General features: G+C 41.8%; 4 protein-coding genes across 8 annotated transcripts; 2 read left to right on the top strand and 2 right to left on the bottom strand.

Annotated features, from left to right (window-relative positions):
- The first annotated feature begins 7,164 nt into the window (after positions 1-7,164).
- Positions 7,165-15,923, top strand: LOC148850991 (protein DA1-related 1-like). Of its 4 annotated transcripts, none has more exons than XM_088945067.1 (12): positions 7,165-7,305; positions 8,316-8,439; positions 8,767-8,857; positions 9,852-9,987; positions 11,506-11,626; positions 11,797-11,880; positions 14,229-14,348; positions 14,452-14,664; positions 14,775-14,837; positions 14,944-15,062; positions 15,176-15,234; positions 15,337-15,923. In XM_088945067.1, exons 2-12 carry the CDS (start codon positions 8,356-8,358, stop codon positions 15,660-15,662), a joined length of 1,416 nt encoding a protein of 471 aa, XP_088801193.1. In that variant the 5' UTR covers positions 7,165-7,305; positions 8,316-8,355; the 3' UTR covers positions 15,663-15,923. The 4 variants fall into 4 exon arrangements, with proteins under 4 accessions (XP_088801193.1, XP_088801192.1, XP_088801195.1 ...); XM_088945066.1 differs by having other exon boundaries at positions 8,316-8,463; XM_088945069.1 differs by lacking the exon at positions 11,797-11,880.
- Positions 15,924-43,730: 27,807 nt separating this feature from the next.
- LOC148850990 (Tetratricopeptide repeat (TPR)-like superfamily protein) lies at positions 43,731-51,784 on the top strand. 2 transcript variants are annotated; one of them, XR_016098632.1, is made up of 3 exons: positions 43,731-45,761; positions 50,095-50,297; positions 50,732-51,784. XR_016098632.1 is itself a non-coding variant. In XM_088942433.1 (2 exons), the coding sequence occupies exon 1, from the start codon at positions 43,754-43,756 to the stop codon at positions 45,728-45,730; it is 1,977 nt and encodes a 658-aa protein (XP_088798559.1). In that variant the 5' UTR covers positions 43,731-43,753; the 3' UTR covers positions 45,731-45,761; positions 50,732-51,784. The 2 variants fall into 2 exon arrangements, 1 of the variants encoding a protein (XP_088798559.1); XM_088942433.1 differs by lacking the exon at positions 50,095-50,297.
- Positions 51,785-55,167: 3,383 nt separating this feature from the next.
- LOC148850989 (lysM domain receptor-like kinase 4) lies at positions 55,168-57,538 on the bottom strand. Its single transcript, XM_088943228.1, is given in 4 exon segments — positions 55,168-55,508; positions 55,511-56,118; positions 56,120-56,831; positions 56,834-57,538. Coding segments are annotated over 4 exon segments (1,833 nt in total). The 5' UTR covers positions 57,276-57,538; the 3' UTR covers positions 55,168-55,437.
- Positions 57,539-60,827: 3,289 nt separating this feature from the next.
- On the bottom strand, positions 60,828-62,873 carry LOC148850988 (uncharacterized). Its single transcript, XM_088946438.1, has 3 exons — positions 62,093-62,873; positions 61,548-61,645; positions 60,828-61,402 (listed from the first exon to the last, which is right to left on the bottom strand). Exons 1-3 carry the CDS (start codon positions 62,298-62,300, stop codon positions 61,271-61,273), a joined length of 438 nt encoding a protein of 145 aa, XP_088802564.1. The 5' UTR covers positions 62,301-62,873; the 3' UTR covers positions 60,828-61,270.
- Positions 62,874-71,079: the final 8,206 nt, after the last annotated feature.

Below are 71,079 nucleotides of genomic sequence, written 5' to 3'. Positions count from 1 at the left end.
TTGCAAACCGTTAAATCAACACAACCAAATCATACACAAATCATTCATCAGTCAATCCAATTCTTGCTACTGCAAACCAGGTAGTAAACAAGGGAAAACATTTTTATCTTTTCTCTCTCTCTCTCTCTATTTTTTTTTTCTTTTTTTCTCTCTTTGGTGGAAGTGAGTGCATTTTATGCTCCATCTCACTTCTATGATTACTTGGTCAGTAGGTGCATTTTATGCTCCGTCCTTCTATTGAACTTGCTGGTTAGTAGGTGCATTTTATGCTCCATCCTACTATTGAACTACTTGGTTGGTAGGTGCATTTTATGCTCCATCCTTCCAATTGAATTGCTTGGTAAAATATTTACTCTATTTACTTAAACCTAAATTTAGGACTAGCTTAACTGGAAATGGCTTCAGATAAGTCACGTACCCCTTGATCGTACTTCATTACTAAGTTCACAAAAATTTTCCTAGAACATTGTTTCTATTGATTTCAAAAGAGTTGAGGTTTAGATTTTTTTTTAAGCAAATGCAGAAAACACGACCTAAATCAAATTTTAAAACACAACCTAAATTCTATCCTAAATCCTAAATCCCCTCCCCACACTTAAAACTTACATTGTCCCCAATGTGAGGTTAAATGCAAAGAAAAGGTAGAAAAACTAAACTAGAAATGTAAAAACAGAAAGAAAAAGAAAAAGCAAACTTCCCTATCATAAACCGGATCGTCTAACTCTCGTGGTCGCATCTTTTGGTGTGCGCTCCCCTTCTATCCATCATGGGCGGGTTCAAATATGGAATAGGGGCCTACAAAATAGAGAGTAATGGTCTCTTATTAGAAATCAGCAACATATGAACCTTACCTTGTCTTGGCTTGCACCCTTCCTAGCCAGCCTTCAAATTGTTCAAAACCTCCTTAACTTCCTCATCCAAGTTATCTTTCAAGACTCTTTTAGGGTTGGGGAGAGGAAGTTTAAGAGCATCTAAACTCAGTTTAGGTGTACTCCCTATGATCTTCTTTTGCAGATCGGCCACATCAGCTTCCTTATCATTCTTTTGGGTCTCACCAATTGTCTTCCCGTTTTCTAAAGCTATGGCATTTACTTGCTCTCTTGCATTCTTCTCCACATTGCTGGGCAGCCGTTCCTCGTTTCTTTCCAACAACATATGCACAATCTGCCCCACTTGAACTTCTAAGTTCTTAATCGATGCTTCATGGCTTTGGAACTTGCTTCAGTGGCATTAATGTACTTAGAGATCATTTCCTCTAGATTGTTCTTTTTTTCTTGTGGGGGCGGCTGTGGTTAGAAACTCATTGGTGCCTTTTGCTGATTGTTACTCCATGAAAAGTTCGGGTGATTCCTCCACCCTAAGTTGTATGTATTGGAATATGGGTTGAAGTTTGACCTGCCAGCATGAGAGATAAAATTAACATTCTCATGGGAAATAAAAGGACTATTTAATTGATAATCAGAATTAGTATGTCCTATTTGACCACATAAATCGCATGAAATTCTAGATGGTGTATTCATGGCTGCAATACTAAAATTATCCTGTCTCTTATTTAGGTTGGCAATTTATGCAGATAGGGATGCAAAGGAATCAGTGTGGTGTACTCCCCTCTGATTGGTTCGATCATTACTCCATTGGTAGCTGTTTGATACCATCTCCTCCACTAGGTCATTTGCTTCCTCTGGAGTTTTCCTCATGATTGTACCACCTGTGGCTGCATCAATAATAGATCAATTAGGGGGGGTAATGCCATAATAAAAGGTCTGATTTTGATACCAAACTGGTATTTCATGGTGAGGATACTCCGTAAGCATCTCTATAAATAAAGAAGGGTTCATTCTATTTCAGGATCGAATCTTGGTAGTCCTTCTCTTCTAGCGTGTGTCAACTAGAGAGTTACACCCGACCCCTAGACTCGATTATGATACTGCACTAGGTGTCGGATCGGGCTGTCTTTGATACCAATCAGTGAGATCCTTAGCGGGGGTAAAAACCTGGGTATGTTGGGACAATCCGAGAATTCATCTGAGTGGGTGATCATAGTGACAGGATCAACCCCTTTGTCGGACAAAGGTAATGATCGGGGATGCACTCTCACAGTTGGAAACCAAGATTGCCGGCAACCGATTTCAACCGTTGAGATTTGTTTTGCAAAGTATATTTTATATGAGATATAAAAGTATATATATTATGGTTTCTAAAATGTTTGCAAAAAGTTTTTAATTCCTGGGATCCAAATAAGTAGAGAGGGCAACACTGTTCCTTGCAGCCGAGGGAGAGGTCCTCTCTTGTCGGGTAGTGTATGATCATTAAGGGCTGAGATATTAAGTGTAAGACCATTGAGGATAATACCTGATGGGCTAATCTTGCATCTGCCCACAGTCCCTGGGTGTTACAAGGTGGCTTGGCCCAGGGACTACTTAGGGTAAGTGTTGGGCCCATAGAGCCCATTCGATGGGTTTCAGGGGTGCTCTGTCTTTAACAGTGTATTCGACCAGGCCTTGTAACAAAGGCTGGGCCGAACCCATGTGGCTGATGTGTAGATCAATGTTTGGGTCCCACGCCATACAAGGAAACCCAACTGGGCAGTAGTTAGGAAGGTTAAGTGAGCACATAAGCTTAATGTGCCTAAAGCCCATTTCGAACTGGGCTATTTATTTAGGGGCAAATTCTGAGAGGGATTAGCAGATAGGATAGGATCTTAATCCTATCCATTCAGAGAGTCCAGATCTGAATGTGATTCAAATACTGATTTTCAAGAAAAAACGCCTATGCTTCAAATACCCGTTTTTCACAAAAAAAAAAAAAAAAAAAAAACTTCTACCACGTAGGCAGTGAGCAACACTATGCTGTTTGGTAAGGTGATTTTCATCACCGTTTTTCATGTATGTGCTGACAAGTAAGCAACACATAGGATATACATCAGTCAACCATTGGGGGAAACGATTCACCGATGTATGAAACACCAAGGTCCCGATTTTCAAGGCATATCCAATTTTTTAATAATTGGCTGAACCAAACAATGAGATACACAAACGCCCATGTAGATACGACGTGACACCGTTTTTTTTTTAAACAGCCACAGTTCCAAACATCCCCTTAAATCGAAAAAATATAAATAAACATTTAAAATACAAAAAAAGTACAAATAACTCATCCACATAACCAAACACATAGCTAATATCCATCCCCGACCCATCGCCCCATCGGGGCCCGGTGGATGAGGCTGAATAGCCACCCATCCCTAGGGGAGCTCAATCACAAATGGCGGGCCTTTCTGACAATAAAAATAAAAAGAAAGGTCCAACTTTGTTGAACACGTTGACAGTTTGACATTGACCTTTATACATCACACCTGCACCACCATATGTATATACACAAAAAGTATCGCCTTTGGAAACGAAACTTAGACGACCGCTCCACACCCACACCCCTTTTTATCTTCTTCTAACCACTGTTCCTCCTTATCCTCCCTCAAGGAAAGAAAAAGCCACCCTTTTGAATTGTTTTTATTTCTGACTTTATGCTACGCTTAAATTCATAGTCAACTTAGGGGTGGCAAATGGGCAACATCCCTCAACCCAAACCCATAATCCAATTCTCTGCTACAACAAGCACAAGTAGAAGACTTTACTAACCAATCAATTGGCACCTTCCACCCATTCCGGTTCATTCTAATTAATTCCACCGACACTTCTTTCAATCATTCAATTGAAACGGATTGTATTTTTTTAATAATTCTTCCTACACACATCGCCTTAATTAGCATTATTGAGCTTATAATTTGATTTAGAGAAACTACCAAAATTAAGCTTCACCGAAAAATTGATTTCTCATCTCAACGAACTGCTTTTCAGCTTTCTTGGGTTTTTATCAAATTACAGCTTCCAGACTTTACATGTGAGCCCTACCTTGCAATCCTAAAAACTGCTGCTGGAAATTCAGTTGAAGTCATCGTGGATTTTAAAGATAGGAAAAAAAAAAGTACAAGTGGATTGCAGCCCACCTCAGAAATCTAAAATTACAGTGCCTCCTATCCTGACCGTAAATTTAGCATCCACCCAAAAAACTAGTCATGTTTGCTGGCTTTGACCAACCTATCTCGTGTCAACTAGTGACGTGTCTGTCTTGTGCGGCAACCGTCAAACGTGGAAAGAGTTGTGCAAGGTTGGTAGCACTGCTGGATGTACTTTTATTGGGATAAAGCAACACTACACGCGAGGGATTTTGACTTCTCTCCCTTTGGCTTTGGGACTCGGGAGTTTCCGTGCTTGAGCTGTTTATGGGCCGGGTTTTGGGCTGATTTTCCACTATATCAAGTTCACGTTTATTCAAATTTTGATAAAAGTCAAATCCGAGCCCAGCCTATGAACAAGCATACTGCTGATGGCATTTTTAATTCTGGATTCTTTGGGTGTGGCTGATTGATTTCCTCCATCAACAGCTCACTTGGACAGATAAAATATGAAAAAACTGCCAGCCTCACGGGTGCATCCTACCGTGTATCGAGAATATATTTCATATTTATGTATTTTTATTTATAAAAAAATGTTTTTATTTTTCCATGCACAGTAAGATGTGTCTGTAAAGTCGGTGTAAGGTGTTTCAATGCACGGTAAGATGTATCTGTGATCAGTGTAAGGTGCAATGCGCTCAGTGAGCTGCAAATCATAATTCCCAAAACAACGGGGTCAAATATATTTTCACTGCTAGAGAATAATGGATATACCCCATGCAGAATTCTGAATCCCAGCCCTCTTACTATTAGCACTCTCCCCCTATAAACCACATCCTGTCTGTGAATTTGACATCAATTCATGGTCAGGATGCATCCCCAATATTATATGGCTATACTGATTGACCATTCTCCCTAAAATCAAAGACATATAGGGATACACGGGTTGTCATTTGAATTTCATGGATTTTTTTTTTTTATAATAAAAGGAAAAATGTCTACTAGAACCTCATCACAAAATTCCATGTGCAAGGGGAAAAAATCGATTACGATTTTGCCCAAATTCCAAAAACAGCCATGGACTTCTTATTGAGTCTGGAGTCTGGACGATGGATTACATTACTATAGTTTTATCGTGATGCGCAGCCTATTCAGACCGTCCATTGAATAATAAGAACAAAAGCCTTTTGCTTTGTTTGAATTGACCATTTTGTTTGTTCATTTCTCCCCTTCACATCAGTTCACATCAGCTGTGTATTTCTCCAGTTCCCAGAATCCCAATGATATGAGTTGTTGAAAGCTTTATTTTCTTTAATTTTCACAAGTCTTGTGTCCCTCAAATATATATATATATATTGTGACTTAGAAAATCTGTGAACCTGAAAAAAATTGGCCCATGGTTAGTTAGAGGGTAGAGCTGTCCATGACTGCATGTATGCATGTGAGATTGCAATATAAAAAGAACAGCCCTCAGCTCAGTTTTTGGACACAAGCGCCACTGTTACTGCAACAGAAAGCCCTGAATTTACCTTCTAACAGAGAAACTGATAAAATATAAGGATGGATTAGTATCATATCATGAGATGTGGAAAAGGAACAAAAAGCAAAATGGGTGACAATTGAGAATGGCTGCATTTGTTTTATTGCATCCATAATGTGTCATGAAATATATTTTAATATCGGTGTATATACCTTTGAGAAAGAAGGAGAAGAATCCATATTAGGTGAGCCCATCTACTAAAAAGATGAAAGCTACTTCCACACTGCTTGATCATTAAAGTAAGGAGTGCATTGACAATTTTACCTCTTTTTATATATAATAATTAGGATTACAGGGATCCAAACCAAACTTAAAGCAGTGATTTATGACAAGTGGTGGATAACAAATGAAAGTGATAATTCCAACTCGCATCCTTCTGTGGACTTCGGAGTCGGGATTCACGCAGTGGGTAATCCTCCTTATAAATATAAAGAAGAAGAATACATGACAATGCAGAATGTGGTGGGTCTGGAGAATACCATCTACTATTGATCATCATGATCAAACCCTGGCCATTGACTTCTTTGCTTCTCTGGTTTGGACCCCAAATCTTCTGGAGAACTGCAGTTATATAATGATGACAAAATCAATTTTCAAGGGATCTATGCCACGTGTATGAAAGTTGGCAATGGATAGTCCTTGTTCAATGCTCCTATCAGAAAGATGGAAAGTAGTCATTTCTAGTCTTTTTGGACAACGGAGATAAAACAGGTCCTTATGTTTTGATCCAGTTAGGTTAGCCAATGGCATCTGGTAAGGGGAATTACGAAGGGTACGTTTGGCTTGTTAATAAGACACAGAGACAATGTTAAAACGAAAAATAGATCAAATCATTACCTCTTTCTAGAGGTTGGTAAATCCATTGTTGACTATATGGACTTGTATGCAAGTTCCAAGATATCTTTACTTGCAGATAAAACAGAATGGAAGATGTCAAAGCCTGGAGAACGATTTAGAAAATTTTGGCTGTTTTTCTACAGACCCATATTAAAGGGTTTTGGTAGATATAATATTTGGATGAGATTTCCTTCCTCGTTGGTGGATTGGGAATCTTACCGAACAGTGCTCCTTTGATTCTTTCAACTTTCTTTCTTTTTTGTATGCTGCAAGGTTTTATTACCTTTCTGCGTTCTTCAGAGGTTAAGATCTCTCCCCTTTTCTTGTGTTTGAGAAGGTTCTCTTTATTCTTCTCAACCGCACTAAAAATTAAAAAAGGCGCAGGCAGAGTACATTACATAGGATGAGCGACGAGGGATCGTTGTGTCTGTCCTTACTCTTCTGTTATACTACGAAGAGTTCCGGGTTTTTGTGGTGACTGGTGAGAAAGGTAAAGGACCCACATGCAAAATAGCCTCAAAAAAACTAAGAAAAAAACGTCCAAGTTCTCGAATAGATATGATGCCATTTGTTTTGATTTTTTCTGAGGAAGTTTGTGAAGGAAAACAATAAAAAGCCAGAAGTATTGGGCATTCACGCTTTTGACCTGGATTTGCGTAGAATTCAAGTATTCTTTCATTTCGTTTTATTGATATTGATTTCTCCTCGAATCTTCCTCTGTATTTATCTGCAAAAAAGAAGGGATTTTGGTTTTCTAGTTTCTTATTTTGTTGGTTCTTTTTTTTCCTTTTCTAAACGTTTTTGCCTTGATAGATTTTTCTCTGGATTCAAAGATAATGAATGGTATAACAAAGAATCTCCTTTGTGACTGTAAATGTTCCTGCTGACGACGCTTTCAAGCATATAGGGACCTTTTCTTGATCTGGGTCTCTCCTGGTTCCTCCATCTCTGCAGATTCTCAACCTATTACAGGTGAGTACGATTGCGTAACTTGAATTTTCTCCTTTTTATTGAGAGATAATTATATTCCGTTCCATTAATTTATCGGAGATGTCGAGCTGGAAGAATATTTCGCTTTTCAGAGGGTTTTTTTTCTTGTATCGATAGGAGAATGGGATATTTCCTACTGTTTTCGATTGTCCAAGAAATTTTATGACTCTCATTCGGTTGGGATTCAAGGGTGTTTAGAATCATAAGGAATTACATGTCTGGTGGATACGTTATTTGTTGTTTCTTTTCTTTGTTTTTATTTAATTATTTATGGGGGAATATCTGTTTGGATTGGATTTATACACCTTTTCTGTTTGCAATTGAAGGTCTGCATGTAATAATTTCAAACACTGATTGGTTTAACCATGGACTGATGTTCTGCATAACCTGTGTATAAATGTTACTCATCCACGCTACTTGATTAAACTGAATTCAATCATGCAAGATTTCTTGTTTTCATTGACTTCAGTTTATTGGATGTGTTGAGTCTGAACACCTACCACGTCAGGGTTAAGGCAGATGCTTAATCAAATTGAGCTGCGGCCTCAAAACCCTGCTTGGTTTTTCTTGCTTGTGACAAACTAATTAAATTTCTAGCTAACTTAATTGTTATGTTTGTGGTTCCCAATTTAATTGTTATGTTTGTGGTTCCCAATTTAGCATGGATATTACTGGTAACTTTCCCTTTTCACTTTAATTGAGATATGTCAAAAAGTGTTTAACCATGAACCTTTTGTAAGCGAAGAATTTTGTACAAGGAACATATATACTATTATGGTCATATTCTGGCGCTGCGAGAATTTGAATCAATAATTAGTGGCATATTCATGCAGTAGTAATTCTTATGCTTCATGTTCTATTTTCTGTTTTTGAACTTTGACAATTCTGAGGAATTTCATGTTCCATACTTGCAAAGGTTGAGGGCGTTGTGATACTTGTGTCATGTAATATTGATTTTGATGTTTTTCTTGATTTACTGACTCCCTGTGCCGGCAGAATATTTCTGGAACATGTGCCAGTAACATCTCACATTATGGGTTGGTTAAGCAAAATTTTCAAAGGTTCCAGCCAAAAAATCTCACAAGGGCAGTACCATGGAAAATACGAAGACGACAAGGTTTGGAATGAACCTTCTAATTTGGTAATTACTGTTGCTGCTGCTTATTGAGATCCTCTATTTTTCTTGTTGACCATGCCTCCTCTTTATCAAGTGGTGCTACAAAGTTGGAAATTTTTAACATTATTTAAGATAGGTAATGAAGGAAAGCATAAATAGATTTCTTCTCAGACTTATATTGTTGGTGCTTATTTTCTCTCATTATTTCATTTGGCGTCGATGAGATGTCAATTACGTTAGCTAATGCTCTTTAGCTTTTGTTTCTTTCTTTTTTTTTTCAACTTTTATTTTTTCTTCTGCTTACTGTCTTGGGGATCTTTAATGTAGGATGCATGGTCAGATTATGAGAATGAAGATATAGATCGTGCTATTGCACTTTCCCTTTCAGAAGAAGATCAAAAGGGGAAAAATGTGATTGGTGAGTAATGTTGTTGTTAGTTGGGATTGTGAATGCTTGTGGCACTTGGGATTGTGTGGTCTGCAAATCTCCTAAATTTCTTGTCATTTTAAGTATCAAAAAGTGATGCAACATGAAGCTGAATGAATGCCTTTACTATTAGTATACAATTACGAGTTTATGACTTCTCTCTCTCTCTCTCTGTCAAAAAAAAAAAAAAAGACTTCTCTCAGTAAAACCTCGGTTGATAGTATGGATTTATGTTAATAATCACAGGTTAGTTTTTGGTTTTTTAGTATGGGGAACTACCCACTAAAAATGATTTCCAATGCAACAAAAGAATGCAAGTAGTCATTTAGTCATGTTGATATTTTCATGGAAATTAAATTGATTGTAGAGGTAATACAAATTAAATGCACCATTAACCTGTGCATACTATATTTAACTGTTGATTGGTTTCATGTAGATGTTTGACTTGGTGGTATTCTTTATCCTCCTTGGTTCACTGAAAGGGTGCAGAAATACTAGTTATCAATTAATCATGCTGATACCATATAAAAACTGATTATTCAAGTGGTATCATAACCTAAGGTTCAATAATCTACCATTCTACATTGTAATGCACTAAACCATCCTTTTCATTTTATCCTTTGGCATGTGGGTGGAATGGGGGATCTGCTTCATTTGGAGCAGGTTCTAGTGGAGATTGCCTGAAAACTGGTGTTCCCTTCTCTCCCACACTCATCTTCCCCCAATTCTCTCTCTCTCCAACTGATATTTGATGATAAAGAATGCTTCTTTTTTTACATTTGTTGAGTGGGAGCAGGAAAAAAAAAACTATTGACTTGGTCAATGAAGTGGTTGAGTGTTTTTTTGGCATTTTTCATAGTTGTTGATGCATTCATGGATTGTTATGATCTACTTTGCAATGGTTTTAGTTTAATAAATTTTTATTGCTTTGTGGGAACTAAAATATATGCTACGGAATTTTATTTTATTGTGTTTCTTTTCTTAGATAATGAATCTCATTTGGAGGAAGATGAACAACTTGCTAGAGCTCTACAAGAAAGTTTGAGTGTTGAGTCTCCTCCTTGTTATGATAATGGAAATACGTATCCACCCATACCATTCCCTTTTGTGACAGGGTTCAGGTATTGTATTTGTTTTGTTAAATTTTGCTCCACTGTGCCCCTTTGTTTATTAAGAGTATTTACTACTTATAATACATTTTGAATAGTGTGATATTATCCTATCTTTTGTAGTTATTTGGTGAAATTATGTGTTGTACACAGGTGTTACTGAGTTGAGTGTTTGGTTTGTAACTAGCTTGCCTACCCACAGCACTAGCTATTCCTTTCATCTCCTAAACCTCTTCTTGGCTCTCATTTATTTTGGCATCTCTGTCTTTCGCTTTTCCGGAAAAAGAAGCCAAAAAGTTCTCTTTCAATGACCTATGAATATGGTGCTCCACTTAGTATTTGATATGCTGTCTGATTCATTTGGAATGTTAATATTCTTATTTTGTATCAACTGTGAAATGTATTCTAAAGATGTTAGTTTGGAATTAACTCTTGAATTGGTAATGTGACATTAATACATTAAGTGCTAGTTAAAGTACAATAAGTGCTCCATTTGCGGGTTGTCTCATAGATGGAGACACAAAAGATCTGTAGCAAGTCTCTGAAGCACAAACCTTCATCTAATTTTCTAATTACTAAAGTTCAGACTAATTCACAGGTGCCTTTTTATCATTTTGGTCTCATGGACCATTTATAGCTGGGTCCTTGCACAAAGCTATTTGGATAGACCATTTATAAACTGCACAAATAACATGATTGAAGCTTGGGATGACTCTAAGATATCCAAAGTTCCAAACACCTGCTGGAATTCACCAACATAAAAATCAGTAAGCATTAGATAATTCCTACACGCAGATACGAATGTAGAAATTGCTGCAAGAGATGGAGGTATGCTTGCAACAAACAAAGATGTGGATATGCATGGTCAATGCAATATCTTAGTACCATATTCTGATATTGTTTTCTTTTTCAAATTTTTAATGCTAACTATAATTTCTTGTATAATTTACATCATCTCAACTATAACAGAATATCTATATTGGAAAATTTAGTATCGAGACATTTGTTACAACTGGTGTTCTAAAAGCAAGAAGCACTACTAAGGCACAATAGCTCAATTAGTTCAAGCATCATGATAGATAGAAAAGTAGAAAATACAAAATGATAAATTTGCACTGGTTAAAGTTACATGGTTAGCAAAAGCAAGAAAAAAGAAAAACTTCAAGCTAAATATTACAAACTCCACAAATGTCAGTAAATTAATAATTTGAAGATGTTCTGCATGTACATCAGTGTTAGTATAAAAAAAGAACGCTCTTTTCCTGTCCCCAGTGCACCAAGCCCACACATCAAAGGCCTAGGCCTGCCTATTAATATTACACAAAGTGAGTTTTCTCTCGAGCAGTAGGAACAGTTAGATAAGTGAAGCGTCATATAGTGCATCCACAACCTAATGAAAAATTGTTGAAATCCTTTTAAGAGTTTCCATTTTCTTCCAAGTTTTATTACATTGGATGTTTCATTTGTTCCCCCTTGATGGACTTTATTTGTGCCTCCTGAAACTTGACCTTGGTTGAACTCTCTGTGTAGGATTTGTGCTGGTTGCAATACTGAGATTGGTCATGGACGATTTTTGAGTTGCATGGGTGCAGTTTGGCACCCAGAATGTTTCCGTTGCCATGCTTGTAATCTTCCAATTTCTGATTATGAGGTGGGAAGACCCATTCTGTTCCTAGAGCCATCTTAAAATCATAATTGGCTAAGGCCATTCCAATTATTATTAATTGACACTTTTTGGTTAATCTGTTTCCCCTTAATACAATGAAAATGCCTTGGGATTTTCATAACATTGACTAATTTCGCATTAATATTCTTCTGTAGTTTTCCATGTCTGGGAATTACCCTTATCATAAATCTTGCTACAAGGAGCACTATCACCCAAAATGTGATGTGTGCAAGAACTTTGTAAGTATTTGAAATATGACTGATTGATGAGCTACTCTTCTTGAGTTTCCATATATATTGATGAGTATTTCTTTTCCATATTGCCAAAAATGTATAAAGGCTGCATTTGTTTCCATATGGAGAGATGAAAGATTAATGGAAATACCTCAGATTAGAAATATATTATACAGTTACTGTTATTTGCCGTGTAGCTTCTTCAGCATAAAGAAAATATCTTGGGAAAGGGAAAAATACCATGATGTATATTCCTGATAGTTAAGTCCTGGGATGCTATATAAAAAAAAAGGATCATTACCTAATGTTGGTCCTGGCTACCCAGGTCCGTGGGAGTAGATTGGATGGACCTAACCTTTGGCATTTTCTTACATGAAGTGGCTGCTCTGAGACTCAAATCTGCATTCTTGTGCTTGTCAGAGTATCTGATGCTAAATGAATTTCTTATAAACTTTGGTAGAGCTTGGATACAATGGTATCCTAATTATGCAAATTAGTGGGAGAACTATTGTGCCAAAGCTGGAGCTCTGAGAACAATTTGTTTTGAAGCAATAGTCAATTGTAGTATGGAGTTCTTTACTCCGGTATCTAGTTTTTTCTTCTGCTTCTAATGTGTCCCAATTTTTTGCTGGTATGTTTTGGTTGGAGTTTATCATGAATGTCTGAATTCATAACAAGTGAACATTCAATGACTTGTAACCTGGTTACCACTAGATAAATGAATGTGAGGTACAAGAATTCCTGGTTTTCCAATTCATGCATATTCTATGATGTTGGTAATGATCAGAAGTTACATTAAGGACCTATTTAGTCATATAATGGTTTACAATGCATATTATAAGCAGGTAGTAGGTTTAACCTTTCATTTATATCAATAGGGAATCAGTACATTTGTGATCCCTTAGGAAGATAATCCAGTATTGCTATCATTCTCTTGCAACATCATTTACTTTCCTACCTTTCTATTTCACAACTTAATCAATCTTAGGAATACAAAATAATTGAAAATCCGTATGTTCTATCTGTTGTTTGAAATTTTGAATATAAAAGGACCTCAAAGGGTAACTTATTTCTGCTAACCAATGAGATAGCCTGCATCCTTTGTCATGGCAAAGTGGCAGATGTTCCTTGATCATATAATTATGAATTTTGTATATAAAGTCAAGGTGTAACAAATGGGTGTAACTCATTCTTCAGTAGCAATATGGTCTTCAAAACAACCATTAGATGGTTCTTGGTATAATAGCAGGTGGGTGGCATCATCATAGGATGAACTAGTTTTATATGGCTAGATCTTCATTTTTTATGAATCAGATATCATGAGAAGGTCATGTGCATCCTACTGTGAAACAGCTTGCCTTAAAACATGTCATCTCTCCCCATTACAGATAGTTGAACTGTTGGAGAATGCCAATTGAGTTTCTACTTCTAGCAATGCAGGTGCCCCCAGAACAATGAGTTTGTTGCATTGTAATATCTGGAGTCTAGGTCCTCTAGATCATTGACCACAGTAAGTACTCTTCTCTATTATAGAACAATTCATTCCCAGAGGTGTTAAAGTCTCTATTTACTTCAATAGCCTCCTTTTTTTAGCACCTAAAAGGGCCTTGTTTCTTCTTTCTTGAAATCAAAAGGCAAGAATACATTTGCTTTAACTAATTCAAGTTGAGGGTGGGCCTTGGCATGACACTTGGGTTGCTCCATTGCAAGTTGCAACCTGGGTGACCAGGGTTCAAATCTTGGAAACAGCCTCTCTGTATGTGCAGGGGTAAGGTTGTGTACATCTGTCCCTCCCCAAAACCCGCATTGGCAGGAGCCTCAACCCTCATGCACTGGGCTGATTCAAGTTGAGTCCATGACTATAATGGTATAACCAAAGCCATTCCAACCAGGTCCAAGTTGGGTCCGTAAAAGGTAAGTTGAAGCCATTGACCAGAGGATTTTAATCTACTTTTAGGAGAGAAATATGAACTTATACCTTCATTTTTCACCTCCAAGATATTAGAAAGATACAGTAACCAGAAGGAATAGAAGGGGATACTCTTCCAAGGTGGGTGATCCTCAAGATTAGAGCTTGTAGATAACATGGATTGTAGACCTTCCTGTTTCAGCTTCTTTGGATTGTTGGATGGATTTGATGTTTCTTCTTTTCTGATTGTTACACTCTTTAACGGGCAATGCCTTTAGGAATAGCAATTTTTCAGCTACTTTGTTTGAAATTTATTGACTTACAGCTATTGAAGCCACGAGTGTTCCTTGGAAACCACATATTAAGAAAGGAAAAGAAAATGTAGTATTGAGTTTATCCCTTCTGATATTTTGTACTTAGCCATGTGGTTGGATCTTTCTTACAGATTCCAACAAATGATGTTGGTCTGATTGAATATAGGGCACATCCTTTCTGGATGCAAAAGTATTGCCCCTCACATGAGTTTGATGGAACACCTCGCTGTTGTAGCTGCGAACGGATGGAGGTTAGGCTTTCTTTATCTTTGAAAGGAAGCATTCTTCAACCTGCCAATAAACAAATTTGATGACCGTTCCCATCTAACTCAAAATCTTCATCATTATCTACAGCCAAGGGACACAAGATATGTATCCCTGGATGATGGTCGAAAGCTCTGTCTGGAGTGTCTTGACTCAGCAATCATGGACACTAGTGAATGCCAACCCCTTTACCTTGACATACAAGAATTTTATGAGGGTTTAAATATGCAAGTGAAGCAGCAAATTCCGTTACTCCTTGTCGAGAGGCAAGCACTTAATGAGGCTATGGAGGGAGAAAAGAACGTAAGCAGGGATTTATTTCAGCCATCATGTGCATTTAATAAAGAATTTCATTCCATTATTTTGTTGATAATTTATTTTTGCTTTCTTTGATCTCTCTCTGTTGTGAACAGGGCCATCATCATATGCCTGAGACGAGAGGACTTTGCTTGTCAGAAGAACAGACCGTCAGCACTGTAAGGACTTGCCATATAGTTATTACTTGTTAACATCAGAAGGATTTTCTGTTTCAAAACATGTTTAATGGTGCACTGATTATACTAGTTTTCCTGAATATACTAGATCTTGAGGAGACCAAGAATCGGGGCAGGAAACCGAATCATTGAAATGATTACAGAGCCATATAGGTTAACCCGTCGATGTGAAGTAACAGCCATTCTTGTTTTGTATGGCCTTCCTAGGTATTGTTCCTCTTTCTTTTCCAAGTTTTACTTTGGTGTAGAATCAGTTCTTACAGAAGTTGTACTTTGGTAAAGATTCTTTTTTGTTTGAGCAAGAATATATTTGCATGCAGATTGCTGACTGGGTCAATCCTGGCACATGAGATGATGCATGCATGGCTGCGGCTAAATGGTGCGCCCTCAAATGCCAAGACCGTCTTGAGTATTTGAATTTGGTTCTTGATTAGGTAATACTTGAATACTTGAGATGCTAAAATTGGGTTGTATTTGTCAGGCTACCGCACACTTAGTCAAGATGTGGAAGAAGGTATTTGCCAGGTGCTGGCACATATGTGGCTGGATTCAGAGATCATGTCAGGTATTGGTAGTAACGTTGCTTCAACTTCATCTTCATCAGCGTCATCTTCTTCCACATCATCAAAGAAGGGTACACGCTCTCAATTTGAGAGGAAGCTTGGAGAGTATTTTAAGCACCAGATTGAATCAGATACTTCACCAGCATATGGAGATGGTTTCAGAGCTGGTAACGAGGCAGTGCTCAAGTATGGCCTCCGGAGGACACTTGATCATATTCGGATGACAGGGAGCTTTCCCTACTGAAACTTAGAGCCCTGATTCCACTATTGTTTTCTAATCAATTTACAAGGCAAAACTTGGCCCTATCATATTAGAGTCTAGGGCCAAGAATCAATTTTCATGAGAAAAGTGATCAACAAAATTCTGTCTTCTACATCTTTTTCCCATTATTCTCTCTTGGTCTCTCCTATTTGTGGCACCATTAACTCGTCATTGGCATACCACTTTGTCTACCAAAGAAAGAAAATGTAACACAATTTAGTTTTTAATAAATTAGATTATCTACCTCGTGTCTTGTCCCTAAACTTAAAACAGTAGTTTAAGGTAGATAAGTCCTATTTCCAACTCTTTCCTCACTCATAGAAGGGGCGGTTAAGTCCAACTGCTACAGCCATGCATCAGAAATTCTATTAGACCACCATCGAGTGCACTGTGTTACGCCTTTTGGGAATTCCTTGACGGTCCAATAAGTAGAATCAAGATGACTTTCTCTCAACTCTCAAGCCATAAAAAATGCAGCCAACTAATCCGCTTCTTCCATTACTCTGCCACCAATCGGGCCGTGGGTCGTTCAAGCCCACAGAAAAGGAGCTCACTCTTGCTCTCTTGGCCTGCTCAAGAGCGGCATCGGTTGCCGTTTTCTGGATCAATGGCACCACATCAGTGCCACATGGGAAAAAATGGTGCTCCAGGAAACGGGTATTTGTTTGAAACCGTTTTTTCATAAAAAAAACAGTGCTCCAAGTCACGCCTCGGAAATCGGGAAGCCATGGGAGCAACGTCAAACTTGGCGTTTCCTGGAGCCACACTTCGTTGCTGCCAACAGGGCAGTGATATGACACTGAATAATGGGTACTAGTGCTGAAAACATTTCCTGAAGCAATGGTACCAAATAGAAAAAGTTGTTATTATAGGAAACATCCTACCTGGCAGCAACAATTCCAAACAAAAATAAAGGCAAAAACAGTGTTCCAAGCCACAAATCAGCAGCTGTAACCTGGTAGGTTGTAGTTTTATGGTGGGGTTCAGCCTTGTGGTAAGATGTGTGGTGGCAGATCAGGGTGTTGGATGATGTTTTGTTGGCAGGAGATCCCATCTATTACCAACTAAAAATGTCCCAACACCCTTCTAACATCATCTGCCACTGCACAGTAGGGGTGTTAATGGACCGGTTTTCGATTGGACCCTATTCAAACCAAATCAAAATCAAATTGGACGGACCAACAAGACATTGAATTGGACCAATCCAGACTTAATGGTCAAAAGTATTTATTGGTATATTCTGAACTTATATTGGATTTAATCAATATCTGGTCCATTGATAGAAAATAAGAATATAGGTATCAATGGACCAGGTTTAGATTAGAATTAATCTAAATTAAAACAAATTTGAATAGATTGGACATTCGAGACATTGAATTAGACCGGTCCAAAATGGTCCAAAATATTTATTGGATTGGATTGGACCTGTTCCATTTGTAATGGACTCACATTGGATTGGATCGGATTGGACCAAATCCAATCCAACTGACACCCTTACTGTACATTGTTGCAGCTTATGATGGATCACAGTCTCATGATAAGATGTACGATGTAAGATCATGTTGATAGGGCGTTGGAAGATGTTTTATTGGCAGGAGATCCTAGTTTCCTTCTAAACGCCTCAATATCCCTGCCATCAATAGCCCTGGACTAGATACCCTTGCCATCAATATCTCCCCAGTCCCCGCTATGGCTCCTAACAGCACTTGTCAGTTTGCATTTTTTGGATGTAAATTCAAAATTGGCATCACAATTCATTTCAATCCAGCCTTTGGAGGAGTTGTCTATTAATCAGTCCTGCTTGTAGCCCGGGGTGATCTCCGGGCTTGAGACACTGATGTTCAAGTCAGTAAAGGGCCGAGCTTAGGGTTTTAAGTCAGGCCAAGTTAGGTCGAGTTGAGGCCAATTCTAAATTCTAAATCCCCAATCCTAACCTTAACACTAATTCAATCCGACCTTCAACCTGATCTACCCAATTCTAACCCTAATTAAATTCATTCAACCCTAACCTAATCCAACCCAACCCAAAGTCAATTTCGAGTTGGGCTGGCTTGGGTTGGGCCCAACCCAACCTTCTTTCCATGCCTTAAAATTTCATAAAACTATTTAATCTCAAATCTTAACTCAATTTTCACTATATATATTAATCCTATGTTTTATTAGTTTTTGTTTGTTGATGTTTTTATTGGTTCTTTTAATATAAAATTCGGAAAAATAAGTGTTTGAAATGACTATAATTTATTATGAGTTATGACTTATGATAGATTATGCGTGGCAAACATTAGAGAGGAGATAAAGAATAAAATATTTAAAAAACATAAAATATGTTATTATTTATTAAGGTTTTAGTCTTTTCATTTGGGATTAAGTGAAGTGATTATCTTAAAAAAAAGATATGATAGTATGTAGTGAGGGCTATACAACTATCATACATCTAAATAAATCAATGTATGATGTGTGTGCATATATATATATAATATACTATAGAATCGGGTTCAAGTTGAAACGGATTGTCCAAGAGGTCAACCCTAATCCAACCTAAAATAAAGATGGCTTCATGAATTTCAATCCTAACCCTAACCCGATCCGACCCAACCTTTTTGGGTTAGGTTTGGGCCAGAAGCCTTAACCGAACTATTTGATGTGAAATAAAAGGCAGTAAATGCTGCTTAATCACTAAGTTTTAGAATTTACCTAAGATTGGAGATAGTCATGCTAGCCAACATGTGGTGGTGATACACCTAATGATTTGTGGAAGACATTTTTGGGACTTGCATGCCATGTCCAGGTGTGTGGAGGAAGCCCAGAGCCCACCAACTAACAGAGTGGGCAAATGGGATGCTTGCTCCGCCAGGTGGGTTGTCATCATGCACACGTGTTTCAGCTTGGGTGTATTTCTTCTAATGCTAACTCAGCTCGAGAAGATGTGTTTCTCTACTTAGCTTAGCTCATGTGTCAGGCTGGCCTTCGTCAATCACCGTTGAGGTATCTCGGACGGGGAAGTTGCTAAAAATGTCCAAGGTGTTTACTAATTTGCTGAGATCGCCACGCGTACGATCTTACTGGAGGTCAATTCTATCCTCATCAACTTGTAGGGGGACTATCTCATGGAATAGCCACAAGGCCAACCACACCACCTCGATTGGTTACCGGTTAATCTAATTAAAGGTCAGATAACTCAGATCATAGTCGTATGCCTTCCAAATTATACAGCAAACGAGTGTCCGGAGGATTATTAGCCACAGTTGCTACTCGACCGGGGCCAACACTCTACAAACTGTGAGTTGATCCAGCTGCCCCCATCATTCACTTGTGTGTAAGGGTGTCAATGGACAGGCTTTGATCGGATTGTATGGATTAATAAGACATATTGAATTGGATCAATTTAGCTTAATCGTTTAAAGTATTTATTGGATTGGATTGGATTGGATTTAGTTCATTCATAATGAATTTATATTGGGGTTGGAACCAATCTAAATTGAAATTAATTTAAATAAATTGGATGGTCTATACATTAAATTGGACCAATCTAAAATGGTTTAAAATATTCATTGGATTGGATTGGACGTGGTCCATTTGTAATAGACTCACATTTGACTGAATCGGATTGGACCAAAATCCAGTCCAATTGACACTTCTACTTGCATGTTCCCTGCAATGCCCATGCCCAACCATACTCTACCAACATAGTGACATCCCAGACTGCGTCCGAATTGTTAGTTGGATTTTCACCATCTGTTGTTTGCATATGAATTGTTAAATTTATAATAACACGTATTTGTGTATGAAGTGCCAAATAGGATTATAAATTTGTAATAGAATGTTTTTTTACGGTAAATTGCTGAAACCTTTCCTAAAGTTTTTGTCTATTGTTGAAGTCTCCCTTGAAGTTTGATAATTGTAATCATTTCTCCTAAACTTTTTTGATACAATTGAAGATAAACCCCCTCTATTAGAATCTTCTAAAAGAGGCACAAAATGCCTAAATACCCATGTAATTACTACTGAGGCTGGTTTCTACATAAAAAACAATACAATTTTATAAACAACAAAAAATAGAGAATTTAAAGTTGCGGCTTTACCTTTGAATAATTGATATGAAGGGAAAATTTGGAAAATAAATCAATTTCATAAAAGAGATTAAAAGGGTTTGGGCTAGTAAATCATATGGGGAGTAAATTTGGAAACTAAACATTTTTTCACAAAAATAACTGCATTGATATTTTGGACATTTCCATGCTTCTTTTTAGAAGATTCTATCAAAAGGAATCTATATGCAACTATGTAAAAAAAGGGAAGGTGATTATAATTACCATACTTGAAATGAGGTTTTAGTAGCAACCAAAGCTTCGGAGGAGGTTTAGGAGGTTTTAATAATTTACCCTTTTTTTATGACAAACTGCAAGTGCAAAATGAATTCATTTCAATTTAATTTTTCATAGCATTTGAACTTTTTAAGACAGTTTCATTCAACTTTGGTTGTATCTATTAAATTAAAAGTGATGGCCTGATGGGAAACAAAGTTATCGCCATAAACAGGGATGAGAAAAAATCTTTCCCATTTTATGGCGAAACCGATGCAAATTAGGGCTGTCAAATGTCAATGAGTGAGATCTGGGACAGGTCAGGCTCCAATATTTAAAGAACAATGGAATTAAATCCCTTTGTATTTCAGAGTTTTAATCAAACTGTTTGAAATGGATTTGATTCTATTCTATTGTTAATAGAAAGAGTGGAGTGAGATTGAGATCATTTTATAATATAATAAAGATGCCCTCATCATAAGAGCTATGAGATTGAGATGCCCTCCGTTTAACATTAATGGATATATTGGCTGTGTTTGATTTCGGCTTGAAAAACATCAATGTAAATGTCAATCGATGAAAATTTAGGGAGAAGTACACTGCAGAGCAATGCAGAATTCTAAAATCACAGCCTCACATATTCTATTAGTAGTCTCCTATAAACCGATAATAGGGTTAAAGAATTTTGAGCCGGGCTGATCCATTCACCCAATTTTGAATGGACCATTTGAACTTTTTATATGATAACTAAAAAAACGGATTGGATGTAGAATTTTACACCAGTCCAAATTTACATTGGGAAAAAATGCATGTAAATGCAAACCGATAATAGAATTTTACGTTAATTTGCATTTACACTGAAAACAAACGCAGATAAATAATAGGGTTTGGTAACTTGGGTCAGTTAAAATGTCAGATTTGGATTATAGTTGATAAGGGCAATTTTTGGGCCCTAATATCAATAAAAATAATTCTTTTAATATAATTTTTAAAATATATATATTTTTTAAAAATATATCAAATAAGGGTAAAAATACTGTTCATCTTCTTCATCTGGCTCTTTCCCATCTTGCCATGGGGCTAATTGCCCCTCGACTCCTCTCCAAATCCAGTGCTCCTCACCCAGCTCCTTCGCCAAGCCTTCCCACTTTTCACCTCCCTCACCCTCTATGCACGTATGCCTTCCACTCTCCTCCTCCTTTCCCTTCAGTGGCCCTCACTCCGTCACGTCAAGCTCCTTCACTGGCATCAACGCTCTAGTATCATCCTTCCCAGATCCGATTTCCTTCCTCTGCTAGAGCATTGTGCTACCCTCACCTCTCTCAATCTCTCCCACTTCTACTGCTAGACCAGAGACCTCCCCCGCCCTCCATGTTCATCCTTCCATCGCCACTTCCTTCTCATGCTTCAATCTTCTCACCCTCTCCTCCGAGGGGTTCAATTCGCAAGAACTTCTTGCCATCACCGGTGCCATCACCCTCAATGACCGCCATCCACCAGTGCCGCTGCCGCCACTCTGCCCACCTCCGACAACGCCAATCTGATGAAGAAGAAGGTTGAAATGGTGAAATCTACTAGGATCTCAACATAGCCAGGTTCATCGCCTCCAACCCCAAACCCCAATCTGGGTTCTGCATCGCCGTCATCGTTGACGATGTGATGACCCTTCTTGTCAGCGATTCTCAGAGGGAATCATACAACAAAACCAAAACAGGGAAGCCCAACCAGGTGTTGTTGGCGATTGTAGTGTGAGTGGCAACGAACCCAAGCTTTGTTTTAGTGTCGATTGGAAAAGGGTATTATAGATTAAGTGATTGAAGTGGAAGTTCAGGGGAAACGAGAGGATTGAAGTGGACGGAGTCTTGATTCAGGTGTCTTGGAACGTGTATACTGGTTGAGAGAAATTTATTCAGTGGTCTGGAGATGAAGAAGATGAACAGTGTTTTTACCTTTATTTGATATATTTAAAAAAAGTAATTTATTTTAGAAAATATATTAAAATGATTATTTTTATTGATATTAGGGCCCAAAAGTTACCCTTATCAGCTATAACATGTGATGGTGCGCAATCCGGTCACTTCTAGCTGGCACTTACGTGGCTCTTGGAAGGTACCTGAGATGGAGAGGAAGAAGAATCCCCGGGGACTTGCCCGACGGGAACACTCCGATGCTTAAGTTAGTATTCCGTAGGAGAAGCAAGGAGAAGACGAATGCTAAGAGTGCAGATAGCGCAAGAGTAGAAGATGATACCTCCGTTCCTTGATACTAGCTCCTTATAACAGAAATCCTTTGTATCAGACCCACTGACCTCTGACAGGGTGGGTATAACCGCCACTGCCAGCCTGCCACAGCCATTACTAGCGGGGCTGAGGTGGCACGCACGGGGCCATCGCTGTAGGGTACGTGCCTATTAGGTGTAAGGCACCCTCTAAAGGTTGCAGACACGACGCTGTTTGACGAGGGATATGGCTGTTGTCTCCAGATTTGTCGGGTACGGTGGTTGGGCAGGAGATCTTCCTGCGACATGTCGAACTACTCGCTCATGAGTCACCCTGTGTCAGGCTATCTTGTAAGCAGCGAGTTTCCTGTGGCAAACTAAGCCGAGCTGTTTGGCCTGAGGTGTCTTCACCTCGGGGTATCTATAGGTGAATCAGTGTGTTCCTGTTTGGGAGTGGTCCGAGATCCACTAGGAGGAGCTCGGGTATTAGGAAAGGTCAGGGGGCCCCGAGCTTGGAGGTTGCTCGGGGTGCCTTAGCCCCCTAGGGTGGCAGTGCAGGCCAGGCGGCTCCCAGCGAGTAGTCTATTTCATCGAGTTGTCGGGATGAACTCGGTGGGACCTTCCCTCTGAGTTGTGGTTGCGCCTACTGTGCTGTCACGCTGAGTCATCGTTTGAGCAAGGTCCCGCACACGTGTACCTGTGCTACGAGGTCAGGTCAAATCGTCCTCCATCAATTACCCCCCACTCCCCGTGCTGGGGACGGGGCCCCAGTGCGAGAAGTTCATGGTTTGTTGGGTGGATTTGGCTCGGTTATCATGTTGCGATGTTAGGCGGTTTAGCGGTTTAGCTGTTGGACTGGTTGGGTATTCGGTTTGCACGGAGGGAAAAACCCGTGTCTCGTGCAACTCATGCACGGACGTCACATGCTTTATGCTATGTAGATGCCAAAAAATGCTCTAAACCAAATTCGCCTTGAGAGTCCCGCAGCCAGTTTCTTTGAGGTCCGTTGGATTGATTCAATCTTGACCGTTGGCTACCGGACTCCGTGACTATAAATAGCAGGATCCTGGCCATTTTCCTTCGTCGCCAAGTGTTTTTCGCCTTGAGCTCGCGTCTGAGGTCTCCAGATCGGGTCTTCCAGCTCGGTTTTGTCTCTTTCTGGTGAGTCCCCAAGTCTTCCATCTTTTATTTTTTCTCAGTTTGTTCTTCCTTATGTCTAGTAGGGGCAGTTTCTCAAACGGACCCGAGGTGGGCACCTCGGGTCATGGTGACCCTACTGTTGCCCGGCCTTCCCATGAGGCACGGGCAACCTCGGGTAAATTGGCGCCCACCTCTCATCGAGGTCGGATGCCGGACCAGTTCGGTCCTTCTACTCTGATGCTGGAGAGGCTCCAAGACCTCATTCAACAGTTTAAACTTCCTTCAGAGTACTCCTACAGCCTTCCCACCAGCAATTTCCCTTGGGAGCACGGTCTAGATGAGGCAGTGATCTTTAGGGAACAACTCGTCGGTGGGCTTCGTCTCCCACTTCACCCCCTTATCCCTGAGGTGTTGGGGCGTTTTAGCATCACACTAGATCAGCTTCACCCCAATTCCATTCGAAATTTGGTGGGAACCATTAACGGCAGTTCTCTTTGGACGCGGACATACTTTGCTCCATACTATTAATAAAGAAAAGCACCTCTAGCGCTCCCCCCGAGCATGGGCAGGTCTACTACTTGTCTCCTTGCCCAGGCTTCAAGTTACGACATAAGTTCCCGAGCAAGGTCCCGGCATGGAAGCGGGACTATTTTTTGATCAGGGCCAGCACGGGGTGTTCCTTCCTTACCAGTTGGAGGGTGGCTACTAGCATTGCCCTCAACCAGAAGACGTGGGAGACCTTCCACTCGTAGGCTCAGGCTGAGCTCGATCATTGGGAGTACATCATCGAAGAGAAGCTCGTTCAGGCTGGTTTGAGCCCAGGTAGGTCTATTTCTATATTTTGGTGTTTTGCTTTTATCTGCTTGGTGTCTTTGGGTTTACTGACACCAACTTTGTTGTAGGTCCCATGGATGAAGAAAGGATTATGGCTCCTAGGCTCCTCAACCAAATGAAAAAGAGGAAGAAGCGGCATTCAAGAAGGCTCGTGTGGAGTCACCAAGGGCTCCCTCTCCCGAGCCCGGTCATCCCCAGGTTCCCACTCCTGAGCCCGAGCTCAACAATGCCCCTCCAGTGATAGATTTGGAGGGTGATTTTCCATCCCAAAAGCCTGAGGCTATGGAGGGGCTGGTGGACGAGCCAGCCGGGGCTGCTGTCAAGGCTCTGAGTTTTAATTGGGAAGTTGCCGAGGCCAGCGAAGAGTCGGCTCACCGTGCTATAGATGCGGCGGCGTCCAGTTCAGGGATCGGAGAGGAAGAGGAGTCCATCTTGGATCCCAAGGTCAGCCTCAACCGAAGTAAGAGAGGCGTCATCAATGCAGAGGTCGTGAGTTGGCCGAACTCTCCCCAGGTTATCTCGGGGGCCGTGCTGCAACCCACATCATGGTGGTAAGTTCGTATTCCGTGAGCCAACACTCTATCCCTCTTTTTCTTTTTTTTTTTTACTGACCAGTTTCCTTCTGCTAGCGAACACTGTCGTGCACGCCTTAACTTTTCAATCTGACAAACAGCTGAGGCGTGCTTGGGCTGTTGAGGAGTCATCCCGCGTGGCTCATGTCGAGCTGAAGGCAACACAAGACAAGGTCCATCAGTTGGAGAGTGTTGTCGCCGCTTAGAGGAGCCTGAATGATGCCTTGGTGTTAGAGAGGGAGGAGCTAGCTTGTGAATGAGACAGGCTGAAGGCCGAGGTGAACGGGCTCCGAGTTGGTCAGGAAGCCATGAAGCTCGAGGTGGAAAGCCTCAAAATGGCCCAGAAGGCTTTGCAACTCGAGATGTAGGCCCTCAAGGGAACCAAGGAGGCCTTGGAGCATGAGGTGGAGTCTCTTAAGGCTGATATTAAGGAGAAGACGGAGATCTTCGACGATGCTCTGAAGTAGACCAAGGTTCAGTCCGTCATCGACTACGCCAAGTCGTCGAGGTTCGATAATGTAATGTCAAAGGCCTACCATAGGGGGTTCAAGCTCGGTCAGTGGTGGATAAGGTGTGCCTACCCCAACCTGGATATAAGTGCCTTCACCTCTTTCAACATTACGGATGACATGGCACGCCAGGCCGCGGATGACCCAGACTTTGAAGATGATGGCGGCAACGGGGAGGTTGACGCTACTGATCTGACTGATTCTTCCAAGGAGACCACTAAAGAAGCCCCGAGTAAAGCTGACGAGCCTCCCAAATAGTCAGGTGCTCCTTGTGTTCTGGGCCTGCGAGCTCGACTTCCTTCTCCTTTGTACTGGGCCTGCGAGCTCAATTTCCTTCTCTTTTGTACTAAACATATTTAAGTAATGAAATTTATGTAATGGAGCTTATGTAATGAAGAAATATTTTTTTTTGCCAAACACCTATGCAATTTTCTTTTACTTGTCGAAGTGGTTGTCTTATTCTAAACTATTAGGCTACTAGGCTGATTACCCGAAGTGAGGGTTCCTCAACTGTCGTGGTCCCAAACTGTATTCCAACACTTAGTAGGGGTAGCCTTGTGTACACCGAAGTGAGTGACATAGTAGGGTACATGCCCGACCTGTCTGCACCCGGGTCAAGTTGACATCAGTTGTCCTTTACGGGTTTAACTTGTTGCATGCCATGGCAGGCTATCCGTCATAAGGTTCCCGGCTGAACTGCCTATGCCTTAGGTATTGCAAGTACTTAGCCTATGCCGATGAGGCAGCTAGGTCTGGTATGGTGCTGAGGTCTTTCGTTAGCTCATCGTTTTAGCCCTTAGGCTAGAGGAGCGGCTTATAATCCATTCTCTTAGAGTTTGCCCATGCCGTAGAAGTGACTGGGTCTTATTGTGCCAATGTCATGTTAGCTCGGTATTTTATCCCTTAGGCTCAAGGAGTGGCTCGTGGCCTACTCAGTTGTTACAGTTAGTATTATCTTAAGTTGACAATATTCCATGTCCGAGGTACTTGTTTTCCTTCGAGGGTCTCGAGCTTGTATGTTCCTTCCTCGAGCACTCGTTTCACTTGGTAAGGTCCTTCCCAGTTGGACCCGAGCTTGCCAGCGTCGGGCTCAGGTACCATAACTTTACGAAGGACCAGATCGCCAATGCGGATGTTCCGCTTCTTGACCCTGGTGTTATAGTACCGAGCTACTCTCTACTGGTAGAGTGCGGTCCTGATGTACGCAAGGTCCCTTACTTCGTCGAGTAGATCGAGGTTGGTGCATAGCTCATCTTCATTCGTCTAATCACTATATGCTTCTAGTCACAACTTAGGTACTTCAATCTCTGCGGTATAACTACTTCGAAGCCGTAGGTGAGGTTGAAGGGGGTTTCTCCCGTGGCGGTCTTCTTCGTGGTCCAGTAGGCCCATAGAACACTGGGTAGCTCATCTGCTCACAACCCTTTAGCTCGGTCTAACCGTGCCTTCAGTCCGCGGAGGATGGCTCTGTTTGTGACTTTTGCCTGACCATTCGCTTGAGGGTGTGCGACTGAAGTAAAGTTTAGTCAGATCCCCATGTCTTGGCACAAGTCTTGGAATTTGATGTCCTCGAACTACTTGCCGTTGTCAGAAATCAGTACCCGAAGTAACCCGAAGCGGCACACGATGTTCTTCCAAAAGAAGTTTTGGACGTTCTGGGCTATGATCGTTACAAGGGGTTCAGCCTCTACCCACTTGGTGAAGTAGTCACTACTACTACTAAGAACTTCCTCCCACCGGTTACTGGCAGGAATGACCCGAGTAGATCGATGCCCCATTGTGCGAAGGGCCACGGGCTGGTGAGATACTTGAGGTCGGCAGCAGGTTGGTGGTGGATATTGGCGTGCTTCTGGCATTTGTCGCATTTTTTAACGAGTTCAATGACATCTGCCTTCATTGTTGGCTAATAATACCCCTATCGAAGTGCCTTTTAGGCGAGGGACTTGCCCCCCAAGTGTCTGCCGCACAGACCCTCATGAGTGTCGCGGAGTTCGAGCTCGGCTTCGGTAGGTCGCAAGCAACACAGGTAGGGGAGCATGTAGGACCTCCGATATAGCCGTTCGTCTATCATGGCGTATTTGGCTGCCTGACGCTGCACCCTTCTGGCTGCATTGCAATCTGCAAGGAGGGTCCCGTGTAGCAAGAAGCTCATGAGCGGGTCAATCCAGTTCGGCTCTGCTTGAACGACGGGAGCGGCCTCCTCTGCCCCCCCCCCCCCCCCCCCCCCCCCCGAGAATGCTAGGCCGAGGCAGGTCCTCTATGTACACGGTTCTCATGGTGATGTCGCTGGTGCTGGCTAACCTAGACAGGGCATCGGCCTCAGCGTTCTCTGACCTAGGGATTTGTCTGATGAAGTGCGACTGGAAGTTGAGCAGGGCCTCTCTGACTTTGGCTAAGTAGGTGACCATGGTTGCCTCGCGAGCTTCATACTCACCGGTGACCTAGTTGACCATGAGCTGGGAGTTGCTGCAGATAACGATGTGCTTGGCCTTTACTTCTCTGGCTAAGGCTAGTCCAGCTATCAACGCCTCATACTCCACTTCATTGTTAGATGCCGTGAGCTCGAAGCGTAGCGCGTACTCCAGTTTCATGCCACTTGGGTCGTGTAGGATTATTCCGACTCCGCTGCCCTATTGGTTCGAGGAGCCATCTACGTGAAGAATCCAGGGCTCCTCATCCCAGCTCGCGCTTGGCCGAACTAGGAGAGATGCCACACTGGCTGCTACCTCACGGGGCTCGAACTCAACCGGCCTGGGAGCTTCGGGCTCACACGAACTGGGGACCTCGTGCTCAACCGGCCTGGGAATTTCAGAATTGAATGTGCATTTGGTGATGAAATCTTCTAAGGCTTGAGCCTTAATGGCAGTTTGCGGCTTGTACTGGAGGTCATACTCGCTGAGTTCAACGGCCCACTTCGTCAACCGACTAGAGACCTCGGGCTTAAGTAAGACTTGCCTCAGAGGTTTGCCAGTGAGGACGGTAACAGTGTGAGCCTAGAAGTACGGGTGGAGCTTCCGAGTTGCAATTACCAGTGCGTATGCTAGTTTCTCTATCTCTGGATATCTCGTCTCTGCTCCTTGCAATACTTTACTAACATAATAGATGGGTCGCTGGACCCGGTATACTTTCTTTATTAGTACCGAACTGACCACTTCGTCGCTCGCCGAGAGGTACAGTTCTAAAACATCACCCTCCTCAGGCTGGGTTAAGATCAACACACTGGCGAGGTATTTCTTGAGCTCGTCAAATGCGAGCTGTCAGTCTTGGGTTCATTCGAACCCTTTGCTCTTTATTGCCTTAAAGAATGGCAGACAGTGGTCCGCCGACTTGGACATGAAGCGACTCGGGGTGGCTATGCGGCCATTCAACCTCTGAACCTCCTTCAACTTTTGGAGTGGTCTCATATCAAAGATGGCCTTAATCTTGTCCGAATTGGCCTCAATGTCACACCAGTTAACGATGTACCCTAGGAATTTACCCAAGGTCACACCGAATACACACTTGTTTGGGTTCAATCTCATATTAAACTTACGCAAAATTTTAAAAACAGAATGCAAGTCTTGCATTAATTCATGCGAAAATTGGGTTTTGACGACCATGTCGTCTACAAAGCATTCTACTTTTCTGCTAATTAATGGCACAAACAATTTATTTACAAGCCTTTGAAAGGTTACCCTTACGTTTTTCAACCCGAAGGGCATAACCTTGTAATAGTATAGACCTAACTCCGTGATGAAGGTTGTCTTTTCTTTGTCCATCGGGTCCATCTTGATTTGGTTATAGCCCGAATAGGCATCTAAGAAACTCAGCAACTCGTGCCCTAAGGTCACATCCACCAAACGGTCAATTATGGGGAGCGGGAAGCAATCTTTCGGGCAGGCTCGGTTTAGGTCGGTGTAGTCGACGCACATGCGCAACTTGTCGTTAGCCTTCTTTACTAGAACGGGGTTGGCTACCTAGCTCGGGTAATGGACTTCTCTTATGAAGTCAGCTGCAAGGAGCTTCTTGACCTCCTCGTCGATCGCTTTCCACCGCTCTAGGGCTAGGTTGCGTTTCTTCTGTCTAACGGGCCTAACTACAAGGTGAATATTCAGCTTGTGAATTATAAGTGATAAAGCGCGATCCGGCCGGTCTTAACTGTCAATGACCTTGCTTCTGAACGGGGTACCAGGGAACCGGAAACGGAGGAGATGGGGAAGCTCCGAGGGGGAACCCGGTGTAGCAGCTCCGAAGCTCAAGTTAGAATCCTTCAAAAGCAAGATAACACCAGATAGCGCAAAGTTTGCATACCTTGTTTGTTGGGGGCAGGGGGCTCTTATAATCACTTCGCGCACTCGCTCCGAGGCCCTTGTCAGGTCGGGTATGATTACCCTTGCGCTTGCCAATTCGACCGTCGTCCTTTATGCTGGGACATAACCGTCACTGCCTAACCGTCTCTCTAACCAGAGATGGTGGTGTCAGTGGCGGTGGCAGGTGGCCGTTTAGAGTGCAGCTGCCAAGCGTTAGATCCCAAGTCAGTCAGGTGCGGCGCCCTTGGGCACGGACTTCCTCAGTGTCAGGCATGGTACGACTTGTTTGGTTTTGGTGCCCAGAAGGTGATGCAGAGTGGTGAGCGAGGCGAAGTCTTGAGTTCGTAGGTATCTATAGGGCGGGTTAGTTTGGCGAGGTGTATCCCGAGCTGTTACAAGGTTGGCCAGTTCGTCAAGGTATATCCCGAGCTGTTACAAGGTGGGTCAGTTCGGCGAGGTGTATCCCGAGCTGTTACAAGGTGGGTAAGTTTGGTGAGGTGTATCCCGAGCTGTTACAAGGTCAGTTCGGTGAGGTATATCCCGAGCTGTTACAAGGTTGGTCAGTTCGGTGAGGTATATCCCGAGCTGTTACAAGGTTGGTAAGTTCGGCGAGGTATATCCCGAGTTGTTACAAAGTTGGCCAGTTCGGATTACTCTGGTTTTGGGCCAAGGGTGAGTTCGGGCCCCCCGTAGGGAGTTCGATCCGCTGGTGTCCCCTTGTTCACGCCTTAGGCTTGGCCCTTTTGCCGAGCTGTTGTTTCTGCCACGTGTCGTGTAACAGTGAGGTCGGGCCAAATCTTCCTTCATCAATTGCCCCCCACTCCTCGCGCCAAGGGTCTTGCCCTGGTGCGGGGAGTTTCGCGAGGTAGTAGGTGGATTTGTCCCGTCCTTCGAATCTTGACTGCACGAGTTGCTTTTTCCAGGGTTCTTCGGTTTCCGAGAAGGCTGGAAACGTGCCTACTCATGAATGCTGATGGTTGTGACAACACGTGTTTTAAATTTCAAAAATTCGCGCCGCTAGGACGTGACAGCGGGTCATTCAAAAAGGCGTGCCACTGTTGTACATGCGTGGGCGGCTGTCAGGGAGACGTGTGGCGCATCAGTTTCGGAAAGACGCGTGTCGACACGACGTCGGTTTCAAAAAGGTGTGCGCTGACGTTTTGCTTTTTTCGGAAAGACGTGCGCCAATCACGTCTTGACCTTATGGGACATGCGGTTAGCAAAAACGTGGGCCGTCGGATCGTCTTTGATCTGCACGGTCGATTCTTGGTTACTGTAGCTATAAATAGTGGGGGACCCCAATCGATTTATCACTTCTGCGGCTTGTCCACTGAGCTCGTGTCCAAGTTTTTTCCAGCTCGCGTCAAGGCTGGTTACATAGCCTTCAAGGTTCTTTGGCTTGTACCCATCTCCGGAGCCTTCAAACTTCCTTCCGGTTAGTAATTTCCTGAATCCACCTTTTCCTCAATGTCTAGCTTTGATAGCTTAGACGATTCTTCAAGTAGGGCTGACATAGGTTCTACCAACCGAGCCATGTCCCCTGACTGCCTCAGTGATCCTGAGGTGGAACTCGAGGACTATGAACCAGTAGGCCGAGCCGCTTCGGGCAGTTTGGCGTCTACCTCCCGCCGAGGTTGGATGCTAGACAGGTTTGGTTCCTCGACCATGACGCCTGAGGGGCTTCAATCCATACTTATGTTTTACAACATTCCTGGGAGGTTTACATATTTTATTCCTTCGGGTAGCTTTCCTTGGGAACACAGTCCTGATGAGATCGTGATTTTTCGAGAGCAGCTCGTTGTGGGGTTGCGACTTCCTTTCCACCCCCTTCTCGTCGAAGTCATAAACCACTTCGGTGTCACCATTGGCCAACTTCATCCAAACTCTATTCGGAACCTGGTGGGGATAGTTTCCCTTTTTTGCGAGCAGAATTTCCCCTTGGACTTAGAGATATTCTCCTCCATCTTGATGCTCAAGAGACAGGCGGGTTCTCTTCCTGGGGAAGACGGGCGTATTACCTTTCTCCTCGCCAGGGTTTTAAGCTTCTGCACGATCTTCCTAATAAGGTGCCGACGTGGAAGCGGGACTACTTCGGTGTGCGAAGTGCACAAGGATGGCCCTTTCAGACCGGGTGGGGTGAGGCCGCTCCTGATTCAGGTGTTACTCTCGATAAAGAGACGGTGAAGGGCCTTCGGCAATGGGCACGGCAAGGTTTAAAGTGTCATCACTACTTAACGGAGGCCAAGCTTATTGCGGCCGGCCTGAGTTTGGTTAGGTTTCTAGCTATGCGGTTTCTTGCTTGCTTTATTCTTTCATTTTTTCTGATGTCGAACTCGTTTCTGCAGGTGTGATGGATGCGGAGAGAACTCGTGGGGAGCGTCTGTTCCAAGGTATGAAGAGGAGGAAGCGGGTCACCAAGCGAACTCGTACCGAGCTGCCCCTGAATGAGGAGCCCCAAGTTCCAGACCGCACGCTGGAGGATCTGTCCAGGGAGCCCGAGGTGACTCCACCGATGCATGAAACCGCTGGGGCGCTCCTGCATACTCAAGTGCTCCTACTCACTCTGGGTCCGCTCATACGCAGGCTGGGCCCTTGGGTTCGGGAGTTCAAGGGGAGTTCAGGAGCGTGTTGACGCCGAACTACGCTCTTCAGAAGAGTAGGGAGGCTACTTTCCTTGAGGAGGTCACGACATGGACCGATCTTCCTTTGAATCAGGTCGCCTGCCGCGCCGTAACACATGCTATGGTGGTAAGTTAGATTCCGCCTGCCTTTTACATTTTTTGTCGCTTTTGCTGTTATTGCTCACTTGTTTCTTTTGGTAGTTGAATTCTTCAATTCACGCCTTAGTGGCCCAAGTGGAGAGGAGCTCGCGACAGGCGCAAGCTGCTGAGGCTGCCGCTCATGCTGTTGAAGAAGCTTTCCGTGCTACAGAGGCGAATACCCAGGCTGTTGAGGCGGTCGCTTATGCTGCCGAAGAGGCTGCTCGTGTCGCGGTGGCCAGGCAGACAAGGTCTCAGCGTGATGCCGAGGCCATGGGGGTAGTTGTCAAGCATATGGTGGACTTGAAGTTGGATTTGCAGCATCAAGTCAAATATCTTCAGGAGGACATCAGGGAGAGAACACAGATTTTTTCCCAAGGCATTGAAGACGCCAAGAAGAAGGTCGTTGAAGACTACATTGCCTCTTCGCGTTTTGACGATTTGATGGTGGATTCTTACAGGAGGGGGTTCAAACTGAGCAGGTGGATGATCTGGAATATGTACCCCGACCTCGATGTTAGTGCCATATCCACTTCGCGTATAACTCAGGAGATGGCCAATGCTGCCGATGGCGAGCCGGACTCTGAAGGAGAGGCAAGGCCTTTGGGTGTTGTTGAAGTGCCTTCTGATGGCGAAGAAGTAGCTCCGGGCATGTAACAACCCATTTTTTTTAAGTCCCTTCTGATGGCCAATGTACTCCTGTTTCTTGCAACGGAATAGATAATCTTTTTGCCCAAGTGTTCCTTTTCCCCGAACTGATTCTTTGTCGAACTGAATATGCCGCTTTCTTGTCCGGGTTATTATACTTCCGCGACCTATTTTGCCACGAAGGCTTTTTGCAACGAACTGATTTTTTGTCGAGCTGATAATATGCTCGACTTCTTTGCTTGTTTACATCAAGGTTCCTCTTGGCTTTGCATCGTGGCACATAGGACCTGATTTCGTCCATTTCGCTTGGTGGTTTATAGTTAGTATCGCCTTAAGTTCACGATGTTCCACGCTCGAGGTACTTGTTTGCCTTCCAAGGTTTCGATTACGTATGCCCCCCTGAGCGCTCTTTTTACTTTATAGGGCCCTTCCCAATTTGGTCCAAGTTTGCCCACACCGGGTTCGGGCACCATAATCTTACGAAGGACCAGGTCGCCGACTCGGAAGCTTCGTTGCTTTACTCTGGTATTGTAGTAGCGAGCTACCTGCTGCTGGTATGCCACTGTTCGGATGTGCGTGAGGTCCCTTGCCTCGTCCCGGGCCGCATAAGACTATTCCTGCTCCGCTACCTTGCCGGTTCGAGGAACCATCCATGTGAAGGATCCGGGGCTCCTCATCCCAGTTCGCGTTTCGCCTGACCAGGAGAGATGTTACACTGGCTACTACTTCACGGGGTTCAGACTCTATTGGCTCTAGAGTTTCGGGTTCGCTCGAACTGGGGACCTCGGGCTCGACCTGTAGGGCTTCATTGCTGAAAGTGCACTCGGCGATAAAATCTGCCAAAGCTTGGGCCTTAATAGCAGTTCTTGGCTTGTACCGGAGGTCATACTCGCTGAGTTCGATGGCCCATTTCGTCAGTCGACCGAAAACCTCGGGTTTGAGTAAAACTTGTCTCAGAGGTTTGTCAGTCAGGACGATGACGGTGTGAGCCTGAAAGTATGGGCGAAGTTTCCGAGCTGCTGTCACCAGTGCGTATGCTAGCTTTTCTATCTGCGGGTACCTTGTCTCTGCTCCCTGCAAAATTTTACTAACATAATAGATGGGTCGCTGGACCCGATCTGTTTCTTTTATTAGTACCGAACTGACCACCCCGTCGCTTGTCGAGAGGTACAGTTCTAAGACCTCGCCCACCTCGGGCCGGGCTAAGCTCGACACACTAGCGAGGTAACCTTTTAGCTCATCAAATGTGAGCTGGCAGTCTTGGGTCCACTCGAACCCTTTGCCTTTGGTTGCCTTGAAGAAAGGTAGGCAGCGGTCTGCTGATTTGTACATGAAGCGGCTTAGAGCGGCTATGCGGCCGTTTAGCCTCTGAACTTCGTTCACTTTCCGAGGTGGTCTCATCTAGAATGGCTTTTATCTTGTCCAGGTTGGCCTCAATATCGTGCCGATTGACAATGTACCCTAGGAATTTTCCCGAGGTGATGCCGAAGACACATTTGTTGGGGTTCAATTTCATGCTAAACTGACACAGGATTTGGAAGACAGAATCCAAGTCTTGTATTAATTCTTGTGAAAACTGAGTCTTGACGACCATGTCGTCTACATAGCACTCTATATTCGTGCCAATCAGGGGTCGAAACAGCCTGTTTACAAGTCTTTGGAAAGTCGCCCCGGCATTTTTTAATCCGAATGGCATGAACTTGTAGCAATATAGGCCGAACTCGGTTATGAAGCTGGTTTTTTCCTCATCGGATGGGTCCATCCAGATTTGGTTGTAGATTGAGTAGGCGTCCAGGAAGCTTAGCAACTCATTTCCCGAGGTCGCGTTCACTAGGCGGTCAATTATGGGGAGGGGGAAGCAATCTTTCGGGCAAGCTCGGTTCAGGTCGGTGTAGTCGACGCACATGAGCCACTTGCCATTTGCCTTTTTTACAAACACCGGGTTGGCCTCCCAGCTCGGGTAATGGACTTCCCTTATAAAGTTTGCTGCGAGAAGCTTCTCGACCTCCTCGTCGACCGCCCTCCATCGTTCTGGGGCTAAGTTGCGTTTCTTCTGTCTAACGGGTCTGACAGTTCGGTTCGTAGGGGTTCGTCGACGGAAGCTCCGATCTGAAGTGTGCGAGCTGGGTCCGTAGCCGAAGTCGGGATTGCGACCATTTCCTCCGTGGGCGAAGCTCGCTCCTCACCTTGCTCTGCAGGCCGCTCCAGTTCGAGGTCGTCGGCCGCCTTGGTTTTTCCTTTCAGGGCGGCAACATAACACTTGCGGGACTCGAGCTGGTCGCCCCGCGCTACCCCCACACCGAAGTCCGTAGGGAACTTCATGGCCAAATAGTAGGTGGAGACCACTACCCATAGGATATGTGTGATCGGCCGCTCTATTATGGCATTGTATGGGGAGGGGGTCGCGACCACCAGGAAATCATGGTTGAGTCTGACTGCACAAGGCCATGTGCCGACTTCCACAGGTACTATTATTTTTCCAAGGGGCCTGACTTCCTCTCCACTGAAACCCACCATGGGAGTGTTCGTGGGCTTCAGCTCACTCCTCTGTAGCTGTAGCTGGTCAAATGCTAATTTAAAGAGGATGTCCGCTGAGCTGCCCGAATCTACGAGTACACGTTTGACCTCAAAGTCGTTGTTCCTTAGCTTAATGACAAGCACGTCATCATGGGGGTAGCGGATCCCTCGCGCGTCGTCCTCCGTGAAGAAGATCGGTTCTTCGGTCTTTGGTCTCTTTGGGGGGTTCCGTTCCTCGAGGGCCACTTCGCGAACTAAAGTCCAGGCCGCTGCCGAGGTACACCCTGCCACCACCGAACCTCCCACAATCACGTGGATGGTTCCCCAAACTGGCCTCTCTTCCGGAGGCTGTCGCTGCAACGGTTCGGCAGGTCTGTTGCTAGACTCGGGGGCATCCTTTTCTTGCTCCCCTTGCCGACCTGCTTTATTGTTATTATTGTGTTGTACAAAGTTTCTCATGTATCCGTGACGGATGAGCCCCTCTATCTCGTCCCGGAGGTTATTACACTGCTCCGTACTATGACCATGGTCTCTATGGAAACTACAATATAAATTCTTATTTCTCTCATTTGAATTTCCCTTTAGGCGAGGTGGCCACTTTACGTACGGGGCATCCTTGATCGTCATTAAGATCTCGGTCTGCCTTGTGTTCAACGACGTGTAATCTGTCCGAACTGCTACGGGAGCTCAGAACGACTGGTTCGGCTTCAGCTCCCGGGCCGGGTTTTTTCTGTCGACCGGGTTGGAGAGCTCGCCTTCCCTCTTTCTTTTCTCGTTCCCGCCTTCGGTTCGTTGGTTGATTTCTTCCTCTGTCCTCATGAACTTGTCTGCTAGCTTGAGGAATTCGGCCACGGTTGCGGGCTGGTTAGCCACCATGTGCCATTTGAATTCTTTGTGCGTTACCCCTCTTTTGGCTGCTGCGAGCTGCATTGCGGGGTCCAACCGCGGTATCTACAAGCAATCTTCGTTGAATCGCTTGATGTAGCCCCGGATGGATTCTCCTTCCCTTTGGACTACTCCGAAGATGCTTTCCTCTGTTTTGGGGCACCGTTGGCTGGTGACAAAGTGTGCGGTGATGGCCTGCACGAACTGGGCCCAGCACTTTATCGACCCGGGGGCCAAGTTCCTGTACCAAGTGCGGGCTACCCCCTGAGGGTGGTGGTAAAGGCCACGCACATGCATGATTCGTTGGCCCTGGCGAGGTGCATTTGGGACTGAAAGGCGTCAACGTGGTCGTTGGGGTCGAAGGACCCATCATACTTGTCCAGAGGTGGGAGCTTAAAATTTCTGGGTAAGGGGACCGCCAGGAGTTCTGATGCGAGGGGGGAAGGAACCGAGAGAATCGGGGCAGCTCCTACCTCATCCGAGCTCGTCTCTTTGCCTCTAAGCTCTGACAAGACACGGGTGGCGGTTCGACGACTTCGCCGGTGCCTTCGTTGTTGAGTGGGCCTTGTACTGGTGCTGCCGGCCTCCGTGTTACCGAGCTCGATGGGCCCGGAATGCTGGTAGTCTGCCACCAGGACACCGAATCGGTTTTCCGTGAGTGGGAATTCGGGCTTGGAGCACCGGGGTGCCAACCTCGTGGGCGAGGTTCCCGACCCGCGTGCGAGTTGCGAGGTGGGGATGATATTTTTCTCTCTTCGGCCTGGGGACGAGGCCTGGCTGTTAGGGGGGTTCTAGGGCCGGGAGGCCTTCGCCTGGTGGGGGCGTCCATCCTGCGGGGAGGCCTTGACCGGCCTCAGAGCGGGGTGGTGAGGTGGAAGTAGTGGTTGGTTCAGCGGCAGTTGGGGGAACTGCTGTTGATAGTGATACTGGGAGATGTTGTGTAGTACTTGGTGCTGGTGAAGCTGGTGCTGCTGGAACTGTTGCATTTGGGCTTGCATTGCCCGCATGCACTGCATCAGGTCGTCCAACCAGTTTTGGCTGGCTACCAGGTGGACGACAGTTGGTTCAGTAAAGGTTGTCTCAATAGGGGGAGGAAAGGAGATGCTTGTGGTAGGAAGGTTTACAAGCGCCACTGCTTGTGGCATGTTCAAGCTGGGGATCCCATCCACCGAAAGGGGGATGGTGAACTGTCCAACGCACACCACGGGGACTTGAAGTTGTTCCCCGGTGGTGTTTGTGTCCGTGCCACGTCCGGCATTGCTGGAGGAGGCCATGAGTGTTGGGTTTTTTGAAGAAAAGGGGTTATGGAAGTTTGGAGGGAGGCTTTTTGAAGCGTTTCCCACAGACGACGCCAATTGATGAAGCGCGATCCGGCTGGTCTTAGCTGTCAACAACCTTGCTTCTGAACGAGGTAGCAGGGAACCTGAAATTGAGGAGATGAGGAAGCTCCGGGGGGAACCCGGTGTAGCGGCTCCGAAGCTCAAGTTAGAATCCTTCAAAAGCAAGATAACACCATATAGCGCAAAGTTTGCATACCTTGTTTGTTGGGGGCAGGGGGCTCTTATAATCACTTTGCGCACTCGCTCCGAGGCCCTTGTCAGGTCGGGTATGATTACCCTTGCGCTTGTCAATTCGGTCGTCATCCTTTCTGCTGGGACAGAACCGTCACTGCCTAACCGTCTCTCTAACTGGAGATGGCGGTGTCAATGGCGGTGGCAGGCTGCCGTTTAGAGTGCGGCCGCCAAGCGTCAGATCCCAAGTTAGTCAGGTGCGGCGCCCTCGGGCACGGACTTCCTCAGTGTCAGGCATGGTACGACTTGTTTGGTTTTGGTGCCCAGAAGGTGATGCAGAGTGGTGAGCGAGGCGAAGTCTTGAGTTCGGAGGTATCTATAGGGCGGGTCAATTCGGCGAGGTGTATCCCGAGCTGTTACAAGGTTGGCCAGTTCGGCGAGGTATATCCCGAGCTGTTACAAGGTGGGTCAATTCGGTGAGGTGTATCCCGAGCTGTTACAAGGTGGGTCAGTTCGGCGAGGTGTATCCCGAGCTGTTACAAGGTTAGTTTGGCGAGGTATATCCCGAGCTGTTACAAGGTTGGCCAGTTCGGTGAGGTATATCCCGAGCTGTTACAAGGTTGGTAAGTTCGGAGAGGTATATCCCGAGCTGTTACAAAGTTGGCCAGTTCGGATTACTCTGGTTTTGGGCCAAGGGTGAGTTCGGGCCCCCTGTAGGCAGTTCGGTCCGCTGGTGTCCCCTTGTTCACGCCTTAGGCTTGACCCTTTTTCCGAGCTGTTGTTTCTGCCACGTGTCGCGTAACAGTGAGGTCGGGCCAAATCTTCCTTCATCAATAAGGTTAGGGTCTATACCAGGCATCTCTATCGCAGACCATGCAATGATATATAAATTTTGAAGTAAGAAACTTACCAATTCGGATCGTAGAGGTTTTTGGACAGAAGCACCGATCTGAAGCATCCGAGCTGGGTCTGCGGCTGAGGTCGGAACAATGACTATTTCTTCCATGGGTGCAGCTCGTTCTTTTCCTTACTCTATAGGCCATTCCAGTTCGAGGTCATTGGCCACCTTGGTCTTTCCCTTTAGGGCGGTGACATAGCACTTGCGGGACTCGAGCTGGTCGCCCTGTGCTACCCCCATACCAAAGTTCGTAGGGAACTTCATTGCCAAATGATAAGTGGAGACCACCGCCCGTAGGACATGGGTGATCGGCCGACCTATTATGGCATTGTATGGGGAGGGGGTCGCGACTACCAGGAAGCCGTGGTTGAGTCTGACTACGCAGGGCCATGTGCCGACTTCCATAGGTACCGTTACTTTTCTAAAGAGGTCGGACTTCTTCTCCGCTGAAGCCCACCAAAGGAGTGTTCGCAGGCTTCAAGTCACTTCCCTGCAACTGAAGCTGGTCGAACACAACTTTGAAGAGAATATCTGTCGAGCTGCCTGAGTCAACGAGTACGCGTCTGACCTCGAAGTCATTGATCCTTAGCTTTATCACAAGTGCATCGTCGTGAGGGTAGCGGACTCCTCGCGCATCGTCTTCTGTGAAGAAAATCGGCTCTTCTATCTTCGGCCGCTTCGGAGGATTCTGTTCTTCCTGAGCAGCTTCATGAACTGACGTCCGAGCTGCCGCTAAAGTGCAACCTGCGACGATCGAGCCTCCCACTATAACGTGGATGGTGCCCCGAACTAGCCTCTCTTCCGGAGGCTGCTTCTATGATTGTTCGGCTGGCCTGCTGCTGGACTCGAGAGCGTCCTTACCGTGCTCCCCTCGCCGACCTGTTTTATTATTATCATTATTATTATTTTGTATAAAGTTCCTTAAATATTAGCGATGGATGAGCTCCTCAATCTCGTTGCAGAGGTTTTTACAATTTTTGGTACTATGACCGTGATTTCTGTGAAAATTGCAGTACAAGTTCTTATTTCTCTCGTTGGGATTTCCCCTCAGACGGAGTGGCCATTTCACATATGGGGCGTCCTTGATCGCCATAAGGATTTTGGCCCGCTTTGCATTCAGTAGGGTGTAATAAGTTCGGTCCACTACGAGAGCTCAAAATGACTGACCCGTCTTTGCCCCCCGAGCTGTATCTTTTTTCTTTTGGCTGTCCCCTTGGCTGGAAGGCTCTCCTACCCTTTTCCTCTTCTCGGGCGCACCCTCGCCCTTCTGGTTGATCTCTTCCTCCGTGGCTATAAACCTGTCCGCAAGCTTAAGAAATTTGGTTATGGTCGTCGGTTGGTTGACGACCATGTGCCATTTGAACTCTTTATGTGTCACGCCTTTCTTGGTTGCTATGAGGCGCATGGTGGGGTCCTGGCACCATATCTGCATGCATGCATCGTTGAACCGCTTGATATAGCCCCAGATGGACTCTCTCTCTCTCTCTGCACTATGTTGAGGAGGCTTTCTTTAGTTCGCGGGCACCGCTTGCTGGTGATGAAGTGAGACGTGAATGCTTGCTCGAACTGCGCCCAACTTCTTATTGACCCAGGTGCCAGGTTCCGGTACCATGTGCAGGCTACTCCTCTTGAAGTGGTGGAGAAGGCCACACACATGCACGACTCACTAGCTCTCGCTAGGTTCATCTACGACTGGAAGGCATTTACGTGGTCATTTGGGTCAAACGACCCGTCATACTTATCAAGAGGGGGGGAGTTTGAAGTCTTTAGGCATTGGGACTGCCAGGAGTTCGCAAGATAGGGGGGACAAAACCGAAAGGAGGGGAGCCTTAGCTTCGCCTGAGCTTACCTCTTCTCTGCCTCCGAGCTTGGGCAAGTTGTGGGTGGAAGGTCGACGAGCTCGGGGGCGGCGTCTCTGTTTCTTGGTGGGCTCGGCGATTGTGCTGCTCACCTTTGTGCTGTCAGGAATGGTGTGCGCAGGAAGTAGCTCAGGCCGCTAGTGATGGCTGCGGACAGAGGGATCCTGCTTGGAGCCTATGACCAGGATCTCGAATCGGTTCTCTAGGAATGGGGTATCGGGCTTTGAGGGTTGAGGCGACGTGGACTTGGCAAGCTGAAGTCCTCCCAACCTAACTGCCCGCAGTGAGACCGGAGTGGCCGGTCTTTCTTGTCTGCCACGGGAGGAGGCCTGGCTCTTAGGAGGGTTCTGGGAAGCCTCCCCTTGGCGAGAAAGGTGCTCCTCCTGTCGGCGAGACCTAGCCTGCTGCAAGGCTGGGTGCCAAGGAGGGAGTTGTGGCTACTGAAGCTGAGGTTGGGGCAGTTGAGGGAATTGCTACTGGTAGTGGTACTAGGAGACGTGGTGTAGCACTTGCTGCTAGTAAATCTGGTGTTGCTGGAGCTGCTGCACTTGGGCTTGCATGACCTGCATGCACTGCATCAGGTCGTCGAGCTGGCTCTGGCTGGTCGCCAGAGGAATGACAGTCGGTTCGGTAAAGGTCGTTTCTACAGAGGAAGGGAGGGGAACACCCACAGGCGCCATTGCTCGCAACACGTTCAGGCTAGGGACTCCGTCCACCGAAAGAGGGATGGTGAACTGTCCTATGCAGACCGTGAGAACCTGTGGTTGTTCCCCGGTGTTACCCATTTCCATGCTTCGTCCAACGTTGCTTGAGGAAGCCATGAGTGCCGAGTTTTTCAGAGAGGGAAGAACTGTGAAGGTTTAGAGGAAGGATTTTAGAAGCATTGCCCGGTGGGAACACTCTGATGCTTAAGTTAGTATTCTGTAGGAGAAGTAAGGAGAAGACGAATGCTAAGAGTGCAAATAGCGCAAGAGTAGAAGATGATACCTCCGTTCCTTGATACTAGCTCCTTATAACAGAAATCCGTTGTATCAGGCTCACTTGCCTCTGACAGGGCGGGTAGAACTGCCACCACCAGCCTGTCGCAGCCATTACTGGCAGGGCTGAGGTGGCACGCGCGGGGCCATCGCCGCAGGGTACGTGCCTGTCAGGTGTAAGGCACCCTCTGAAGGTGGCAGACACGACGTTGTCTGACGAGGGATATGGCTGTTATCTCCAAATTTGTCGGGTACGGTGGTCGGGCAGGAGATCTTCCTGCGACATGTTGAACTACTCGCTCACGAGTCACCCTGCGTCGGGCTATCTTGTAAGCAGCGAGCTGCTTGTGGCAAGCTAAGCCGAGCAGTTTGGCCCGAGGTGTCTTCACCTCGGGGTATCTATAGGCGAATCGGTGTGTTCCTGTTTGGGAGTGATCTGAGATCCACTGGGAGGAGCTCGGGTATTAGGAAAGGTTAGGGGGCCCCAAGATCGAAGGTTGCTCGGGGTGCCTTAGCCCCCCGGGGTGGCGGTGCAGGCCAGGCGGCTCCTGGCCAGTAATCTATTCCGTCGAGTTGCCGGGCTAAACTCGGTGGGACCTTTCCTCCGAGTTGCGATTGTGCCTGCTGTGCTGTCACGCTAAGTCATCGTTTGAGCAAGATCACACACACGTGTACCCATGCTACGAGGTCGAGCCAAATCATCCTCCATCAACATGATACATGGATTTCTATCTATTCCGTGTACTTCAGATGTCAACTGCTTCATGCTTCAATGAAATCTCAACTCGCTATTTGAGAACCATAAGTGGTTAAAAGTTTAAACGGATTAGAGAATTGAACCTGGATCAATCTTTGATCCGATTGGTAGGTGGTACATTAAGCCCATTAATGTTTAGATAGAGTTCAAATCACATGCCAACAAAATAGATTCTAACCCTCTACCAATATAATCTCACACCGCATATCTCATATATGACGCCAGTTTCATAAGATGTACGGTGTTAGGTGGGTTTTAGTTCCATAGTGTGATGTACGGTGTTAGATAAAAGGGCTTCTAGCACACAAGGGCAACTTTTTGCCCTGAATATCAATAAAGTAATATTTTTATAAAATAATTAAAATAGGATAATTTTTTTAAAAAAATATCAAAAAATGGTAGTGGCTTTGTGTTCATCATCTTCCTTCTCTTTTTCCACCCAGGAAAATATTTTACAACAACAGGCAATCAAAAAACCTTTTTACAATGTAAGGCATTAAAAGAACTACAAAATACTTCCAAGATGGAAGTGCTTTCTCAAAACTTGTTTATACATTAGACCACAAAACCTCACCCATCACCTACGGCTTTATTGCTTACTCAAAGCAGTGCTGGTCACAATCTTAATACCCCTAACCCACAACCCACCTTCACAGATAAATTGCACTTCCTTCTTCCTTGTTGTCACCACCCTGAAAATATTTGGCTCATCAGCGTCCCCTTTCCATTTGTGATTCTTACAGAATGTCGAGCTCGGCCCCAACTTGACCTCCTAACAGACTACATTCCTCCTACTTGACTTGACTTTCCCCACCTAAGTATTCTTGTGGCTTCCATCGTCTTCAAAAATTTCCCATGAGGAGCCCCTTTCCCTCCCTTCGTGTGTTTTTGCACATGCGCCCCACTTAGCACGAGCTTCTGAACAAACTCATCTAATATCACACACTCATCATCGTATCCACCGTTCCTTCTTGCAAGGGAGAGAGCAAAGTCCCCTCTCGCAGTCTTGATATCACAACGGGGCTCCACAAGTGATCAGTAATTGATATATGCATCCATGGCAGTCTTGATATCACGAGTCCCCTTAGGCACTCTTGAGAGAGCAACCATCCAGGCTTTGAATCCAGTGTATTGGCATGAATACAAAGATAGAGGAAGATGATAAACAGTATCCCTACCCTTTCTTAATATTTTTCTAAAAAAGTTATCTTATTTTAATTATTTTATAAAAATATTACTTTTTATTGATATTCAAGGCAAAAAGTTTCCTTATAAATTCGATCCCTCTCTCGGGTCGGGTCGGGTAAGAAGTTTATCCAATCCAAATGCAACCAACTTCCCTACCCTTTTTATAACCGTTTTAAACAGCAAGTAAATTGCAGGAAATCAATCGCCGATGCATCCGAGGCACTTCTTCTACCCTACTACTTCCTCAACCTTCGTCAATCTCATACGTAATCAAACTCGTGTGTTCACCTCTGACGCGCCATGCAACCGAGTCTCTCTCTACCTCCAGCGCTCTAGACTCATCGATTCATTTCGACTCGGCCTTCGATCTAAATCGCCTGCCGCGCTTCTCACTCTTTTGAAAAATCCCTCTCTCGACTCCTTCGTCGTCACTCACGCCCTCCGTTCCGCTCCCTCACCGGACTTGGCCCTCTCTCTTGTCGAAACTTTAAACTCTCTCCCGAATTTCTCACATACCCAAACTACCCTTCACGCAATTGCCAAAATCCTCGCCAAGTCCGGCCGAAGTGTAGAGCTCCAGAGCCTAATCGACGATATTAATGCTGGCAAATTCACGAATGTTGCCCGAATCAGTTACATGGACCGTCTGCGGTGGCACGCCACCGCCGCCGACCTGGACTCAGCGGTTCGAGTCTGGAACGAGTTCAAGCTCGCCCTCCCCGGGGGCAAGAAGCATCCCTGTACCGAGTCTTATAATCTTCTCATGAGTCTTTACGCACAGAAAGGTAAGCACTTGGAGGCCGTACAGATGTTCTCTCGGATAATTAGTGAAGGGGCAAACCCTAATTCGAGGACTTACACGGTTATGATCGAGCATCTTGCTAACTCCGGTAAATTGGACTCGGCGAAGGAAGTTTTCAAGAGATTGCCGTCAATGAGGGTTAAACGCACGTCGAGGCAATATTCTGTTTTGGCGCAAAGCTTCATCCTTGTCAAGCGGTTCGACGAAGTTAAGGAGTTGCTCAAGGAAATGCGTATGGATGGAATTTTGCCTGGTCGAACTATGCAATTGTCGTTGAAATGTATGCAGGACGCAGGCTATCTCGAGGAAACAGAAGAATTTATTAGGGAACTATCGCCAGACGAAAGAATTGGACGTGTAGGGTTTTATATGGATGATAGCGACAATGACGAGGATGGAGATGATGATGATAATAGTGGAGAAGCTAATGGAGATGGGATTCAGTTGAAACCATGGTTGGATCCCAGTGCCCTGGCTAGTGCATTGAGTGATTGGAAACCTGGCGAGGTTTCGGCATTGGAGGCTGCAAATTTTGTGTGGACAACGAGGTTAGTATGCAAGATACTTAGAAATTTCAAGAGAGTAGAGACAGCATGGCACTTTTTCTGTTGGGTTGCCTGCCAACCAGAAAATTTCACTCATGATGTCTATACTGTGTCGAGGATGATTACCATTTTAGCACGCCATGGGCATGTCGAGTTGGTTGATCAGCTCATCTCTAAGGTCAAAAGAGAGGGAATTCGTTTACCATTCAGCACTGTGAGATTGATCATTGACTTCTATGGCATCTCAAAGAAAGCTGATGCTGCTCTGAAAGTCTTCCGAGACGCTGAACTAGTTTGTGGCTCATTATCAAAATTTAAATTAATGCTTTTGTATTCTTCTCTTTTATGGACTTTGACCAAGTGTCGAAGGAGTTCGGAAGCCATGGATTTACTTGAAGATATGATATTATCAGGGACTCTACCAGATATCCAGACATTTTGTGGGCTGATGCAGTACTTTGCGCTTGAAGGGGATTTGAGAACAGTACATAGGTTGTTTGGGATGGTCAGACAAAGTGGTTTGGAGCTTGATGCTTATATGTTTCAGATTCTGATCCGTGCTTACTGTAAGTGTGAGAAGGCGGCCATTGCTTTGAGGGTTTTTGAAGACATGAGGAGCTTGAATTTGATGCCTGATATTTTCACAAAAGCATTACTTGTGAAGAGTCTCTGGAGGGAAGGGAAACTGAGAGAGGCTGCACTTGTGGAAGAGAGAAGTGAGGAGATAAATGACATTCTTCCTTCTGCATTGCCTGGTCACGTATGGACAGTGAGTTCAGCTGATCTAACAAAAGTTTACAACCTTTACTCCGATGCATTTGCAAAAAATGGTGATTAGAGTTGTAAGGAGCCTCGTGGAGTGCTTTTTGGTAAGTTCTCAACTGCTTTAATAAATTTTGTCAAGATTTTCTTTGTTCTAGGGTTTCATTCTAGGGCTTCACATGATTTTCTTTATTCTTTGTTGGGATCATTCCACATATTCTCTGCATTTTAAGAGTATGTTATGTGCTATCTTCTAGTTAATAAATTTTGGCAAGAAGCAAGGTGCCAACCAGCGGGTTGGTAAGGTCTCCTGCTGGTTGTGGCAAAGACTTGTGATCGAATCCTGCCTGCACCTGGGTTGGGGGATGGGATACCCCCCATTGTGTAGCCCTTCAAAAGAAATAAAAAAATAACGCAATGTTGTTAAAAAATAAATTTTGGCAAGAAAAGAAAAAGAGTGATGTGATACACATAAGTGTTATGGTCTTTTAGTGGCTATATATATTCCTGAGCTTATATAGCCAGGATAAGGGCATAAGGCTTCATTGAGTTGAGAATGGTCTAGTGCTTTAGTCTTTCAGACTGGATATGAAAATAATGCCCTCTAAGTAATGACCATTGTTTATCATTATCCCCATCTCATCATAACAACCATAAAGACCATTTTAAAGCATCTACCTTTACGTATAATTTCAATTATATTTAGTTATTCTTTTCCAGATGACATTCACATACACAATTATACAAGGAAAATTCTCAGAAACCATAGAATATACAGTAACATTTGGGAAATATACAACATCTGTTCAGATTTCACAATGTGTGAAGTGGAAAATATTAGAAGGCAACAGTCCTAATCAATAAAAGGAATATTTACTAATGGTTGAAATCTAAGTATAGCTTGTTCTAATGGTCCTAACTCCTAATTGTCCAAATAAAAGGAGACCTTTTCTTGTTTCCTGAAGTGAAGTTCAAATATATAATGCATATTATAGTATGAAAATTAGGAATTCCATTTGCAAATATAATCAATTGGTGGTTCAGGGCCCATTTTATTTCTCTTCCCATTCAGGAGTGAGTTGTGGTACAGGGCTGGTAAGGAGTTTCCGCAAACAGGGGTTTATCCTTGATCCTTCAAAACATCCTACCTTTGTCATTATACTAGTGCCTATGGAAGGAGTTGGGTCCATGTACCTTTTAAATTCCAGCGAAGGTAATAATAGGCAAAATAGAGAGACATATTTTGTGTTGGATATCCAATTAGAAAGAAACCCAAGGCTCAAATGTTGATCATTTTTGGAACCAGTGAGGTCTGGTTATTGGACTTTGGGAGTTCAGATAGGAAGCATAGTTTTCAAGGCGCCAAGGCGAGGCTAGGTGATAGGGGGGGTGTCTTGTCGCCTAGTTGCCTAGGCGATGGATTTTTTCAAGTAAAAATCACATATCCTAGGGTAGTTCCCTAGGTTCCATAACCAACATTCTTTAATAACTATTCATAAAAAAATTATAAACTTCATGTTTAAGTCTAGAAAATCAATATATTTATGAGAAGAAAATGAAGAAAGGAAAGAAAATTCAAAAAGTATAGGGGCTGAACCCCTATTTTAAGTGCTTCCCTTATTTATTGGTTCAGATTTTTAAGTCGTTGAGGACTCAATACAGTAGTTAGCAATGTTTGTGTTGATTAAACCCTAACAAATAAGAAAATAATAAAAAGAAGTTAGTTTATAAACACAAAAAATGAATGTTTTTCTTTAATAATGTCTATTTTATAATTATAATCTCAAAAAGAATAACAATATAAAAGTATACTGGACGAGGCGAGCCTCCAAGGGCGCCTTTGTCGTCTAGGCGTTGCCTTGACAACTATGATAGGAAGGGTGAAAGTACTGAGAATAATCCTATTTTATTGGATTCCTCCTATTAATTACTTTAAGGTAATCTGAGTGTTAGTGGGGGAGGATGAGCTATTCATGATTCTGCAAAGAGGTTTCTTGCTGCTTCTCTCATAGCTATGGAGTTTGCTTAAATATGAAGGCTTAGACAAAGTCTTTTACTGGAAGACCTTGTTTTAGCCAAGAAAATGGGTTATGGTAGCATTGTTGACATTTCAGACTCCAAGACTTTGGTGGGTATCATGAAGGGCATTGTTAAAAAAACCTTGGAAGCTTTGGTACTTATTACATCTGGTTGATGAGATTAAGAGCATACTTTGACATTGTTTGTACTTATACAGAAGAGAACAAGGTTACTGTTTCTTTGGCTTAATAAAGCATATGACACCAAGGAGAATTCTGATTATTATAACAGGTCTGATTTACCTCTGAATATACAATAGCTATATTAAGGAATGATACTTATCTATCAAAAAAGATACGATACTTTTGGGTTTGCATTTAGATGCAATGATGGATTGCTTTTCTTTGTCTCTATGATGATCTTCAGGCCTTTTCTGTACTTTATATGAATTGAAGATCATTTTGTATAGATTTTCATAGGCTGTCTTGAGAGGTTAATAAAAATTTTCAGTGGCCGCCCTCCATCAAGATAATGTTTGGGGATTAAGAAAATGAGGTATGGTTATTTTTTATTGTTCATTTGATGTGTAATTTCCTATACATTTATTTTTCTACATGTTTTTCTTTTCATTTATCAACCATGTTAAGCCCTTGAATATGTTATACTCTTGGGTGGCAAGTCATAAATAGTTTAAAGGAAGAAACAACTTTTTTTGTTCAATTTGGAAAGTCATTTTGTATACTCATAATAAATATATATACTAATAAATATTAAATTAAATTGATGTATACACATTCACATTTTAGTTTTTTTTTTCTCACATTTTATTTATTCCATCATTTTTCAACAGTTACTAATTGTATCCCGATATCTCACATTATATAAACCATTAAATTATGGATTTTTACATTTAAATGACTTATTTACAATCATTAAAACTCGTAATTATTGTTAGTAATATATTTTTTAGGATATATTTGAATTTCCTTATATATTTATGTGTATCTTATTTTTTGTTTGTATCTATGCATATCAAAAGTGTACCTCGATAATCTCTTAAAATTGCCTTTCCGATACACCTTGTGTTTCCAATACTTTGGACCTTGATATAGTTTGCTTGGTATACATGTACAGTTGTATATTCTTTATGTACAGTGTCTCAATGTACAGGGGCTTCTCTTTGTATCTTTTTGGATTCTGAATTCAGTACTTAACAGTTTCAAAAAAAAAAAAGAGCCCTTGCATGTGATCCTGGGCCTATGCGATTTTTCGAAAGAGTGTTTTCTGTGTTTTGAAAGCGGTGTTAAAATAACTTCTGCATGATATGTTTTTTTCCTTGTAAAGTATTAGAAAAGTAGTAAAGAAGTAGAAAAGACCTTACTGTTGCAATGGAATTAATGATCTAGTTCCACTGCCATAACCACCATCTATATTTTATTTTTCAAAACCATAGAACAGAAGAGTGTGTCTGTGTGTGACTTACCACTCATTTTCCCTCCCTCCCTCCCCCCCCCCCTTTCTCTCTCTCTCTCTATCTCTCTCTCTCTCTCTCTCTCTTCCAGCTCGGGCAAAACATAAGGAGAGAAAAGAAAGGAAACAGGCAAATGACATACTTCCATTACAGGTCCAATTCCATGTTCCTGAAACTGTGCTTAGTGGCTGTCCGTGGTGATCCAGCCCATGGCTTAGTCTGTGGCTTCAACTGTGGCCTTGATGGCTCCAATCATCTTCCCAGCCCATGGCTTTGTCAATATTTTATTATTGTAAATTATGTTGAATTTTAGTTATGTGATTATGGACCAGTGACTAATCTCCGCCATTGTAGTCCAATGGATGCATTTGATTGCCAAGATGATTTCCAAAGGTAGATTCTGTTTATTGTGTTGGTAAGTTTCCATATGGCCTACCTCTTATACACTCATTTCCTAAATCACAGGCAAGATCTGAAGGCTTAAAATTTTATTGTTTTATGGATAAATCTCTGTTCCTTTTCTTCTAATTCATGCAGGTAGAGGTAGCTAAGCATTTGGATGTTTAATGAATTGGACCTGGTTGTGTGCTGCATTTTGCTTATTTGAGCTCCTTATTTTAGATAAAAATGCAAATAGGCAAATTTATTTTGGTCCTTGTGTCTATATTTTCCCTCCTTCCTAGTAAAAGCTAAGGTGCAGTTGTCTGGTTTTCATAATGACAGTTCGGTCCATATGTTACCTCTTTCAATGGTCTGGTTGAAGCCAGAGTTTGTGTCCCATTACAAACTTGCATATCAATGAACTTCCACATTTGTATTACAAGAAGTTTGAGGGCACAATTGCCAATTTGCCACATCATAATCAGTTTCCGTTGTCTTATCAATTTATTTCTTTCCATAAATAAACAAAAACTATTCTAATCATAGATCATATCATTGTGGATTTGTAGTTTTGTACCAATGTTCTGAAAGGCATCCAAGGCGCTTATTCATTGGCGCTTGCCTCAAGGCAAATGCCCGAGGGTCATGCATAAAGTATAATGCACATAAGCCAATCTTTGAGGTGCTTTATGTCAAGCATGTGCTTCATTCATTAATTGAAGTAGGGTTCTCATCACAAGAGGGAATTAAAGACAAATTCCAAGATTACCTGGTGTGTTAATTTTTTCTTTGTATGTATAGGGTTTTCAACACTCAATTGGGGTTTTGATTTTTCATTAAGAGCTTACTGTCTAAAAGGATTCCTAAGAAAGCTATTACTACTTTTGAATCTTTGTTTATGTGACAAGTAATTCATCTCTGCATTTTTTTTTTCTTTACATAAAACTGTCCTTTTTTCACAGTTCTATACTTCTCTTATTTTAATCCATGTTTTTCTTTTTCCTTGAAATAATGATACCTAATGAGGCTTAAGCATCATTCTTGAGGCTTGCACCTCAAATATTAGATGTAATTGTACCTCAATAGTGAGCTATTCAGCTACCCATCAAAAAGAAGAGTTTGCTGTTCAGCTTCATAACTATCTTCTCTCTACCATTTTTGAATGCAACCTAATGTCAATACTAATGAACTGTTCTTCTGGTGCAGATTACTGTTTATTTGCCCTCAGAGCCCAGCAGTGTTATTTATGAAATGTAACATTATTCTGGATTAAAGCAGAGAAAGATGGATATGCAAGATGTCAAGCTGTCAGGAGAGATTTTCTGTATGGCAGCATACCACGTTGTGTTTTGGAGGAGGTTGGTCGTCAATGCCATTATTTAGTCTATATTCATAAACATGGTAAGTCAGCCTACCTGGCTATTGAAGTCACTGCTTTGATTATCCTTCAAGGTTTCCCTAAACCTACAGTTTTTCTGGAAGACCAATTGGTAACATTTAGATCAGTAGTTTTTTTGGAGTGGGGTGGGGTGAGATGATTTAAGAAATACGTCAATCACATTTAACTCCCCCAAAAAATCCATAATTAAGGAGATTCAATCCTGGGAAGAGGCCACCAGGTGTCATAAGAAACATAATAGAAATGTTATCAGGCATATAACTAGATGAATTCAAAAAGAGATTTTGTCAATTCATTGATCCCCAACAATTTGTCTGATTTTTTCTGCCTTTACCAAGATGTGGCACCAAGTTTCTCAAATTAGAATGCAATTGGCAATGGATTATAGCTGAGGATTGCTATAGAGGACATCAATGGACAGTTGAGCAAGAAAGCAGAATTCTTGCATCTAAGACAGCTGATCACTACTGGTCACACTGCTTTGTTGAACTTCTGTCTGGAGATACAGAAGTGGCACGTACAAAAATGGTTTAGATTCAGCTGATCTTAGGATCCCATGATTTAGAATCACAAGTTACAGAAGTGGTTCCATAGTTGTTTGAGTTTTTATTACAGTTTTTACCCTTAGAAACTTCTCTTGAAATTTGTTTTTCTTGACTACTTTTATCTATTCATGGAAAGCAATATCAAGTTAAGATGGCTACTACTCAGCGGCCATTGCTTGATGCAGTGGTAAAATCTTGGGCTGACAAGCTGGTAAGACTTCGAACCCAGACTTGATTCAGAGTTTGTTGCCAAGCTGGTAAGCTTGTGTTTGTAAGGATGTTTTGCTCTATAAAGTGAGTTTTCTCCCCTTTTAATTCTTGAGTGAGGAAGAGGTTGGTAATTGCAAAGATGTGTAGGTCGAGTTCCAACAGAAAATACTTATTGAAGTTTGACTATATAGGGAATCTACTTTGTAGGTTATTTTGAAAGGATCATTCATTATGGAAATGCTTCTGTTTTACAGGGCAAAGAAGTCATTGTTGCCTCTAGGTGGTAGTTCTCTATGTTGATGTGCTAAAGTAAAATGAAGCTAAGAATGACTGACAAGACTCAATAGGGGTGTCAATCGACTGGTTTTGGATTGGATCCAATCCGATCCAAATCTTATTGGATTGGGTCAATCCAAAATAAATTGGTCCATGTTCTTATTGGTCTGAATTGGACTTAAACCAAAATTTCAATAATCCAATCATGAGGCCAAACCCTTGTCTAATTTGAAACCAATCAAAACTGAAGCCGGTATGAAATCACTTTTATGAAAGTATTTTTATGAAAACACTTTTACAAAAAGCACTTTTATAAAAGCAATTTTATGAAAATTAATTTTACAAAAGCACTTTTATAAAAATATTTTTATAAAAGTACTTTTATGAAAGCACTTTTACAGAAGCAGTTTTATAAAATATTTTTATGAAAGCACTTTAATAAAAACACTTCTACAGATGTATTTTTATTAAAGCACTTTTATAAAAGTACTTTTACACAAGCATTTTTATGAAATCACTCTTACAAAATTATTTCTATGAAAGCATTTTTATGGAAGTACTTTAATGAAAATACTTTTACAAAAGCATTTTTATAAAAACACATATGAAAATACTTTTATAAAAGCATTTCTATGAGAGTACTTTTATAAAATCACTTCTACAGAAGTATTTATATGAAAATGCTTTTATAAAAGCACTTTTGCAAAACACATATGAAAATACTTTTATAAAAGCATTTCTATGAGAGTACTTTTATAAAATCACTTCTACAGGAGTATTTATATGAAAATGCTTTTATAAAAGCACTTTTGCAAAAGTGTTTTTTCAATGTCAAAAGGGTATTTTCATATTTTTTTTCATTTTAATATATCTTTATAATTTTTTATATGTTTTTTCATATAACTTTTTATATTTCATTCGGCTTGGATTGGATCCAATCCAATCCATTTACATTTTAATGGATTAGATTGGATTTGGACTGGATTGGGTCCAGTCAATTTGTAAGTGAGCTCACATTGGACTGGATCGGATTGGACCAAATCCATTCCAATTGACACCACTACTTGTTAAACGGTTTTTTGTCTTTAAAGACAAGACCCCAAGGCTATATTCTAATGATGTTTGCAATGTGAATCATGGAAAACCCCAAAGCTATATTCTAATGATGCTTGCAATGTGAATCATGGAAAATTGACAAAAGTATTTTGGTCATCTGAAGCAATTTTATGTAATAAGCATGTAGTCATGGGAGTTCATCAATTCTCCAGTTTGTTTGATCGATCATACCCGTCTGATTTGCGATCCAAACCATATTTACAGTATATATGGTTGATCCGCGTTTAACACATTACGTAATTTACATTTATCCTTTTGTTTTTTGATAAATCGCATTACGTTTATCTATTAGCTCAAAGAATAGATTTGGAAATACAGATTCAAATATGGAAGGTCATCACTCATCAGGTTCATTGATACGGATTTCATTTGAGAGGGGTTCGCTTTTGATTGAATTGTTTTTCTTGAGTAGCTTTAAAGAAGAAGCTACTAAAACCAATAACGTCACTAAAGCCCATCTTTACTAATAAAATCTGTCAAGTTTGTTCCATAACTTTGGTTATCTCTAACTTAACAATTAATATGTCAATCTATCGGATGGAGGCAAATGATTTTTTTTGTTTTTCACTTCTCTCCTTTCTCCCTTTTCCTATTTTACAGGAAACTTAATTAATGGAATGCTGTGAGTTCATCAATATCAAGATCTATTTTCTAATTGCAAAGCCTTGTATTTTATATTTCTAAACTTGTAATTGGACAATACGTATTTGTATTTGTAGTCCTTCCAAATTGAGCTTAATGAAATTAATGCTGATAAGGGGAAAATATATAAATGCAACGCATTTAAGGGTAAAAAGATATTAGTAGCCATGTTCTCACTTCTTGGGTTGTAGTTGGGCACCAGTTCAAACCCATAGTAGACTCTCATCATATGGTTAGGTTAACGGGCCTCGTATGGTTAGGCTAATTTGTACTACCTAATACGAAAAGAAACCGCCCACCCCACCTAAAAGATAATATCAAGTCATGTTGGAGTTATAGGACTATGGTTAGGGGTGCTAATTGGATTGGATTTGAATCAATCCAATCCCATATAATGAGTCCATTACAAATGGACTAGGTCTAATCCATACTGATGAATATTTCAAATTATTTTGGACTGGTCTATTGACATCTATATTTTTATTTTCTATCAATGGATCAGATATTAGTTCAATTTGACATAATCCAATATAAATCCATTATGGATATACCAGGTTAATCCAATCCAATAAATACTTTGGACCATCAAGTCTGAACTGGTCTAATTCAATGTCTTATTGGTCCATCCAATCTGTCCAAATTGATTTTGATTTGGACAGAATCTAACCCAAAACCGGTCCATTGATACCCCTAACTATAGCCAACCAGGGTAAGGTTGACTTAATTCTCAACTGGGGCTGATCTTAACTTCCACAACTCTACATGTTATCACTGTTGTGTTTGGTCAATGACCCTAAACCATTTATGACCACGGAGGGGAAAAAGGAAGGGTAAATTGCTACCCTGTAGTTGTACTTAGGGGTTGGTAACCAAGGTTTTTAAAATCAGACCGGACAGGGAACCCTTCTGGGTCCGGTTCTCAGATCAAAAGGTCTGACTATCTGATCCTAATGGATGGCCTATTCTGACAGAAAAATAAAAAATTAAAAAGAATTAAAAAACAGGCAAAAACAATTGTCCGGGTTGATGGTTCAACCACCCAGGTTAACGGTTTGCTAATCAATTCAATGATTTTTTTGGTCAAAAAGTGGTTTTGGGTAAAATGGAACCGATCTGGTTTTGAAAACCATGGTGATAAAGAATAAACTGTTCTCACATTTTTAAGATGAATTTTCCTGAGAAAAAGGTTGAGAGAAACATTTAAGAATTGGGGTTCAAAGCGGGGTGGTTTCAAGGGGGGGCTTTTGTTGCATAAGTTCAAATGGCTGTGTCAATGTTGAATATCCTCTGAGTACGGGGTGGTTGTATATAACTAAAGCAAAAAGAAATGCTGAAAATGAATCGACTCCAGTGAAATAGATGATGGCTCACGTTTCATACTTCCATATGATGCAGTCCATTCACAAGGTACCCTCAAATTAGTGTTGCATTATATTATACACATTAGAACGATAGGAATAAAAAGGAACAAGAGGGCTCTCAAAGTTGGTCACTTGCAATAATGAGGCAAGGAGCCTAGAGGGAATACAAAACGTAAAATGTGGTTATAAGTTATAACTCTGAAATAGAGCATAGACATTTGAAGATCAGTAAAATTGAGAAGAGTTAATCCTTGAAATTAAAGCTAAGACCTCATTTCCTACAGAAACTAATTAATCTAACATTTATGTATGGTTCTTGCTGAAATTCTACCCAGATAAGGTGTTTCTCAGTTCCCAATTCTGTTAGGTAGCTAAGATTTTCGATAGGGACTGCTCAATCTCATCCATGCCAGGCCGACTGGCTGGTTCTGAGCCAATCTGGCCATGAGCAGAGCAAGGTCAAATGGATGGTTGGCTTGCAGAGATGGATCTACGAACCCTTTTAACTTTTCCTCTGCGTTGTCCTCATCGAGCATGGCTAGTAAAGCATCCGGTAAGAGCACATCTTCTCCTCCACACAAAACAATGGCCTCTTTACCTGTAATTATCTCCAGCATCAAGACCCCAAATGCATAAACATCGAGCTTCGGTGAGATCAAACCATTCTCCAAATACTCAGGTGCCATGTAACCTTTTGTTCCGACGATGTGCCTTGTCAAAGCAAATTCACCTTCCTCCCCTTGAGTCGACCTTGCTAGACCAAAATTTGCAATCTTGGCTCTGAAATCGCTATCAAGAAGAATATTGCTGCTCCTTATATCCTTGTGAACATGGGGAGGACTGGTAAAACTGTGGAGGTAGTTAAGCCCCGTAGCCACATACAAAGCAATTCGAACCCTCTGTGTCCAGCTCAAAACCTTCTGTCCACTTTTGTTGCTATAGATCCAGTCACACAGAGGTCTATTCATGGCATACTCATACACAAGATACCAATTCCCCTCACTAAAACAAACACCAGAGAGCCTGATAAGATTGAAATGGTTGTAAACTTATTTCCTTCGAGACGTCCCCGTTCATCTTCTTGATGGCGGCCAAGTCCCCATTAATTGTACCACGATAAACAGAACCCTTGATCCAACAATTGGAACTGAAGTTCTCGGTTGCAGATCGTAGCTCTCCATATTTATAAACTTTAAGGGACTGAGCAATCTCAGATATACTCTTAAGAAACTCCTCAGATTCTCCCTCCGACTTACTTTTGAGGGGTTTCTCGAATGAATCGATGACAATAACAGAATCAATTGGGTGCCTCGGACTTCTTCTTCGTAAGACAACATAATAAACAACGGCCAAGACAGTAATAAGCACAAATAAACTGGTTGCAACTCCAACAACCACGTAAACCCATGTTTTCTTGGAGCCTTTACCCGATGGAGGGGGAGGAGGCGGTGATGGTGGTGGCGGTGGAGATGGCGTCAAGGTTTGAGAAGCAGATGGTGGATTCTTTAAAGGAACAAGGAGAGTTGTAAATGGATAAATGTTGAAGTCTGATTCAGAAAGCCCATTGGCTGCAAGGGTGTTACCGGTGTCCACACCAAACCTCTCACTTATCGTAGAAACATCATCACCAGACTGGACCGTGTAGCTCAACAGATACTTAACGCCTTCATCACTTTGGTTCTTGGTGGGACAAGCACACCTAAGAGGAACAGTAATACTTGTTCCGGATTGTAAGTTGGTGGCAGATATGTTGGTCTTTGGAGAGCTTGACAGGTGGAGAGACCTTGGTAGGTGTTGTTTGCAATTCTGAAGAAAGTGTCACCGTGTAGAACAACATAAGATGAATTTGCCTGGTAATACTCACCTGAGCAAGAGCAGTTGACAGGAACAATCACCATCTTGTTTGTGTCAAAAGTTGCATCCTCGGAAACTGAATTAATTTGAGAAAGCTGAGATGTGTCAGAGGCCAAAAGACTAGAGATGGAAGAAACATTGTTGTATGGGGGTCGAGATCTGAAGATGAGGTAGGCTTGGCATGTTCGGTTTAGGCCGTTGCAAGTGTAGCCAAGTACAGACGTTGAATTATCAGCGGTTCCGCAATCCGTGTTGGCCTTTCTCTCGTAAGGCTGCTGAGCTAGAATCAGAGTGGAGGAAGAAATCAGAGTGAAGATGCAGAGAGAAATTAGGGGCTGGAAACCCATTTTGGATATAATGAGAAGTATGGGTCGTCGTTGTGACCTGTGGATGGTTTTTAAACGTTAAAATAAAGGCTGATCCATCAATAAAAGTCTTTGTTGTCTTCTCAGCAATCAACCGGGCTGGTTGGTATTCGATAAAAATAATGTTTCAAAGATGAAGGTTGAATGAAAATGGTTCCTTCTACCAAAGTTCTAACGGAACATCAACTAATATAATTCCGACTTTCTGAGGATTGGTGATGTTGGGTTGGCTTTCTCTGCTGCAGTGGCTGGAGTCCTGGAAGGCGATGACTTTTCTTTTTATATTTTATTTGGTTACGCGTAAAACGTAGAGAGATCAATTAAATAATCAGTGCTCTGATTGAATGTGTCAAACTGCCAAAAATAACCATCAATTTAGTAAAAACCTCTTCTCTGTGCTGCTTTTGTAAAATTGAGAATGAATCTATTCAATGCATCTTTATTTTTTCTTTTGTTAGAGTAATTTGGTTTGCTTCTCCGATGGAAAGCTTAGAATTAGGTATTGGATATTATTTTCTCTACATTTACTGCCCTTTGACAAGCAGATGAGGTTCTGATGTGGTTTGCTTATGATTATGTATCATTAGGAACGATCTTTTTTTTTTATTATTTTTAGAAATAAATCCTCGATTTCTCAAAAAGCTTTTACCTATGAAAGAAACTGAACTTCACTGCTCAAATTTCTCTTTCTTGGACGGCTGGACATGTACTTTTCTCTTATTCATCCTATTACAATTATAATTCATGATTGTCCTCGACTTTTTTTTAACGCCGATTGTCCTCAATTCATATCCTCTACTAGGCGTTCAGATAGTGGGGCACCCCACAACGTTTCCCGATGATGATATCATTATTTCTAGTAGTATCATAAAAAGATGTTTTTCATACACGGTGGAAATATGCTATAAAACTTTGTGAGGGCACAGATGTAAATTCGTATGCGGAGATGGATAATCTAATACCCTGTAATAATAAAATAGTTAAGCTCTTGTAAAATCCCTCGAGTATGAAAAAGTAATAAAGAGAATTTGGTATCATGAAGAATTCCCACAAAACATACACTAGTATTAGCCCTAATTTCGGAAGAAACAAGTAAAAGCAAACTAACCAAGATAAGAATAACAAAGGCTATTAGTTAGGGGTGGTTGAAACCAAATAACCGAATCAAAATTTCCGTTTCGATATTTTTTATTCAGTTATTTTGGTAAACGATTTGATTTTGGTTTTAATGACGGTTTTATTAACTTTAAATTTTGGTTTCAGTTCTGGTATTTAGAGGTTCGGTTAACTGAAATAACCAAATTTCTAAGGGTATTTCAGTAATTATATAGGTGATTACATATTTACATTACCCTAGCGTGTCAAAACTCAAAACCTTTCATCCTTCACTCTTCATTTAGCGTGTATTTGGAATTGTGAGTATTTATCAAATAAACATTGTCGCATAAGCGTTACTTCAACATTTTTCCCATCGGTTTATGTAACCTATTTGGGAAACCTTCATTTTAGCACTTTCCCCAATAGGAAACCTATTCCCGTCTGACGGACTATTAGCAAGTAGGAAACTTCGGCACCGGCAAATGATACTCGGACGAGATTTGCAATTCAGGTATAAATATTATTTTTTTTCTTTTTCCCCTTTTTATTCCTCTATTATCAGTTCTTCCCTATAAATTTTTTTTACTCTCTTAGAGTCTGAGTGAAGTCTCGATTCCAATAATTTGGCCTCCAATTCTTCAGTTCATTTTTTCCCCTTTGTTACATATTCTGCACTTAAGTTTTCAAATGAAATTACAAGCTTTAATGACCTGTTCTGCTTCATCTTCTGCAACGCGGCATTGCAGGTCTTGATCAAAGAAAGGTGAAACCGAAAACAATTTGGACAGATAAGTTTTGTGTCACTCTTACAAGGACTGGATTTTCGGTTTTAACCGAATCAACTGAAATAACTAAAAAAATTGGTTCGGTTTGATCGGTTTTAGAAAAGATCAGTTTCGGTTCAGTTTTGCAAATTGTTATATTGGTTTTTAAAAATTTGTTTTTTTTTGTTTAAATTTAACCGAATGTTCACCCCTAAGTCCAGCTGGTTTAATTTAAAAACTGGTGAATCGATTACAATTTTATAAAATTACCTAAATCATAAAATAATTAAAATTTTAAAATGTATGTAATAAGACTTAAACCCATGACCTCTTATTTTTTTATGTATCGATTAATTAATATTAATCTACCTTTTTATTTGTATTTATTAATGACTAATTTTATTAAAAATTAAACAACTTGTTATCTATCATCATATTTAAATATACCAAAAAGTTGTAAAATATATTATATATAGTATTTATATAGTTCGTAGTATATATACACATATATATTATGTCTTCATGATTCAACTCTAATTGAGCCTTTGACCCATAAACTTCTCTATTGTAATTAGTAAATAATTTTAAACCAATTTAATTCTCTGAACATTGATCAAAACTGGAATGTACCCAAATCTGCCCTCTTAAATAAATAAATAAAATAATTTTAAACCAATATAATTAGCCCATCATCCATAATTTCATATGGCGGGCCATGCCATCTCTATTGTAATTAGTAAATAGTAATGGATGAGAAAATTGCAGCGAGCATATGTCCACAATTCAGGTGGAGACGGTTTGGACTCTGGTATTACTGAGCAAAGTGAAGCAAAATTTCTCCATATGGTTCAAAAGAGAAGTAGTATACTTCTACCATAAATGATTTGTCAATGTGCCGTGGAGAAGAGGGTGGATTCTCAACTTTGCCGAACCACATTCACATATCCTCTTCGTGGCCCGGTTCCGGGTCAAAAGCTCAAAGCTATTGCCTATTGGTTACTCTTTTTTTTTTTTTTTTTATTGTTGGCTCAGCAGAAAACAATTTTATGACGACCATGCACATTGACGTTTTGGCTGCATTAAGCTGACCCGACTTGATCTCTTTCTTGCGCATTTCACATTATTGAATAACTCATCCTATAACATCTACTTTTCTTGAAATTTCTCTTAACCTATTTTCCCATCTAAAACATCTTTTTTATTCTATCTCACATTGAGAGGGGATTTGGTCCCAACAACATCCCAAAAGGTCTTTTGCAGTCATACATCGGATGCATTTCACCATCAAGGATAAAGGAAATGCCTCGTTTGGGACATTTGTTGGGACCGTGTATTGGAATTAGATCTGAACTCTTTTGTTAATAAAAATTAATAATTGATTATTAAATTTTTATTATAATTAAAAATAAACAATTATAACAAATAAAGGTTGTAACTCCAATCCATTTAAATTCTATTTAGAAATCGCAAAAAGAATAATATAAATTAAGTAATAAAGTTAAACTTAGTAATAGTAAATAAATTTAGTTTTATTATTAAAAATTTATTAATTTTGTTTATTATTACATTTTCACCTTTCTTTCTCTTTGTGTCATTTGAGGGGTCTCTCGTTTTCCCATTCTCTCCTCCTCTTTCTCTTCTATTAATTATTTTTAATAAATGTATAAATAAATTTCTCAATAAATCTGTATTTAGGCTGAGTGCCAAGGATTAATTACAAGACAAAAATATCTAAATACCCCCAGCTATTTCCACTAATGTATGAGTTACAGATTAAAATTATGAAAATGCCCCCATCATCTATTCCCAATGCAAGTGGGTTATTGAGATTCTGAAAACCAGCTCCTTCACGTCGGTGGTTTTTGGTTTCCTTCAAATCACCGGCCTTCTCCGCACCATATTCTGCCGTTCCCTTGGCAGCTTCTCCCGCCTTGCCTACACCATACTTTGCCGTTTCCTTCAAATCTGCGTCCTTGCCGCACTATAGTATGCCGTTCCGTTGGCAGCTTCTCCGGTCATGCCTGCACCGCACTTTGCCGCTTCCTTCAAATCTCCGTCGTTTCTTTAGCCTCCCTCCCTCACTTCGCGTGTTCGTTCTCGTAGTGGTGATCCTCTTCACTTACGCTTCTGCAGGAGGCAATCAGCACAAGGACCAACACCAAAACAACTGACACGTAACAATGGAAAGGCCGAGCCATCTCCAGATGTAATCAAGTTGATCCTTCTCCGACGTGAGAATTCAGAAAACTGAAAAATTAATGCAGAGATTCCGTGAATGAATTATCCAAATAGACACAGTGTGGAATCGATTAAGATGAAGGAAAACGTCGAGTTTTGGCTTTACTTTTATAGTAAAGATGATTGAGGATGCAGAGGACAGGTGTATTGCTACCTGGCGCACTAAGAGCAGCAGTTTCTGAGACGAGGGCGACAAATGTCTCTCCCGAGCAGTCCAGCAGCCCACTTGATTGGCAGAAATAATTTTCGAAACTGCAACAATACCCACCACAATATCATTCGTCATTGATTTGTTCATTGTGCAGGGATGAAACTAGGCATAATTTCTTCTTAGTCCCCAACCCCAAGCCGATGATTATGTTTTCAAACCGGCTCTGGCTTGAATCTGGACCCTCTCCCGGGCTCAGCCCTCCCTCATCTCCTCGTCTTGTCTATCTAATCCTAAACATGTTAGAATTGGGTTCAAGTCGGGATAAATTCTCAACATACCATTACCGTATCAGTTGGTTCAACCCTCGCAGAGCCGACACCAGCCCTGCCCATTTCAGTAAACTTCCAAAGAAACTCAGATGGGTACAGTCAGAGTGTATAACAAACAGTGAGACAGAGTGAACTCTGGAGTCTGGAGCAGAGATTAAGAAGTGAAGGGGAGGAGGGGTGAGGAGTCAAAGAATAAAGAAACAAAACAGAAGAACCAACCTGAACGGAGGCACCGGGAGGGAGCATAGACGAGAGAACCTCCCTGACCACTTGTTGCTTGCTGTTGCTTACGAGACCTTCCTTGCATTACACTCTTTGAGACGTTTACAAATCTCTCGTAGTCGTAATCCCAAAAGCCATTGCTTTTGCTTTGATTGGAAGAGGAAGAGGAAGCGAATTTCTCCATCTTGCGGGCGAACAGGGCCATAAATGCCTTCTCCAAGAATCCATCTCTATATTGCGTCTTCTAACCCAGAGGAGCCGGCTCCCCCAATGGTTCCGCGATTCCGCATCGGAGAACGTAACCACTGCTTCGTCTCCCTCTCCGAATCAAACTATCATTTCCATGAGGTGGACACACAAGGGGTTGCAAATATTGAGGATGCAGAGGACAAGTGTATTGCTACCTGGCGCACTAGGAGCAGTAGTTTCTGAGACGAGGGCGACAAAGTGTCTCCCCCGAGCAGTCCAGGAGCCTGCGACCCCAAGTCCAAGCGCGTCGCATTACATGGCGCACCTTCTCTCAAGCTTTTACGTTGCAGACTGGACAAACCAAATGACAGAAGACAGAGGTAGTTAATAAAACTAAGAATTCGGTTACTTTCCCTCCATTTCTCTTAAAAACCCATAAAACGAAGTCAACTTCATGTTCATGGATATTGGATGGATTCTCGCCTTCACCCTCCTTGATTGCCATTTCCTTCTTCGTTCTCCATCCACCCGCAACTTCGGTGGAAGGTCGGAGTTGAGTGAAGTCTTCTCTCCTCTCGTTTGTTCAACCCAGATTGAAATGTGAATAGGGAGTTAGAATGAGAAAAGGGGATTGGGAAATAGGAAGGGAAAAGGGTAAAACGGTTCGTATATTTTTGTAAAGGTTAGTCTTGATATTTTCAAATTTTTAACCCGCACCTAATATCAGTGATTCCCCCTAACTGACGGTAAATTAACGTTACTAAATTGTCGAAAATTAAATGTTCGGGTAGTAGATTTTTAACCCGCACCTAATATCAGTGATTCCCCCTAATATCTCGGCTGCTCACGAGTCGGGTTGGGTTAGTTTATTGAGGTTTTTTCAATCGATTCGATCTGATCGGGTTACTTGAGATGGAAATCGAAACCGACCTAGTGTTAAGTAAAACCGACCTGGTCTGTTTGAATTGGGTTGGGTCGGTTTGGATTGGTTTCGGCTATAAGTTCATCCATACCCCCCATAGCCCATGTGACTGGAATTTGTAAGGACATCTAATTCTAATTGTAATTGTCTAATTGGTTGCCTATTTAGTGTAAAAGACTACAATTAGGATCATTTGATTCTTTTTTTTAAACTTTTCCAAAAAAAATCCTTGTCTAGTTGTTTTATAATATTTGCCATTAATGTTATTCCTAACTAAAAGACTAGGTTAGGTTGTAATTAAGAATTATGATAGAAACAACTTAGTTAAGTAGGAACTAAGTTGGTTCGGTTCGGGTCAGTTTCGATTTTCACACAAGAAAGTCGAAATTGACCCAAACCATCGGTTTATGAATTTGTACAATCCGAAACCGATAGATGCTGATGAAAACCCGGTCAACTCTGGTTGAATCGGTCCATGTTGGTTGGTTTGGTCGGATTGGGCCTTCTTATGAACAATCCTATTGATGAAAACCCGGTCAACTCTAGTTGAATCGGTCCATGTTGGTTGGTTTGGTCGGGTTGGGCCTTCTTATGAACAATCCTATTGTTGCGTTTTAAAGTTCAGGTATTAAATTGGTATTCGACCTACAGGTATTTATCGAATTTTTTTTAAATATAATTTATGTAAAACTAATGATTATAGTAAGTGGACATAATTTATTTAACATAATCCAATTAAGTTAATAATTTATTAAATCTAACTTAAATAAATTAATAATTTATTAAATCTAACTTAAATAAATTAATAATTTATTAAATCTAACTTAAGTAAATTAATAATTTATTAAATTAGTCAACATAAATTAACTAATAAAATCAAACTAAATAAATACAACACAATTCAAGGGCAAGGATGAGGATGGGGAGTGAAATCTTCACCTCAATAGGGAATCCATTATAATAAATTGGATAAATTTTAAAAATTGTTTTGTATAATTACAATAACGCCATTATTTATTGAACAAATTTTAATTTTTATGTTATCTTCGTGATTAATGATGATAATTAAGTGTTAAACCAATTTAGATTATTGAATTTTTTTTTATTTTCAGTTTTTCCAATTCATGCTTTTTATTAAAAAAAAATCATGGATTGGGGTCCTTGATGGGGAATTCGTCCCCATTGGGGATGGATGTTCATTTTTTTCCTTAACAAGAATCAAGGATGGAGATGGGAATTACTTGGAACTTGGGGACAAGCATTGGAAGTATAGCCCCCACCCTAAGCCTGCCCCATGTCAATGTATTAAATTAATCAAAAAATAGATGTGTAATAGCAATACAAATTTAATAATTAATAGTATATAATACCAACATATGAAGTTAGTCAAAATAAGTATGAACAAATAATACTAAAACAAGTTAATAAGTATTAGTAAATATATATATATGTATATGTTTGTGTAATATTTCATTATATGTTTTAAATTATCCATTTAATTTGATATTATAATTTGCAAGGTGCACTTATATTTAAATTCCATTTAAAATAAATAAAATATAATAAAAATTAGTAAAATCAAAGTATATTTATCTAACAAAAATAATAAAAATAAAATTCATTTAAATTAAATTTAGAATAATAAAAATTAACAATTTAGCTAATCATAATAAAAATTCATAATCATTAATACAAGAATTAATACAAGTTTATTTAACAATATATAACTCAAAAATAATGTTTGGGTTAGAATTAATTTGGCTTTGCCCAATTGAAAATGCCATAATGATATTTCAATTTGGATTTTGTCTAACAAAGCCCATGCATCACATAGGACCTCGCTATTAATGATTAAAAAATAGGGAGAATGATGGTTCAGCCCAGGGTTAAAATTTGTAGGTTCAAAGTATATTTGAGGTAGGTGCGAGCTTGGAATTAATGTCAACTCACAGGTAGGTATGGGTGCATAGAGTGTGAATTTTTAACCTTTTGAATGTTTATAACTCTGCAATGGAAATCAGAAATCTGCATTGGGCATATTCATACTTTTCCATAAAAAATAACCTCTATTGGACGAAGAGAGAGAATGAAAGGTTCATCCAGACCAGCCATCAGATAAATGACCCACGAGATTGCCCACAATCCCACAGTTTATAGGTCATATCAATGTCATACGCAATGGTGTATTGAATTTGACTATTAGCTATCTTATTAATTTAAAAGTTAAAAGTTGCTTATAAAAGAAGGTTGATTTTAACATGTGGCAAAATATTCTGGCTTCTTTTTCACAACAAAGGTAGGAAAGGGAATAACTTGGAAGGTCCCGACTAAATCACAGCATGATCCGACTAAATTCAATCTCCACAACCAAACCTATCCTCAATTTTGTTACTTTTCATGATTTTTTGTATTTTGTGTTAGGCCAATGTCATTTAAAAGATTTTGGTGAGTACATGCTGAGTAAGTTGACTATTATCTACTATTTCATTTGGAAGTCTTAGAATGACCTAAATTTTTAATAATGTTAGTCTACTCACCACCCAGTTTGGGTGTACTGGGTGGTGAGTAGACTTGTTCATGGGTCAGGACGGGTTTGGGTTTGGGTTGGGCTTGCCTATGAATCAATAGAATACATTTAGGCTCTGAGCCCGGTTCAACTATTGGGCCTAGATCTTGAGTCCAAGCCTGACCCTCATATAAAGTATGAGGCCCAGGCTCGAGGCTGAGCCCAACCATAAATTTGAAAACATATATTTTTTTCTTTTTTACTCAATAAAAAAATGTTTTAGTTATATTAAAAGCCCTCAAAGTTCAAAAATAATAAAAGATCTTACTATTACTTGAAAATAGAAAAGAGAAACAAAGAAAAAATATTGTATATATTTTTTATTATATAATATACATTATCAAGTCAAACTCAGCTCAAGCCTAGCTTTTTTGAAAAAGACCAAGCCTAACCCAAGCCCGCAGGCCCAAAATAATGTTCAAGCCCGACTTAGAATGAGTCAACTTGTCGGACTACTGGGCCCATGAACAGGTCTAGTGGTGAGAACAGTAAACAATGTTTGCTCGGAAATACGTCTTTCACATCCTGAACAGGTGGATTCACTTCATGAGTCAGTCACTAGCCGAAATACGACCCTCCCTTTTTATCATCTACTAGTTCTTTTCGTGCCATACAAGTGGATTCAGTTGATGAGTCAATTACTAGTCGATGTATGGCCCCTCCCATTCTATCATCTACTAGTTCTTTTGATGCCATTTGTAGTTGTGATGAAGGGGTGATTCCAAATTTTGGTGTTTCTTAGGGATATGCTTATATAATTCTAACAAAAGTTCCTTAATTTTACCGGATGCTAAAGCAGTAGTTGATTTTTTGGGTCTTGGTTATCCTCCCTTATATTGGGAGGTTTCTCATCTGGTGGACAATATTATATCTTTAAGGGAAATTGTCTAAAACTCAACCTCAATTTTCAACATTTCTCCTAAACTCGTTATAACTTTTCAAAGTGTCTAAAACTCACCATGTGAGTAAGTTTTTATTTTCCAAAACTTACATTCCGTTAGTGCACCGTTAATGTTTCTTAACAGATGTATCAATGTCAGCATAAATAACAACTTTCATGACCAAATTACCCTTGAATGGTGAGTTAGAGTAAAAATGGTCTTTTTCAGTTTTCAATTTTCTTGTTTTTTTTGCATTTTTAATGTTTTGTTATAATTTCTAATGTTTTTTTTATAATTTCTGTTTTTTTTTACATTTTTCTATTTTCTAAAATCTATAAATTTTTGGTGTTTTTGACTTTTTTCTACAATTTTTATTTTCTGATTTTGTTTTTCAATCTCTATAGTTTCTATAATTTGTAAATATGTTTTTATTTTGTTAGCAATTTCTATAATTTTTATATTTTTTGTAATTTTGATTTTTTATGTATTTTATATTTGAAAATATTTTTTTGAACTTTTTCCTTTTTTATTTCTAAATATTATTGGATGAAGATAAGAAGACTTGTGAGAGTCTCGGCTTGAAAGTCTTTATTCGAATCTGTACCTGTACTAACCTGTACAGAAAGTCTCTTTCCTTTTTGGATTAGGAACCTTGTTTTAGAAAGTCTTAGGGAGCAAGGAACTCCTCCACCGTATGTATATAAATACCATAAGGATCAATGGAAGGGGCATCGTTTTGGGCTTCCAAAATTTTTCATGGTATCAGAGCCAGGTTGCTTCGAGAAGAAAAAGAGGAGGGTCTATCGTTGTTCCTCTGTTGTGTTGGCAAGTGGAAACGGAGCAGTAGCCAACATAACTTTGCAACAGCCTGCTGCACTCGGAGCTGTCGTGGCACTACATCTGTAACTTTGCGCTGCACTCCTCCTGGGCGAAGCAAACCCACATCGGATGTAGTCCTTCTGGCCTTGAAAGTTAATTAGTTCGGTCTCTGAAGCGACATCCCAGTACTTGATGAGAGCATCGTTGCCACCTGAGGACAGGTGGAGTTTCTCCAGTCTTGAGTACCGAATGAGTCTAACCGAGCGAGAGTGGTCGCGTAGCTGACACAAGGGAATTTGTTTCTTGAGATCGAAGACTTGGACGAGTCCAGACTCACCTCCCGCAGCCAAGAGCTTTCTGTCGTAACGTTAAGTAGCAGACAGAGTAAGCGACAACGGTGAAATAAGATATTTTCGCTTTCGGTTCAAAGGTTTGCGAATCGTAGATGGTTACGGAGGCAGAATAGGTAGCAGCGAAGTCGTGTCGGGGTTCCGGGGAGAAATCGATGGAGGTGATAGCCGAGATGAGGCCGGAAATTTGCTGAGTCTTGAATGATCTTCAGTATTTAGATTCAGGAGATGATGAGAGATTTTTTGGAGTAGATTTCAGCCATGGTTTTATAGGGAAAGCCTTCCTACCTGGACCTACTCCTCTGGGGTCAACTGAGCTGACGGTGTACCTGGCTGGCGGTAGACCTGTTCATGGGTCGGGCTGGGCCAGACTCGGGCCGGGCTTTTACTCTTCATTAATGGAAATATATTAGGCCCGAGTCCAAGCCCGGCCCTGATAAAAAGCCCGAAGCCCAAGCTCGAGCCCAAAGTCCAACCTAATAAAAAAAAATAGAAATTTTCCCTATTCAATAATCAATATAAATTAGAATTTATTTACATTAAAAAAAGAATATAAATTCAAATTTTATTTATATTAAAAAAAGAATATAAAGAAGGTAAAAAGGCTGTGGAGAAGAAGGGTTAAAAAATAAGGGAAAGAGGTGAAAAATAGAGGAGTATTCGACTAGGGCTTTTAGGTTTAATTATAGGTCAGGTCGGGCTATTTTGGAAAATCCCGAGCCCGGCTCGAATTTATTATGGATCGGGCTTTTTGGCCCGAGGTTAAGCCCGCGGCCCATATACCTGTTCAAGCCCGTCCGGGGGCGGGGCTGGGCTGGCCCAGCCCATCGGGCCACCCGGCCCATGAACAGGTCTAGCTGGCGGTCAAGGGAAAGTGGTGGGTGGCAGCGTGGTTGGCACACTTATGGCAGCGGGGGTGGTCATGGTGATTGCGACAACATTTGCCACCGCAACATTCGAGCGGCTACCACTTGACAAAGAGGAAGAAGCAGGTAGCAGAGGCCAAGGGCAGCTCCCCTGAAAAATTTTGGGTACTTGGCAATCCCAGCAACCAAGCAGTGATTGTAGGGACGATCTCGGGTGCCCTTGTCGAAGGATCGGATGATGATGGCTTTCCTTCCGGCGTAACGCCCCTACAAGATTATTAGCAGGGACTTTACCCTTCTTTTCTCGGTCCTTCCGCTTCGGCGTAGGGACGATCTCACTCTGTGTTGCGGGATCGGAGGAAACCAAGCAGGAGCTCGGGTTTGACTCAAAATCGACGGGCTCGCTTGTTTTGATTTCTTAGTGAGCCTCGTCCATCTTTCTCTTAGAATCAAACTCGACATGTTTTAATCAGCTCAGACAAATCTTGTTGATCGGTCACCATGGCTGCCAACAATGATAGGAACGGTAAGAGCTCGAATAAGTCTATTGGACCCTCTGACGGACGTGGCCGAGGTATGGCAAAAGCTCATACTACTCAGTCATCAGCGGGGCGTGAGGTGGCAGCTAATGCAGTTGTGACTGAAGAAGACAGGGCCGGATTGAACGGGCTTAATGACGAGCAATGGCAGACTCTTTTAAGCATGCTTAATGCTTACAAAACGATGACTATTGAAAAACTCTCTAGTAAGAATTACTCCACTGAATGGATTGTTGACTCTAGGGCGTCACATCACATGACAGGGAATTTGAATGTGCTCGTCAACACCTATGATGTTGCACCTTGTCCTGTTAGCTTACCCAACGGTGCGCACACCGAGGCCGTGAAAGAAGGCACTGTTGAACTTGGAAATAATTTTAAATTACTGCACATATTATATGTCCCAAAACTCAATTGTAATTTATTGTCAATAGGCCAGTTATTTCGTGACACAAATTGTATTGTGACGCTTACTAATAAGTTGTGTGTGATACATGACCGCATCTTGAGGACTCTGATTGGTGTAGGTGAACAACTTGATGGGGTCTACGTCTTCAAGGGTGTGGCGCTAGTTCGTGCTTACAAGACAGATGGAATTGGATCATGTGATTTGTGGCATCGAAGATTGGGACACCCTTCTTATCAAACAGTTAGTTTGCTTCTTAATATCAATAATAGTAAGAACAAAACCTGTGATGTTTGTTTGAAGGCGAAGCAAACTAGAGATGTTTTTATTCAAACCGGCAATAAAGTAACTTGTTGTTTTGCATTGGTTCATTGTGACTTATGGGGTGCTTATAGAGTACCTGCATCTTGCGGTGTTGTATATTTTTTGACAATTGTTGATGATTATTCTCGAGAGGTTTGGATTTATTTGTTGGCTGAAAAAAGTGAAGTTGGTAGAACACAAAAATTTCTGTCATGATTGAATGACAATTTAATAAGAAGGTTAAGGTGGTAAGAAGTGATAATGGAACAGAGTTTAAATCATTGAAGCCATATTTTGATGAGCAAGGAATTTTATTTCAAACTTCCTGCATTGGGACACCACAACAAAATGGTCGTGTGGAGAGAAAGTATCGTCACATTTTGAATGTTGCCAGAGCACTTAGGTTTCAAGCACATCTTCCGATCAATTTCTAGGGTGAGTGTGTTTTGATCGTAGGATACTTGATTAACCAAACACCTTCAACCCTTCTTGGTGGTAAAACACCTTACGATATGCTATTTGGACAAAATCCTTCTTATAAGCATCTCAGAGTTTTTGGTTGCTTATGTTTCTCGCATACTAGGGACTGTGACAAATTTGCCGCTAGTAGTAGGAAATGTGTCTTTGTTGGGTACCCTTTTGGGAAAAAGGGGTGGAAATTGTATGACCTTGAGTCTGGTGATTACTTCATCTCACGAGACATGGTGTTTAGTGAGGCCGAGTTTCCCTTTGCCACTCCAGGGCATCAACCATCTGTAACCAGTCCTCCCATAGTCAAAGAAAATATTGGGTTGCCTTGGGCCACTCCTCCTGACATGGTATTTGAGTCACCTCATATAAAAGTCAGGGGGAGCAACACGATCAATGAAGAAGGACATCCGAACACGGGTAATGATGAGGAGGCAGGTCCCCTTGATGAGACAGGGATCCATACAAATTACAGAGATAATGAAACTCCAGCTACTCCTCAGCCCACCATGGAGTTATTATGCCACAGACATCGAGAAAAGCGCCCCCCCTAGCTATTTACATGACTTTGTCACACACTCTGCTTGTCGTTTAGACCCCTCCGCTGTTTCTCCCGCCTCATCACAGTCCTCGGGGCGAGAACCTACTCGTTTCTCTGAAGCAATGACTAATGCT

Source organism: Nelumbo lutea, chromosome 5 (assembly GCF_056320005.1).
Source record: "Nelumbo lutea isolate HS-2025 chromosome 5, American lotus-T2T, whole genome shotgun sequence".
Classification (NCBI taxonomy): domain Eukaryota; kingdom Viridiplantae; phylum Streptophyta; class Magnoliopsida; order Proteales; family Nelumbonaceae; genus Nelumbo; species Nelumbo lutea.
The sequence above is the reverse complement of the archived record's forward strand: the minus strand, read 5'-3'. Positions and strand labels throughout refer to the sequence as shown.

Bases quoted from the DNA above. Each gene is read 5' to 3' on its own strand.
- LOC148850991 (XM_088945066.1), top strand. From the start codon at position 8,356: ATGGGTTGGTTAAGCAAAATTTTCAAAGGTTCCAGCCAAAAAATCTCA. The intron at 11,627-11,796 runs GTGGGAAGACCC...ATTCTTCTGTAG, and splicing joins TTCCAATTTCTGATTATGAG to TTTTCCATGTCTGGGAATTA. The intron at 15,235-15,336 runs GTGCGCCCTCAA...TGTATTTGTCAG, and splicing joins TGCATGGCTGCGGCTAAATG to GCTACCGCACACTTAGTCAA.
- LOC148850988 (XM_088946438.1), bottom strand. From the start codon at position 62,300: ATGGCCCTGTTCGCCCGCAAGATGGAGAAATTCGCTTCCTCTTCCTCT. The intron at 61,646-62,092 runs GTTGGTTCTTCT...GTATTGTTGCAG, and splicing joins CTCCCGGTGCCTCCGTTCAG to TTTCGAAAATTATTTCTGCC. The intron at 61,403-61,547 runs GTAGCAATACAC...TTAATTTTTCAG, and splicing joins TGCTGCTCTTAGTGCGCCAG to TTTTCTGAATTCTCACGTCG.
- LOC148850990 (XM_088942433.1), top strand. From the start codon at position 43,754: ATGCATCCGAGGCACTTCTTCTACCCTACTACTTCCTCAACCTTCGTC.